Source organism: Citrus sinensis, chromosome 1 (genome assembly GCF_022201045.2).
Source record: "Citrus sinensis cultivar Valencia sweet orange chromosome 1, DVS_A1.0, whole genome shotgun sequence".
In the NCBI taxonomy this organism is placed as follows: Eukaryota; Viridiplantae; Streptophyta; class Magnoliopsida; order Sapindales; family Rutaceae; genus Citrus; species Citrus sinensis.
The window spans coordinates 15544591-15616679 of record NC_068556.1 but is presented as its reverse complement, the minus strand read 5'-3'; the positions used below and the strand labels follow the sequence as shown (position 1 = coordinate 15616679).

The window sequence follows — 72089 nt, the reverse complement described above, 5'->3', positions numbered from 1 at the left end:
AGATATTGAGAGAAGTGTTTACGACATCTAGTTAGAGCTTGAGGTAAATTCAATAAGAGGACGATTTTAATTTTCTTTGTGTGTTTTAATTTATTTTTCTGTTTGTGTGCTTTAGTTTGTTACCCTAGTGAAGTGGCGGATAACGGTACTCCGTGACAATCAAGTCAGTTACTTCAGTTTTCCATAATAGCTGATATTCTGAGGCGAAAGTATGGACAGAAACGACATTCTAGCGAATCTTCAAAAACGATTCTCTTCACTTCCTCAGAATGCCCTCCTCACGATCTATAAAGCTCAGTCCGAACGCATGCGATTACTCATGAGGAATAACATACCTGCTGACATCCGTTGGTTAATCGAGGTTAAAGTACGATCGGTAGGTGAGTTACCTCCAAAATTTATTGCATACATGCCTGGTTGTGGTAAAGGAAATTATGCAAGAAAACGACGAGCTCGAAGAATTTCTATCGCTTGTCATAAGTGTTCCAGAATGAGTTGCAATAAAAACCCATGTTCTTTAGGAATGGTGTCTGATAACAGGGAGATTCAATTCATTAGGGATGGCTTGAATAAGGAGTCATTGGATGATATCATTTTGTCTCTTGAAGCGCATCCCAGTGGATATGTGCAAGGAGCGATTCTCTAGTTATGGCCATTATTCCAGAAAGAGCATGCACGATATAGTCTCAGGAATCTAACTATAAACGACCCTGTTTGCCAGTTTATAAGAAAACTTGATAGGAAGCCTATCATTGACCTATAGAGGGTGTTCAAGCCGTTTCTAGACGTAAAACCAGAGGAAGATATGAGCCACAGTCACAACTACCTGTAAATATCCTTTTACTTTACTGTTATTTTATTTCACTATTGTTTTATTGTGTGCATTATTGTCTTTAATAATTTTATTACTGTTTGCTTTTTCCGTTTTATTGTTTCCTTTTTGACTCGCGAGCCACGTGCTTTACGCGTTATTTGACAATGACATGTTACCTCATACACAACTGTGACCCACTGTCACCAAGACTCTTAAATGTGATTTTTTTTTCAGGCACTCACAAATTGTTTTTTGAGAAGTATCCCAATGGCAACTACTCCAAATAGACAATTCAAGAACATTTGTGTGCTTTCTGGATTTAACTATGGCAAACATAAAGAGTTCATTGAGGCAGCCATTGATCTTGGTCGAAGTATAGCAGAGAGAAAATTACACTTGGTGTATGGAGGAGGTAACCGAGGGTTATCAAAAATGGTCTCAGAAGCAGCTTTTGTCAGAGGAAGTCAAGTGTTAGGCATCATCCCAAGAGTCCTAAAACCATTGGGCAGTTCGTCTGACTCATCAACTGGAGAAAAGTTAGGCGTCTCAGGTATGGAAGAAAGAATAACTGAAATGCTTAATCATGCTTATGCTTTTATTTTCCTTCCAGGAGATCTTGCAACACTAGAGGCACTTATCACACTAGCATCTTGGGCCCATCTGCACATCTACCAGAGACCCATCAATTTGTTAAATGTCAATAACTTTTATGATGGCTTTATCGCATTTCTTAACCATGCAATAAAAAACTATTTCATTCCCTCTAATGCGAAAAAACTCTTTATTTGTGCTCACACTGCTAATGAGCTACTTGATCTGTTACAAGCTTATAGACCGGAGCCAGACCCCTAGACCTTTGTGTTGGAGCATCCAAATAATGATGGTAACAGTAGCCGCAGTAAGAAGTACAAATTAGATTTAACTCTCTGCCTGTAAATATTTTCTTCTGTGTTGCACCACCCAGGTGATGTCTTCTAAACTTTACTTCTATCCTTTAAAACATTGAGGACAATGTTTCGTTCTGGTTGGGGGAAGGGAATAGTCGACAATTGTGGAATCTTGGTTAAGTTTTTACTGATTTTTTGTTGTAGAAACTGTTAACATATATGTTTCCATAATATTGATTTTGATGATAACAAACAAGTTTAAGAATGATTAATCTTTTAAGCTCAAATTATTTAATATTCTTTTTAAATAAATCATTATTTTCACATTATAAATGTTTTATATTTAATGGAAAAATGATTTTATGAAATTGATTGTTTTTATTCTTTTTAAATAAATCATTATTTTCACATTATAAATGTTTTATATTTAATGGAAAAATGATTTTATGAAATTGATTGTTTTTATTCTTTTTAAACAAATCATTATTTTCACATTATAAATGTTTCATATTTAATGGAAAAATGATTTTATGAAATTGGTTGTTTTTCAAAGTTTATGGTTTAATTGAAAGAATTTTGAAAACTTTGAAATAAACAAGTATTGCTTGAAATCTTGGTAAAGGACTTATTTGAAAAGTGTAATAGCATTTTGGGGTATACCATAATTTCAGAAAGTTTTGGGATTAACAAAGCATTACTTAGAAATTCTGAAATTGGACCTATGTGCAAAGTTTCATAACGTTTTGGGCCGTAATACAGTTTTATAAAGTTTTGTGGTCAAACTGTAAATTTGGAAAATATTTTCACTGTAGCAAACGGCTAACCGTTTATTTAAAACGGCTAACCGATAATTTCCAGAAAGCATGTTCTGCAAAGTATTGTTAAAATGATGATTCTGGAAACTAACGGTGAACCGTTTACTGAAAACGGTTAACCGATTATTTCCAGATTGCTAACCTTGAACCGTTTAGTAAGAACGGTTAAACCAAATTTGTTTTGCAGGTCCCTGGAAATTAACGGTGAAAGGGTAAGCCTAAACGGCTAACCGTTTATTTGAAAATTGGCCCAACGGTAACTTTGACCGGCCTAAACGGTTAACCGTTAATGGTTAACGGCGAACCATTTTCGAGCAGACAGTCTGTAACGGCTAGTTTTTCAGCTCCAACTATAAATAAGCTCAATCTAATTCAAACAAGAAGCATTCCAACGATCATCATTGAGCAAAATATTGAGAATACAACTTTCATTGAGCTTTAAATCTTTGTATTCATCTCATTCATTCACACATTGAGCTTTCACTTGTGATCAAATACATTGTGTGAGAGAGATTCATTTGTAATCCTTTTTGTAAAATCAAGTTAAAAGATTGTAAGTGTTGGGATACACTTGGGTTAAGAGATTGGGGATAATCTCTTGTTGTAAAGGTCCATTGACACCTTGGAAGTCAATTGTAAGCGTTTGAAGCCTTGGGAGGCTAGCTTAGTGAAATCCTCAAGCCCGGTGTGCTTGGAGGCGTGGACGTAGGCGGGGATTGCCGAACCACGTAAAAATCCTTGAGTTTGCTTTCTCTTCCCTTACTCATTTATTATTGTGCTTTTATTGAATTTATTGTTTTCAATTTGATTAAGGCAATAGATTAAATTGTTGAGCGAATTGCTTAGCTTAAATTTTAAAATTCCAATTCACCCCCCCTCTTGGGTTGCCTAGTTAGTATTTCAATTGGTAACAGAGCGAGGTGCTCTTGTATAGACTTAACCGTCTAGAGTTAAAGATCTATAGCAACCCAAATTAGCTCAACTTTCATGGAAGGCCAATCTACCACTAGACCTCCATTCTTTGATGGTAATGACTATCCTTATTGGAAAACTAGAATGAGAGTGTTTTTACAAGCCTTAGATTATAAACTATGGGAAATAGTTTGTGATGGTTCATTCATTCCTAGGAAGAATGTTTTAAGTGAATTGGATAAGAAAAAGATGTCATTAAATTCCAAGGCTATGAATGCTTTATTTTGTGCCTTAGATAAAAAGGAATTTCATAAAGTTTCAAATTGTTCTAATGCTTATGAAATTTGGAGAAAACTTGAAATTGTGTATGAGGAGACTACAAAGGAGGAGGAATTTCATGAAGTGTCGAATTTGGCACTTATGGCAATTGGAGATGACTCGGATGATGGACTTGATGAGGTAAATGATCTTCCTACTTATAATGAATTACATGACGCTTTTAAAGAATTGCATGATAATTGGATAAAAATTGGTAAAAAGAATACATGTCTTAAAAAGAAAATGGTAGAGCTCACAAATGAAAATGAAACTCTAAGTGCAAAGATTAGTTGCCTAGAATTAGAAAATAAAATATTGCATGATAGAGTTGCATTATCAAATGAGAAACCTAGCACTTCACACAAGCATCTAGAATCACATGTAAATGACTTAAAAAATGAAAAAGATGCCTTGCAAAAATCCAATGTTTCATTAAATGAAAAGATCAAAGAATTAGAATTAGATAATGAAATGTTACATGATAGAATTGCATCATTCACATGTAAACAAAGTACTTCGTATGAGCATGAGAAATCACATGTTGATGAATTAATAAATGAAAATGAAACGCTTAAGAAAAGGAGCAATGAGTTGAATGAGATTGTTTTGAAATTCACAAATGGGCAAAAGATGTTGGATAACATGCTTAATTCACAAAAATGTGTGTTTGATAAAGGAGGACTTGGGTATAAGCCTTACTTGAAACAAAAATATTATAAGAATTATTTTGTTAAGGCTACCTCCACAAGCGATCATAAGATTATTTGTCATTATTGTAATGGAAATGGTCATATGAGTTTTAGATGTCCAGTTAAGAGAAATGCGTATTATGGAGCAAAATGTATTTGGGTTCCAAAAGAAATTAAATCTAACGTTCAAGGACCCAAGAGTATTTGGGTACCAAAGCACACAACTTGAATTTGTTTTGTAGGTACCACAATCAAGGAATGGTGGAGAAGTTCCTTGATGGAAGCTTGTGAGGATAATCATTTGAGCATGATCTAAGAGAAAAAGATGAGGCAAGATGATTTAATTATTTTGGTAACAATTCTTACCATATTAATTTTGTTGAATGAATCATGATAAATAAAATTGCGAAAGTATGCTTGTATGTTTACATGATGGAATTATCATTGTATGTAATATTGAGTGATTAATCATGATGGATTTGTTTGATGTTAATGTTTATGAAGTGTTTAAGCATGATAGTTAAGTGGTGTGTTTAATTTATTCACTTTTGAATGTTTATATGTTTAATTATTGTGAAAATCTCTAGTCTGCACAAGTTGTAATGAATTGGTCATAACTCCTTCTAGAGAACTCCAAATCCAGCTCTGTAAAATTTATTGGAAAGCTAACTTAATTAGCTTTCCAACGGTATATAGCTTGTACATTACTTCTGGCTCAATCAATACAGTTTTTATTCCGAATTTGACCTTTCTGCATTTTATTTTTGAATGCTTATAAGCACTCCAAATCAAGTCTGCACATGTTGTAATGAATTGGTCATAACTCCTTCTAGAGAACTCCAAATCCAGCTCTGTAAAATTTATTGGAAAGCTAACTTAATTAGCTTTCCAACGGTATATAGCTTGCACGTTACTTTCTGCCTCAAATTGGACTACCGGTTAGCAAAACCGGAAAGCCGGATTCTCAAGGAACGCTTGCTGGACCAAACCGGATTTCCGGTTCTGTCAATTCGGAATTCCGAATTCGAGCTGCATTTTGGCAAATCGGCAAGCCGATTCTCTCTTGCTATCTTCTGGATCCAACCGGCAAGCCGGTTCGTGTTATCCGGAAAACCGGATTTGCGTGAAACATTTGCTGGAACCAACCGGATTTCCGGTTAAGCTCATTCGGCAATCCGGTTTCGGGTGCTATTTCAACTATTCATCTTCTCCCTCTCTTTCGGCTTTCCGTTTCTCTCTTTCTCACTAAAAGCCGATTACTCCTCACTTGATTTCATTCCAAAATCCATCATTCTCATTCGTTTTCAATCCAAATTGATTCATATAAATTATTCCCCATCCATTCATGTGTCTAAAATCATTCTTGTGTCTAAAATCATTTTTATTGATTCAAACTTACTCATTTTACTCAATAGCTTGAAAAATTCGAATTTGTGCATTTTGAGTATTTCAAATTACCACTTCCATAGTGTGCTCTCCTTATGGATTTTACCATAGTTTTCTATTATATTATGCACTTACATTTTCATATGCATTGTTGCTTTCGTTGTGGATTGATGATGATTATTGTTTGATCTTATGCAATCTATGATTGGTGAATGGATGCATTTTTGTACTTTATTGATGTATTGTCGAATATGCATTACTTGCTTTAAATAATATCGAAAGGGGGAGAAATCCATGATCCTTGAGATCTTGGCGCATATGAGAGTGTAAGTTATATTAAAATGTCACATTTGATCTTTGATGAGTTTAGTTGTCTTGATTTCTAAAATATGATTAGTAATTATAAAGTTTGAATTGTTGACATTATGCTCTTATGACTTTTGCATTCCCTTGCTTAGCTTATTACTTGTTCTATTTTGGATAATATGCTTTTTGAACATTTTTATTGTCCAAAGAGGGAGACAAAGTAATAAATCTTTTTAATGATGTAAATTGGGGAAATAACATGTATTTTGAGCATTCTTTTAATGGTTGATATATGATTATGGAATCCTCGGATTTAATTTTTACAAGTGTTGGGGGAATTCATATTGATTTTGATGATTAATGATTATATGTGCATTGCTTGATGAATTGATGGAGTTATTGGTTTGTTATAATTGTTGAAGCTTATATCTTTTTAACCATGTTGTGTATTTGATAATTTGTTCATTTTTAAGGGGAGACTTTACCGAAATTTTTGCTCGCACAAAATAGGTAATATCTTCATCGAATTATTTTCATGATATTGTTTCAATTGCATCTATCTTTCCTTTTTACGATGAAGGGGGAGATAAATATGATATGTTTTTGGATAAAATCATTTTGGTTAAATTTTTTAATTGGCCATATATTTAGGGGGAGCATACAATATGATTTTGAACAATATGCATTTTGAACTTTTTTGTTGTCAAAAGGGGGAGAATAACATGCACTTTGAATATTCTTTTGATGATGAATATGTGCTTATGGTGATGTTTTTAAGATATGATAATGATTTGATTACATTGTTTTATATGATATTTTGGAAGTGATATCACTAATCTTGTATTTGAGGTGATGCTTGTTGTTAGGGGGAGATTCTTTCAAAATTTCTACTCAAACAACATGGGTAACAAATTTGCTATTTTTTTTCTTTTCCTTTAAAGTTTTCTTTTTGATGATGAAGGGGGAGAAGAATACATGTTTTTCAAATCTATAAAAATTTGCTACTTTTGTCTTTGCCAATTAAGTTTTTCTTTTTGATGATGAGGGGGAGAAAAACCCATGTATTTAAATCATGAATTTAGCTAATTGGCAAATTGTAAAAGAAGATTATATTTAGGAGCAATTTGTGGAATCATTCTTTAAATACATGAAATGTTTGTCATCATCAAAAAGGGGGAGATTGTTAACATATATGTTTCCATAATATTGATTTTGATGATAACAAACAAGTTTAAGAATGATTAATCTTTTAAGCTCAAATTATTTAATATTCTTTTTAAATAAATCATTATTTTCACATTATAAATGTTTTATATTTAATGGAAAAATGATTTTATGAAATTGATTGTTTTTATTCTTTTTAAATAAATCATTATTTTCACATTATAAATGTTTTATATTTAATGGAAAAATGATTTTATGAAATTGATTGTTTTTATTCTTTTTAAACAAATCATTATTTTCACATTATAAATGTTTCATATTTAATGGAAAAATGATTTTATGAAATTGGTTGTTTTTCAAAGTTTATGGTTTAATTGAAAGAATTTTGAAAACTTTGAAATAAACAAGTATTGCTTGAAATCTTGGTAAAGGACTTATTTGAAAAGTGTAATAGCATTTTGGGGTATACCATAATTTCAGAAAGTTTTGGGATTAACAAAGCATTACTTAGAAATTCTGAAATTGGACCTATGTGCAAAGTTTCATAACGTTTTGGGCCGTAATACAGTTTTATAAAGTTTTGTGGTCAAACTGTAAATTTGGAAAATATTTTCACTGTAGCAAACGGCTAACCGTTTATTTAAAACGGCTAACCGTTTATTTAAAACGGCTAACCGATAATTTCCAGAAAGCATGTTCTGCAAAGTATTGTTAAAATGATGATTCTGGAAACTAACGGTGAACCGTTTACTGAAAACGGTTAACCGATTATTTCCAGATTGCTAACCTTGAACCGTTTAGTAAGAACGGTTAAACCAAATTTGTTTTGCAGGTCCCTGGAAATTAACGGCGAAAGGGTAAGCCTAAACGGCTAACCGTTTATTTGAAAATTGGCCCAACGGTAACTTTGACCGGCCTAAACGGTTAACCGTTAATGGTTAACGGCGAACCATTTTCGAGCAGACAGTTTGTAACGGCTAGTTTTTCAGCTCCAACTATAAATAAGCTCAATCTAATTCAAACAAGAAGCATTCCAACGATCATCATTGAGCAAAATATTGAGAATACAACTTTCATTGAGCTTTAAATCTTTGTATTCATCTCATTCATTCACACATTGAGCTTTCACTTGTGATCAAATACATTGTGTGAGAGAGATTCATTTGTAATCCTTTTTGTAAAATCAAGTTAAAAGATTGTAAGTGTTGGGATACACTTGGGTTAAGAGATTGGGGATAATCTCTTGTTGTAAAGGTCCATTGACACCTTGGAAGTCAATTGTAAGCGTTTGAAGCCTTGGGAGGCTAGCTTAGTGAAATCCTCAAGCCCGGTGTGCTTGGAGGCGTGGACGTAGGCGGGGATTGCCGAACCACGTAAAAATCCTTGAGTTTGCTTTCTCTTCCCTTACTCATTTATTATTGTGCTTTTATTGAATTTATTGTTTTCAATTTGATTAAGGCAATAGATTAAATTGTTGAGCGAATTGCTTAGCTTAAATTTTAAAATTCCAATTCACCCCCCCTCTTGGGTTGCCTAGTTAGTATTTCAGAAACTAACTGTTGCTAATGTTTTGTGTTGAAGATGGCTGAATATGGAGTGTAGTGACTCTAGAAACGCATCTTCATAGTTTGAAAAAATAATAATAATAAAAAAAGTAAAAAAAACAAAAAATAAAAAAAATTCAGACATTTTCTTTTTCCTTATTAAGTTTTTATGTTCATTTTTCTTCTTCTTTCTCCTCTATAAATATACATTTTCAAACTTTTGAGCCTTTAAAAAAAAAACTATTTTCTTTTTCTATCATTTTAAGTGTAACTTTTCTAATTAGTTTTTCTACATCATATTCATATTTCTGCATGCATATTTTCCTTTCATGCTTAGAATAGGTTAGGGGTAGAATGTTGTTTAAAAAAAATTTTGTGTGATTTGTTTTAACATTGGATGACATGATTAATTTCAAATTTTAGTATTTGTATTATCTTTGGTCTTAAGTGATGTTACGCTATGTTTGCTACTTTATATGTTGATGTCGGAGACAAATATGAGTTGCTTGAAGGAATGAACATGTCATAAATAAGTGCCAAGTGAGTTGTTGAGCCTATCATTTTCTTGAAGAGTAACCCTTTTGCTCATTCTCTATACAGGTTAGCAGTTTATTATTTTATATACGATCTCTAGATTTCTTTTGAGTTAACCCTAAAAAAAAAATTGTAAAATAAAAAAAAGAAGAAAAAGATAAAAAAAATGTGTGTTGCTACATTGGGAGGCCCATCTAACTAGTAGATATGGATGATTATTTAGAACCCTAAAAGATGATGGAAAGATCATCTTTGATCCATTTGAGCCTTTCTAGCCATCCCTTTTATCAAATATCCATAGTTAATCCTTTTGAGCCTTTAAAAAAAAAAAACCTTTTCTTTGTCAACTTATCATCTTGACCCACTCCGATTTGGAGTATTACCCGATGTCTTATGAGTTCCATCACCTATTTATGTTTGAGAAAATGTAAATAATTATTTTGTTCAGTGAAGTTATGCCAAATAAAAGCAAAAACAAAAAACAAAACAAAACAAAAGTTGTTGTTTCAAAAGAATAAAAATAACAACAATAGATGAAATACACCTTGCAACTTCAAAAAAAAAAAAATTCTCTGCATTTTTCTCAAATATACACTTTGTTTTCCTTATTTCCCTTCTGTGTTAGCCATGTCCCTAGCCTACGTTACGTCCTAATAAAAGTCCTTCTTGATTTTAGGGAACTATAGTTTGAAGTAGAAGCTAGTTATATGGGCTAAAAAGATGTAGTGGTGCATAATAATAAAAAAAAGAGATAAATAAAATGGGTTGACTAGCATTTTTGTTTGACTTGAGATCGTATTATTTCTAAGCTGAGGGCATATTTCTTTCATCTTGGTGAGAGCATGTGATATCACTTCTTTATTATTTTCTCCCAATTACCATTCATTGGAGTGACTATTTTTATTAGGTTTAATTTCTTTGTGAGAGTGTCACTACTTCCAGTGAGATTTTGGGGTTTGACATGTCATTCTTGAAAGTAGCTATAACAAAGTCTACTGGGCTGATTCATGTGGATGGTTGATGTGGGTGTGATGTTTCTTTAGACTGGAGATAATGCTTATACTTTTATTTGACTGTTATCATTAATCTGATTGAATAAACACGAGTGTTTCTATTAAAAAAAAATCATTTTGGATTTGAATTTTGTTTTCGCTTTATTTACTAGGGACTAGCAATAAGCTGGTTGGGGGGTGTGTTGAGTGTTAGAAAATGCATAGTTATAAAGGAGAAAATCGTCATTTTACATTTCAAGTCTTACTAACAACCCTTACTTTTATGTATTTAAGCTTCTGGTAATTTAATTATGTGTGTTTTATTTTAATTAAGTATTTTATGTATTTTAGGGGCATCATGGTCATTTCACAATAAACGAGAGATCAAACGGTAAAACGGACATCACTTTTGAACTCAGGACGGTCAAAAACCTTAGGAGGAGCATAAAAGGAAAAATGGCATTATTCACATGTACGGTACTATTCACGTGTACGGTACTATCTACGTTACTGTTCATGACACTGTTCACATAGACGGATCGATAATGTGGCATTGATTGATGAGGTGTCACGATCCTGTTGGGCTAAAATTCTTATGTACTGTTGATGGTGACGTGGCAGCATATTAATGGACGAAAAATCTTGCGTACGGTACATGTATCACACAGGATTATTTTCAACCAAACCGCGTCACTGTTCAACCCGGGTCAAACGGTGTTACTGTTTATCCGCGTGGTCAAACCGCGTACTGTTGACTGATGACGTGGCGCAATCCTGAGCGTCCAAACTGTTTTTAATCCGATGGCCATGATTTACTCCATGTATCTTTAAAAAGGGGGCCTCTCCCCCCTAATTTGATACCTCTGAATCCATTTTTGGGATCCATTTTCTGTAATTCCTTCTCCATCTTGTATTTTCTATGTATTTTAATAAATTCTCATTTTGCCCTTAGTTCAATTATGAGTAGCTAATTTTCTTTCAAGCTTGGGTTGAAGGTGAAGTCTCAACATGTGTCATGGGCTTTATTTGGTAAATTTATTTTCTCTTCCCCTCTAGTTTTTGTGGATGTTTTGACTTCTCGTCGACAAATAATAATAATCTTGTCTAGATACCGCCTTGGTTACACCGGCTCTCTAGTACAAGGTTGTTATTATTTGGCACGATAAGCCTTTAGCACCATATTGATTAGAGCGTGGTTCATGAGGTGTGGATTCCCCCCTCATGATTTAATTGGCATTAATAAGGATTATTTAGCCCATGATGCATGTTGATACGGATCCAGATACCCAAGTACGTCATTTCAATAGAATTCTCTTCAATTTATTCTCGCCATTTCAATTTCAATTTTAGAATTTATTCTCGCCATTTTAATTTAAGTTTTAGCATATTCCAAATCATTTCCACCACAAATCCAATCACCCATTTACAAAATTAATTCTACACACAATTAAAATTCACCTTCTCGTGGGATCGACACTCGTCACCATTGATCTATACTACAATAGATTTGTGCACTTGTGAGTTCAATAAAATTTGCACAACAAGTTGCAGGTATCCTTTCTTGTTTTTCATCTTTTGTTGGCGCATTTACCGTGGCACTATTTTTTGAGAAAAATATTTGTTTTTTATTTTTTGATTTTTTGTGGTTGGTGGTTAAGATGATGGCTGATGTGTGGTGGGTGATGTATTGTGTTGATATGTTGTTGGGATTTGTGGTCTGGTGGTGTGTAGTAGAAAAAGAAAGTAAATGAGCAAGAAAACGTTGGCAGCGAGGAGGCGTCGTGCTGTTGAGACTAGTAGTGTTGATAGCTCTCCCGTAGGATCTCCCTCCCACATTTCCATTAGCAAGGGTGATAGGTCTCCCCCTTGCCTCTAGGAGTGGTAACTCATATTCTAAGCTCCCTCCCCTTATAAGTGTTTCTCGTATCAGCTCGCGCTTTTTTCGGTAAACGATCAACCCACCATCTTCGAAAAAGAGGTGAGTCATCCAAACCCACGGTTTAGGCTCATTCCTCAGATCGGCCTCCCAATTCTCCCTCTGCCCCGATTTTAAAATCTGGTACCCTGTGTGGATAAGCGACCTAAGTGCCTTTTATCTAACGGGATTGCTCTTCACATTGACCTCTTTGATCTTGGACTCCGCTTGCCCCTCTAACATTTCTATGTGAGGATGTTTAGTTACTTGGGGGTGGCCCCTGGGCAGTTGTCTCTTCTAAGGTGGAGGACACTTATAGGCTTGCAAGTGTTATGGTTGGAAGAATTGGGGCGTTATATTTTTATTTGGGAATTGATGGGCCTTTACCAACTCAAAAAGCCCAAAGGTTCTGCAATTGCTTACTTTTCTGCTTGGGGTGACCATGGCAATCTCGTTAGGGGGATCCCTCCTTGAAGAAGGGTTACAAAAAGGGGTGGTTTGTTGCTGAAGGAAAGTGGTGGATAGAGACTTTAGGTGACGATGGCAACCCTATAGAGGTTCTAAATTCTTTCAGTGAAGACTGTGAGTATTTCCCTTGTAACCGTTTTTTGTTATTTACTGTAATCCTTCGCCTAAATGTCTTGCTAATCTTCGATTCTCTATGGTTTCACAGGTGTGACGTGGGCTAAAGGGTCATGCCCAATTCAGGAGATGGGGGAAGAGGTAAAGAAGTTTGTGAAGAGGTTTCGAGGTGTACAGAGGGGTAGTGATGTGTTGGAGGAGAGCAGGTTGGGGAGAGCGGGGCTGATTGATAGAGGTTTCCCATCAGCTTCTGGTGGTGACTCATGTACGATTTGAGTGTTGGGGGGTACCTTATTATTATCTATGGGACTAGGGTATCCCTTTATCACTGCGTTCTTTATTTGGCTTTCCTGTTGTTTTTTTTTTGTTTCCCATTTTTTGTGTTTGTAGTATTTAGTGCTTGTCCGGCTAACATTACACTTTTGCGTGTTAGGTGCAGTCATAGAGTCAGCAGGCGACGCTTTTGACGCTTTCTTCCAAGGGGTGGTAGGTGGAACTTCCGGTTCTCAGGATTCTGCATTATCGCAGAAGAATACCCTGCCACCTCGCCCCCTTGTAGTGAAGGGAAAATCACAGGGTACCTCCCACAGCGGATCGAAGGGTACCCCTCATTCTAAAAGGAGAAAATTTGTTTTGGTTTCATCTTTCCCCGACGAACTGTGCAAGGGAGACCTAGACCCAGTATTTAACAAGAAGATCTCGCACTTAGCGCGCTGTTTCTATTATTCTATTGAAAATGTTACCCCTAAGGTCGCCGAGGAGACGGACAAGATGAGCTTTATTGGGGTACCTCGGGTGTACCCTCTATTCTTTATTTATTCATTCCTATTGCCATATACATATCTATAACACGTCTTTAACAATTTGCAGGCATCTTTTCTCTTTAGCCACTGTCATCCAAATCTTGACTCCCTTGTTGCTACCCAATTGGAGGTTGAAAAATTAAGGGGTGAGCTCCAAAGTCGACAGTCTCGTGAGGACAAGCTTATTTGGGAAGTCAAGACTTTGAAGGAACGCCTTACTGACCTAACTGGGGAGAAAGCTCGAGTGGACAGGTACTATGATGAGCTGAGGGCCACAAACGAGGATCTACTGTCCCGACAAAATAAGATGGCGGAGGAGGAATTCTCTCTTATCATGACAAAGGTATGGAGCGTGAATCCAGAACTGGAGGTACCCCATGTGGAGAAGTATGTCAACAAGGCTACGATTCTGAAGACGATTGAAGAAAGTAAAAAGTCTTCCCATGCCCATTCGGGTACCCTTCCGGGTCACCTGGGGTACCCCGTGTGCCCCAGCCGTTGCCTGCCCCATATGCCCCTGCTTCGGCTGCTCATATTCCGAGTACTTCAGAGTCCTCTTCTGACAGCCCTCTAGAAAAGAATGGTAGAGATGATGTGCCACCCTCAGCGTAATCATTTTATAGTGCTGTTGTTTTTTCTGGATCAACCCATATTTTTCTCTTTGGAACTTGTTTCTTTCTTTTTGATCTCTTGGGATATTTTGCATCACTGAGATCCCTCTTTTGTTATGATATTGTGCTACCGAGCCTTCCATATTTTGAGCTTGTGTTTTGCATCCTCGTTATTCTGCAAATGAATGCTGGGCTAAACTGTTATTTTGTAAATTTTTAGGGTACCTCCTATTATATGTGAATTTTTTTTTAAATGGGATACCCCAAGTACCTAACAAATATTCGACATCAGGGGCCTGCTGGCTTATGTAGAATGGCGCATTTGGTGCATGTCCTCCTAAAAAATTATGGCAGATCTTCCATAAATAGGTAATCAAAACATCATCACGATATCTTGATTAAAATTGAGAGCACGTAATGGGTCCAATCAATTAATTTCTTACTCTTTCGAAGTTTTTTTCGAATTTTTGAATGGCCTACCCCTTACTTTGCTTAAGTAAGAGGATGGAGGTGTGGGTGTATGCATTCCTAAGCATAACCTCATGGCGCTAGGGCATGTCAGCTTTACCCTCGGGTTTTCTTTGACCCTCCCTTTCTTCATTTAGGTAGCCTTGTCATACTTCTACAGAAAGACTACCTCTGGGCTGTTAATTCCCTTGCCAATCTTGGCTTTGAATAGATCGTCACGATTTAGATATGTCAGGTACCCTGGCTGGTCTTGTAATAGGTTAGTCATAATTGACAGGCGTATGGCGAAAATGGCATATCATCATATATGAGGGTATATTAATGGCGATAAATGAATGTAATCCGCATTTCATGATCAAAGTGGCGAAGGATAAAGAACACACATCATATTTGTTAAGAAAGAAAATGCATTTATAGATAACGAAAGCATTGATCAATACATGACTTAGCTTTGTTACCTTAAGGAGAACAGGAGACCGTAAGACCTCATATCCTTTTCATTTGGGAATTAAAGAAATTCTAAGGTTGCAACTGATCAACATAGGGTATTTGGGGTACCCCATATGGCCTACCACACACAAACATTAAAGAAAGCAGATAACAGTAGAAGATTAAAGGTTAAGACATTGTCCTTTAGTAATATTTCCGTAGCATTGCAGCATTCCAGGGGTGCCTCACGATTGTCCCATCCATGTGGAGTAGCCTTTATGCACTTGACCCAATGGGTTTGTCGATGCAGTATGGTCCTTCCCAATTTACCCCGAAAGTGCCTTCGCAGGGTACCCAAGTGTTCTGAGTTACCCTCCCCAAGATTAACTTTCCTTTCTTGAAGGATCGAGGGCGCACCCTTTTTTCATATAGACCCGAAATGCGATGATGGTACATAGTTGTCCTCAATTCTGCTCTAGCCTTTTTTTCAGCCATCAAATCAAGGTTTAAAGCAATCAAGGAGGTGTTCTCGACCTCATCAAAGTATTCAACTCTGTGAGAGGGTACCCCGATTTCCGCTGGGATCACTGCATCAACACCGACTATGAGAGAGAAGGGGATTTTCCCAGTGGAGATGTTCTGAGTAGTCCGGTAGGCCCACAACACCCCAAGCAGCTCATCTACCCACGCTCCTTTTCTTTCTTCCAACTTCTTTTTTAGGATACCTTTGATGATCTTGTTGATGGCTTCGACCTGCCCATTAGATTGGGGGTGGTCTGGTGTAGCAAACCGGTTGGCTATCCCAAGCTCCGAGCAAAAACTTCAAAATTTTTCATTATCAAATTGCTTACCGTTGTCACTAACAATTGCATAAGGGATCCCAAATCTGCAATTGAGGTTCTTCCAAATGAATTCTGTGGTTTTCCTTTCTGTGATATTTGTTAGTGGCTTCGCCTCCACCCACTTTGTGAAATAGTCTACCGCCACAATCGCATGTTTTGCTTACCCCTTCCTGGTAGGTAACAGGCCAATGAGGTCCACTCCCCATATAGCAAAGGGCCAAAGAGAAGATATAATTGTTAGCTTCTCTAGGGGTATGTGGGGCACCTTGGCAAACCATTGGCACTTGTCACAGCTTCATACCATATTCTTAGCATCTTCCTGCATGGTAGGCTAGTAGTACCCCTGACGGAGACTTTTTGTGCCAGTGATTGTGCTCCATAGTAATTGCCACAAATCCCCTCATGTATCTCATTCATGACATACTCGGCCTGGTCACTTCCCAAGCATTTAAAGTAAGGAAGAGTGAACCATATTCTGTATAGGATATCCTGGATCAGGCAATACCATGCAACTTTATACTTTAGTCTTCTTACTTCAATTTTATCTAAAGGGAGATCCCCGTCCTTGAGGCACCTTATGATAGGCTCCATCCAAGGTACCCCATTGGACAATGATGCTACTTCCAATGGCTCTAGAAGATCAACACTAGAGCGGGTACGTGTTCTATCGTGATGGGGCCAGCTAACTGAGCTACGCCAAGGGATGCCATTTTTGCCAAATTGTCGGCTTCGCTGTTCTCCAGTCGAGGTACCCTTTTCCACCTTAACTTCACAAAATTAGGACATCAACTCTCTGGTTTTTCCGAGGTACCCCTTCGTGTTTTTAATTTTTCCTGATACTACGCGGTAATCTAGCTTACCATCAATTGGGAGTCGCTCTTGATGTGTACCCTTTTTGCTCCCAAAGACTTTGACATCCTTAACCCCGCTATGATGGCCTCATATTCGGCTTCGTTGTTAGAAGCCTTGAATCCAAGTTACAGAGTATAGTGTTGTGCAAATTTTATTGAACTCGCAAGTGCACGAATCTATTGTAGAATAGATCAATGGTGACGAGTGTCGATCTCACGAGGAGGTGGATTTTAATTGTGTGTAGAATTAATTTTTCTAAATGGATGTTTGGATTTGTGGTGAAAGTGATTTAGATTATCCTAAAATTGGAATTGAAATGACAAGAATAAATTGAAGAGAAATCTATTGAAATGATGTACTTGGGTATCTAGATCCGTATCAACATGCACCATGGGCTAAATATTCCTTATTAATGCCAATTAAATCATGAGGGGGGAATCCACACCTCATGAACCACACTCTAATCAATATGGTGCTAAGGGCTTATCGTACGAAATAATAATAACCTTGTACTAAAGAGCCGGTGAAACTAAGGCGGTATCTAAACAAGATTATTATTATTTGTCGACGAGAAGTCAAAACATCCACAAAATTAGAGGGGAAGAAAAAGTAAATTTACCAAATAAAGCCCATGACACATGTTGAGACTTCACCTTCAACCTAAGCTTGAGAGTAAAGTAGCTACTCATAATTGAACTAGGGGTAAAATGAAAATTTATTAAAATACTTAGAAAATATAAGATGGAGAAGGAATTACAGAAAATGGAGCCCAAAAATGGATTCAGAGATATCAAATTAGAGGGGAAGAGCCTCCTTTTTATAGATACATTGAGTAAATCATGGCCATCGGATAAAAAACATTTCGGACGCTCAGGATTGCGCCATGTCATCAATCAACAGTACGCGGTTTGACCACGCGGTTTGAATAGTAACACGGTTTGACCCGGATTCAACAGTGAGGCGGTTTGGTTGAAAATAATCCTGTGTATTGCATGTACCGTACGTGAGATTTTTGGTCCATTGATATGCTGCCACGTCATCAATCAACAATACATAAGAATTTTAGTCCAACAGGATCGTGACACCTCATCAGTCAATGGCACATCATCAGTCAATGCCACATCATCGATTTGTCTATGTGAACAGTGTCGTGAACAGTAACGTAAACAGTACCGTACATGTTAACAATGCCATTTTTCCTTTTATGCTCCTAAGGTTTTCGACCGTCCTGAGTTCAAAAGTGATGTCCGTTTTACCGTCTAATCTCTCCTTCATTGTGAAATGACTATGATGCCCCTAAAATACATAAAATACTTAATTATAATACAACACACATAATTAAATGACAAGAAGCTTAAATACATAAAAGTAAGGGTGTTAGTAAAACTTGAAGTGTAAAATGACGATTTTCTCCTTTATAAATATACATTTTCTAACACTCAACACATAGCATATTTTCACCTTGTTTGGGTCGATGATAATTACTCATGCACCACTTCCGTGTGAATTAGAGGAACCGTCTACATATATTTCTTAAACCTGCCCCCTTTCATCGGTGGATGGGGTATCTGACAGGTACCTCAGATCCTCTTCACCACAGGAGTCATTGGCGAATTTTGCAATGAAATCGGCGATGGCTTGAGCTTTGATTGCCGAACGAGGCTTGAAGATGATGTCGAACTCGCTTAATTCTAAGGACCATGGGAGAAGCCTTTCAGACATATCTAACTTTTGGAGGATTTGACGGAGGGGAAGGTTGGTGATGACTGCAATGGTGTGAGCTTGAAAATATGGTCTGAGCTTCCTTGTAGAGACAACCAGTGCCAAAACGATCTTCTCAGAGGTGGGGTACCTCTTTCGGCATCAATCATAGCCTTACTAGTGTAGTAAATAAGTCATTATACCCCATTATCATCTTCTTGGAGTAATACAGAGCTGGTGGCATGCCCAGATACGGCGAGATACAACAGAAGCACCTCTCCTGGCTCAGATTTGACAAGTAGTGGAGCATTGACGAGGTACCCCTTCAGTTCTTGGAAAGCTTTCGGCTTTCAAAGCTTTGAAAAAGGGCTTACACCAGTCGGTAGCCTTGGAGATAAAGCGGCTCAGGGCAGCTACCCGGCCTGCCAAGCTTTGAACCTCCTTGATGGTGCATGGCCACTTCATGTCAAGAACCGTGCAAATTTTGTCAGTGTTGGCCTCAATCCCCCGTTGTTGCACCATGAACCCAAGAAATTTACCCGAGGTAACCCCAAACGCACATTTTTTTGGGTTGAGCCGCATCTGGTGCCTTCTTAAAACCATAAAGGTATCTCTAAGGTGCCCCAAGCGTTCCCCTGCATGGATTGATTTGGTGATCATGTCATCTATGTATACCTCCATTGTGTGCCCGATTTGTTCCTTGAAAATTTTGTTCAACAGCCGCTGATAAGTAGCTATGGCATTTTTCAAACCAAACGGCATAACTTTATAACAATATAACTCACAATTAGTGATGAAGGCCGTTATGTCTTGATCAGGTTCATACATTGGGATTTGGTTGTAGCCAGAAAAAGTGTCCATAAAACTAAGCATGTCATGCCCCGCCGTTGCATCAACCAGTTGGTCAACCTGGGGAAGCGGGAAGCTATCCTTGGGGCAAGACTTGTTTAAGTCGATAAAATCCACACATATGAGCCACTTTCTATTTGATTTCTTTACTAGAACAACGTTGGATACCCAATCGGGGTACACTACTTCCCTGATAAACCCTGGTGCTAACAGGCGGTCTACCTCTTGCTCAATTGCATCGTACCTCTCTTGGTTGAAAGTGCGACGTTTCTGTTTGATCGGTTTATGATGCAAGCTGACATTGAGTTTGTGACATGAGAGGGAAGGTGAGATACCCGACATATTCGAGTGGGACCAAGCGAATACGTCATGGTGCTCACGTAGGAAGTTGATGAGCCTCTCTCGTTGTTCCTCTGAAAGATTGGAGCCAATTTTCACGGTCTTTGTTGGGTCAGTGGTGCAAATCGAGACTGAAACAAGGTCTTCAACCGGGGTACCCTATTTTTCATCTTTCGGTATTCGGGGATCCAAAAGTGCCTGAAATTCACATCCGAGCTCAAACTGGTCCCCGTGTGGTACCCCCGTTTCATCCGAAGCGATTGTTTCTACACCTATTGGCAAGGTTCCCAACTACTTTGGTGGGTCGGCTACTTGAGAAGTTTTTTTAGTACTACTCTCCGCTGTCTAGCAAGTGCTCGCTCCGTGGGATAAAGCGTGGGCTTGCTACCACTGGGGTACCCCTTCACTAGCGGATCGGAAGCTATTTGGTAAGTGACTTTGGAGGCCACTGAGTAACAACCACGAGCTGACTGCTGGTTCCATTTAATAGTGATAACTTCTAGGGCAGTTGGGACTTTCATGGTGAGGTAGTGCATGGATACCATCGCTTTAATTGCTACTAAAATGGCCTACCTAGTATAAGAAAACCAATCATATGAATAATACGGTGGGGTACCTTACTGAGGGTTATGGGCAGTGTGATGATGCCTTTTGGGATGACCATATTCCCGGTGAACCCAATAACTAGCATAACATATGGGGTAATCTTTAGCTGCTCAATCAATAGTTGATCCAAGGCGCTTTTGAAAATGATATCGACTGAGCTGCCGGTATCTACAAGAGTCCTTGCTACTTTACCAGTAGCAACCTTCAACGTAATTACTAAGGCATCGTCATGGGAGTACTAGATGCCCTCAGCATCTTTCTCTATAAAAAGGATTGGCGGGGGATGGTGGGGTACCTGAGGTGTGCCCCATCTGTTAAAGTTGACTTCTTTACCAATATTCGTTGTTAACGACAACGATCTACCATAGCTTTTGATGGCCCTCCTAGACTGGCCAGCTAGAGTCAGTCTGCCCGTTATCATCCGAACATACACGCCTTTCTTATGTCCCGGGGGCACCTCTCATTCAGGGCTGCCATCAGCTACCTGCTTGCCCTTATCCTGCTCCATGGCTTTCTGAGCCTCTCTCATGCCAACAACAAATTCTTTGAGGCACTTGTTAAGAATCAGAGATTCAATTTCCTCACGCAAGCTAAAACACTCGACTGTGTTGTGACCGAAGTCCTTGTGGAACTCACAATACTTTAGGCTACACTTCATGTTAGGGTACTTTTTCATTGGCTTGAGCGAACGGAAGAGGCCACTATCCCAAATCTAGTAGAAGATCTGCTCTGGGGAATGATTCAGCGGATGGTAAGATTCATACCAAGGTCTCGATGGTGGTTCTCGTTGCTCTGGTGGTGGCGATCTTGGAGGTTGGGGTACCCTTGAGATACCCTAAGTGTTACACCCTCATCCCTGCGGGGTAACCCGTGGAGGGCTCCGTATTCGGGGTACCCTCGATATTGGGGCTTCCGTCCTCTTGGGCTTCTCCTTGTTCTTTGTGACTTAGGCCTTATCTTTTTGGCGCTTCAAATGGCATTTATCATCCATCTCCAACTGCTACAATGCCTGGGAACGGGCTTCTCCATATGAAAGTGGGCGCTTCTTTTAAAAAGAACGTCATAACTTGCCCAACCGTAAATTTTTCTCAAAATGGGTCAATGTGTATTGGTTTCCAAATGCTCCGGTTCGCAACACCTCTTGGTGGAAACAGCTTACATACTCCGCCAAAGGTTCAGCTTCTATTTGCTTGATAAAGGCAAGCTTTGAGGCTGCCCTATCTTGAGTGGAAGCATAGGAAAACTCTTTAGTAAATTCGGATAACAACTGGTGTAGGGAAGATATGCTACCCGCCTTCAATGACCAAAACCATGACTTCACAGGACCCGTGAGTGTGTGTGTAAACATCCTACACATGGTGTTCTCATCAACACCCTTGATAAGCATTTGGTCACGGTATAGCTCAGCATGCTCTGAGGGATCAGTGGTACTCGAGTACTGGGGTATCTGAGGCATGGTGAACTGTTCAGGAAAAGCTGCCGTCCGAATGTCCATAGTGAATGGCGAGTGGTAAGTCATTAGTGTTGGAGCACTTGTGATGTTTTGCTTTTCAGAGAGGAGCTTCACTTGGGCTTCCATGTTCTCTATTTTTTCCACAAGTTCGAGGGGTACCCTCGGGGCACCTGATGATGTCGCCACTAATTAAGAAGTTCTTTTGGCGTTTAACTTGTCACGGAGATCCTCGTGGGCACATTTTGCATGCCTCGTACCCTGGCTACTGCGGGAATTGCATGAGGCGGTGGAACGCTCGTCTCGGCAGTCCACGGTTTGAAACTTAGAAAGAGTACCCAATGGCCCATGTTTTGGCTTACTGGCTGACCCCGGGTACCTCTGTTCTTACCATAACTTGTTGGTCTGTTTGAGGTGGTGGAGCATCTAGCGTCATTGGTGGAAGTGAACTTTCAGGTACCCGAGATACAACCGCCCTAAGTATTGCATGGGCAAGATCCTCGAAACGCTTGTGAGAGATGGGTTCCTCTTCTTGGCGAATACCAGTCGATTGTTTGATAGACTTGCCCTTGGTGAGACGGGCTACTCTCTTTGCAGGATCACTAACTTCACCAATGTTGTCATCTCCCATCCTTGTAGGATCCGCCATTAAACCTTCGGAAGGTACATCGGGTGCCATGTATTGGAGCACACACAACAACTAGTTTGATAACCGCAGTGGAGGCTTTTTGTACGTATCCCCACAGACGGCGCCAATTATTTTAGAAGATTTTGGGGGTATGAAAAGAGAAACCTATCTAGAACAATGAATTTGTATTTTTAGGGGAACGGTGTACCTCAATGGTTTGTTGTGTGCGGTGTTTCTAAATTTAAAGGAGGTGAGAAGGGAAAAGGGAAAAGGGAAGTGGTAACAGTGGTGAAAGGTTTGAACCAAGAAAGGTGTCCTTAGAAATGAGTTTCACGCCTGCAAAACAGTGAAATAGAGGTTAGAGGTTAAGCCGGGGTACCTTGGCGTTCACACTCCAACGCTCAAGTTAGCAACTTAATTTTTTTTTGGTAAAAAGAGCTTGCCAGCCCTCAATAAATCAAGGTTTAAGGTTGAAGAAAGCTTATTTTGTGGATTGTGAGTGTTCGTGAGTGTTCATGAGTGAATGAATAATCTGATGGAGAATAAAAACTAGACACCTTTATATATGAAGTACCTCAGCTGTCATGTGGTGTATCCTTTTTTAGGCCTTTCACGTCTTTTTACCTTTTTATGATTTTTGGGCCGTTATGTGCATGCTTGCGAATCAAGAAGGCGTTCACGGCGTATCTCATTCTTTGGAAACGTGGCGCACATTGGAGAGTGGTCCAGGGTACCTCTGCAGTGGTTGTCGGGTAGGCGGCTGAAGACTACTGTCCTTGGGACAGTGTCTTTCACTTTTGGCAGAGGTGGCAGGCGGCTGTCCCCCCCCCCCCCCCTTTCACTACGACGTTTTGATATTTAATTCTAACAAAATGAAATATTATCCTTCAAGATATAGAGACATTTCCCATAACGGACTTTTTCAGAGGGTTCTCCTGAATCAGATTTGTCGGATATCTCAAGTTATATGGGGTACCTCGATCTATGCGGGATACCTCGATCTATGCGGGGTACCTCAAGTTACTCTCGAGTTATGCGGGGTACGTCTGATCGTGCGGGGTACACCGAATCATGTCGGGTACCTCGGATTATACTGGAGTTATTCCGTTCGTCGACAGGTGGTGTTCTGCTATCTTTCTTGTTTTTTCCCCCAAACAATTCTTATTTCGATTGACTCAAAAATGAACATGAACCGAATCGAATAACCAATTTGTTCTTCACTTTAAAACAAAAAAAATATATATAATTATATATAATTTTAGGAAATCCTAAATCTCATCTCATCTCCCATCTTTGGAAAAACAAAAGAAACCCAATTCTTCTCTCTCACACACACCACAACCCCTGACTACAGTTATCTTTATTTTCACTTCTACTGCTTATCTTACAGCTGTCATCATCGGCCATTAGCAACTCCTTGTCGTGTTATCATAGCCGCCATTGTCGACTGTTAGCAACTCCTTGCTATGTTCTCACAACCTATCATGCTACAAAGTCATGTTTTTTCCATCTCATCGGTCTGTCGTAGAAGTTGCCTCTTCCTTCTTGTTCGCAAAGGTTGAAGGATTGAAGATGAGTTTTTGGCCTTTTTTGTTCTCTCTCTTCCTCTCATCTCTCTCTTTAAAGGGTATTAAAGTTGATTTTTCACTTGCCTGATTTCTGGTGATTAAGGTTGAAGGACTAGTTCTTAGGGATTGAGATCATTACTCTATTTAATTTTGAATTCTTTTGATATTGTTGTTTTCTATTTGTTGTAGCATTTATTTTATTGAACTATATGCGTAGTCTAATCCAACACACATGAGCTAAAAAATAATTATAAATAATTTTGACTCCACTAATAGTTGGGTTCTATACGTTTCCACTATTAGCTTATTCTTGTCCAAACAAGCAATGCCTAATAATGAAATTCAAACTTATTCTTGTCCAAACATGAATGCATAATAATGAAATTCAAAAGCAATGTTATATGTGGAAACATTGCTTATTCTTCCCAACTATTCCTTCAAGTTTCAATAGAAGAGTTGTTGATGACATAAATTTTCTCTTGTTAGACAATCTAATATATACTTTTCTCTATTTAAATCAAATATAAAAACGTAATTATAACATTTAAAACCTAAAGAATGAAAATATGGGACAAATTTATCTTAATTAACGCTACTTGATTAATCAATTAATCTTTTTTTAAATTAATTTATCCTTGCAAATATCTCCATCTTCAAGCAAGAGTTCACGACAAGACTGTTGCGAAATGATTGGGTGAAGCAGACACACAACTAAAGTGAAATTAAGAAATAATGAGAGACAAGAATCACACAAGGACACCAGAAATTATGTGGTTCGGCTTTTAGACTAACAAAATAAAAATATATTACAAGTATTGTAATATTTTGGCTCACTATCCAAAACATTATGTGGTTCGGTTTTACGTCCACGAACGAAGACAGAAGGAAAATATTTTACTAGTGATATGAGGATTACAAGTATTATAATATTTTGGCTCACTATCCAAAACCTCAATACACTCAATCTCTCATTTACTAGACTCGCAAGAGCTTTATAATTTTAAGCCCTTAAAATCACTCAAGCTCTCTCATTTCTCTCTCACAAAATTGAATGCCCAAAACGAAATGGGGAGCTCCCTTTTTATAGCCAAAATTGGCTATTAAAATATTAATAATTTTTTTTCTTTCCTTGTCAAAACTGTGTGCTTCCATTTTTCTTCTTCAAACTTCTTCTTTGGCGATGCCAAACCCTTCAACATTTGCTGCTTCCAAATTCTATTTTTCTTCTCCTTTCTTTTTGACTGTGGAATTCCACCTCTTCTAGAAAGAATAAAGCTCACATCTTTGACATTCTCCCACTTGGAGATTTGATTGAGAACCAATCAATCTCCACACCATCATTTCTATTTCGCCATTGTCATGTTGCTTACGTCTCTGCTAGGCCATAAGAGGATCTACTCCAGATAAACTTATCTGTATTGATCGGCTTGATCAAAACATCTGCTATGTTCTCTTTACTATGAATTTTCTGCAAATCCACACTTCCATCTTCCACTACTTCATGAACGAAGTGATACTATACCTAGGGGTGTTCACGGATCGAATTTTAAGGATTTGACATCAATCCATATCCGATCCACAATTTTGTGGATTATAAATTTTTAATCCAATTTAATCCACGGATTAGTGAAATTCAATCCAAATCCAATCCATATGTATGCGGATTGGATGCGGATTTGACCCAATCTAATTCCAATCCATCATTTTACGGATTGGTTTGCGGGCTAAAAATTTTTAATCACATCATATCCACAACTAACTAAATAAAAAATTAATATAAAAATAATTTTAGTACCGACCAAATTTAAAATTAAATAAGATTTAAATTAATTAATTGTTTAAATAAAGCTAGAAAATGCATTCAAATTTCAAAATAAAACACACCAAAAAGAAAAAAAATCTCATTTGTTTAGATCAGTACATAAAAATTAATTGCTTGGGAAGTTATAGTTTTTATTTAATTATTTTTATTTTATATTATTATCGGATAAGACATAATATGGTGTTAATGTAATTATATTTTAACCTATTTATTTATTAGTAAGTATAATAAATATTTTTAAATTTTTTATTAAATAAATATTTTTTATTTTTTTATTAAATAAATATTTTTTTATTTTTTTATTTTTTTATTAAATAAATATTTTTTATTTTTTTATGGATTCGTGGATTTTTACGGATTCACAAAAGTAAATCCATATCCAATTCACCAACTGTGGATTTTTAAATTTTCAATCCAATCAAATCCACCAATTCACAGATCAAATTTTAATGGATCGGATTGGATTCTGAACACCCCTAACTATACCCCTATGTGCTTTGTCCTGAAATGAAAGGCTGAATTCCTTGCAATATGCAAAGCACTCTGACCGTCACAAAACATAGGAGTTTTTTTTTTTTTTTTTGTCGAAGCTCCTCTAATAACCTTTGTATCCAAATAGCTTCCTTACAAGCTTGTGTAGTTGTCATGTACTCTGCTTCTGTTGTAGATAGAGCCACAACGGTCTGCGGTTTCGAAACCCAGCTTATAGCTCCTCCTGCAAATGTAAACACATAGCTAGTAGTGGATTTTCTTTTATCAAGGTTTCCTGCAAAATCTGAATCCACGTAGCCCTTTACAGTAAATTCTGATCCTCCATGACATAATGCAGTATCTAAGGTTCCTCTGATATAGCTCAAAACCCTCTTCACAGCTATCCAATGCTCTCCACCAGGATTCGCCATGTATCGAGTGACTGCTCCCACTGCTTGTGCAATGTCTAGTCTAGTACATATCATAGCAAACATCAAACTTTCCACTGCTGATGCATACGGTATTCGAGACATCTCCTTCCTCTCTACTTCATTGCTAGGATATGTACTTGAGGATAATTTGAAATTAACATGAAATGGGGTAGAAATTGTCTTACAATCATGCATGTTGAAGCGTCGCAAGATTTTCTTTAAATAATTCTTCTGAGAAAGCCAAATCTTCCTATTATTTCTATCTCTGTGAATTTGCATCCCTAGAATCTTGTTTGCTGGTCCCAAGTCCTTCATTTCAAAATCCCTAGCCAATTGTGCCTTCAATTCTTGGACTCGATCTTTGTTGGGGCCTGCAACCAACATGTCATCCACGTACAACTGTAAAATGATAAAATTATAATCTTCAAACCTATTGTAATATGCACAGTGGTCTGAACTGAGTCTGTTGTATCCAAGGCTCATGATGAAGGAATCAAATCTCTTATACAAATACCTCGATGCTTGTTTGAGACCGTATAGAGATTTGTTCAACCTGCAAAACCAAGTTCTCCTTTCCTTTTTCAGCAAAACCTTCTGGTTGGAGCATATAAATTTCATCTTCAAGTTCTTAATGAAGAAATGCAATTTTTACATCTAACTGCTCTAGATGTAGGTTAAATGTAGCACACATTGCCGAGACCATTCTGACTGTCGTGACTCAAACCACCGGATAAAATATTTCGTTGAAGTCAATACCTTCTTTCTGAGCATATCTTTTCACCACCAATCTTGCACGATACTGCTCCACTTGATCATTGCTATCACGTTTGATCTTATAGACCCATTTGTTACCAATAGCTTTTCTTCCATGTGGTAGTGGTACAAGTTCCTATGTTTTATTCTTATATAGAGCTTCAATTTCTTCCTGCTTTGTTGTCATCCACAAAGCAACACCTGAGTTGTTTAAAACTTCATGGAAAGTTGATGGCTCTTCATCCTCTGTTAGAAGACAGTATGCAACATTGATCTTTGTGACGTAATCCGAGTACCACGCTGGTGTTCGTCTCTTACGAGTTAACCAGCAAACTTCTGGAGCCTCGGACTCGACTGGTTCTTATTCCTCATGCTTGGTGTTGCTTCAAAAGAATCTGAATCTTCTAGATTATTTTCCACATATACTGGCACAATCTCTGATTTTTCTTTTACAATGCTAGCATCATTATCTCTCCTTTGTAGTTGATCTTCTACAAAGATAACATCTCTGCTGATGACGATCTTGTGGGCAGTGGGGTCCCACAGACGATACATTTTTACTCCATCAACTTTACTCTCTCTTGGGCATTGTACATCACGTACACAGGACATCCGAATGCATGTAGGTGAGAGTAATCTGCTGGTTTTTTAGTCCACATCTCCATCGAAGTCTTCAACCCAATTGTTATAAATGGCGACCGATTTACTACATAACAGGCAGTTTTTGTTGTTTCTGCCCAGAATGAATTAGGTAAACTTGTAGTCCTCAACATACCTCTTATTCTTTCTGTAGGAGTTATGTTCATCCGCTCTACCACTTCATTTTATTAAGGAGTGTATGCCACCGTGAACTACCTTTGAATACCTTCTTGCTTACCGAAAGCAAGAAACACACTGTCTGTATACTCTCCACCGTTATCTGTCCTCAATACCTTGATTCTTTTCTTAAATTCAAGTTCAACATGCGCTTTGTACTATTTGAACACTGGAAACACATCTGCTTTTTTCTTGATTGGATACACCCACCATCTCTTGGAATAATTATCAATAAAAGTCACCAAATACTTTGCACCTCCCATGGATATATCTAGCGATTTCCAAACATCAGAATGAACTGAGTCTAAAATACATTTACTTCTGGTAGTGGTTCAATCTATACTGCTTACTTGTAACACAATGCTTGCAAAACGGTAAGTTCACCGATTTGAACCCCGGAAGTAATTTTCGCTCAGAGAGAATCTTCAAACTTTGTTCTGACATGTGACCGAGTTTGAGGTGCCACATCATCGTTGATTCTTCTCCATTTGACGCGACACGCATCAGCTTCCTGTATTGTTTCCCCTTTAAGTATGAACATATTAGGACCTCTCTTTTCTGTCTTCATCAATACAAACACGCCTATAGTAATCTTCATGATCCCATTTTCAACATGAGTTTTGCACCTATGATATCTATTTGTCCAAAAGACAATAGATTTTTCTTCAGGCTGTTGACATGTCGTACCTCCCCAATTGTGCGAATTGTATCATCAAATATTTTTATTTTGATAGTACCAATGCCAGCGATCTCCAAGGCATGATCATCTCTCATTCTCTCCGAGAGGTTATGTGCCAGGTAGCTCCTGTGTCTATGAGCTAAACGTCAGATAGCCATTTTCTGCCTTCTGAAACAATTGTTGCCTCATTGTAGAGAATTTCGCCATCATCCAAGGTACTTGCTACACACCCCTGAGCATTTGATGACTCAAGTTCTTTGTTCTCTCTTCTCTTTTGGTTGTTTCAACACTCTTTCTTGATGTGCCCTTTCCTGCCACAATTGTAGCATTTAACATTTTTCTTACTTTTGGATTTTGATCTACCATGATTGTGACTCCCACTGGGGTCACATTCCGTTGATCTCCCTCTCGTCACCGATAGTGCTTCTGCTTGTTGCGAACTTACTTGTCTGTATTCCTTAGTTTTCTACTTGCTCTCCTCATTTAATACGGAGGCTACAATATCATTGAAAACTATAATGTCTGCTGGATTGTTGTTCGTCAGGTTAATGATGAGTTGATCATACGCATCAGGTAGACTTTAAAGTAAAAGTTCTGCCCGTTCATTTTCCTCTATTTTATGACCCAACATTGTGAGTTATGAAAATAGAGCCTTCAAGATGCTGATGTGATCGGTCATCGATGTAGATTCCATCATTTGAAGAGTATAGAGTTTTCTTTTTAAGAAAATCTTGTTGTACAGCGACTTGGCCTCGTAAAATTTTGTGAGAGTATCTCATATTTCCTTTGCTGTCTTTTTCTCCTCCACACTGGATAACACTCTATCAACAAGTGCCAAGTGTAGATCAGCAATGGCATTGCCGTCCATCTCATTTCACTTATCATCGTCAGTTATCTCCATGGGCCTTTTTTCAATTGCTGCTATGCAATTATTTTTCCTCGGAATTGCCCGCATCTTCATTTTCTACAACGAGAAATTGTTCCCGTTGAACCTCCCAATTTCATACATCGCTGCCATTTTGTTGATAAATACCACACACAAACTAGTGTACCACCTTGAATAGTTGTGAGTATGTGTGAGAATGCACACCAGGAAAGTTTACAGGAAAGACTGGAGGAGTTACAACGGTCCCACTTAAAACCCAAACTCTTTAGACTCTTATCGCCTTTGTGACAGAACTTTCCTAAACATGTACAAAACCGCATAGTTACTCCACTCACACCGCTATTCCTTACTTTGCACCACAAAATTCTTAGATCGCTCTCACTGTTTCTCGTGAACAGTACCGTATATATGAATAGTACCGTATACGTGAACAGTACTCTTTACATGAACAATATCCCCGACTCTAAAAATACAATCAATAGCTCTGATACCACTGTTGGGAAATGATTGGGTGAAGCAGACACACAACTACAGTGAAATTAAAAAATAATGAGAGACAAGAATTATAGAAGCACACCATAAATTATGTGATTCAGCTTTTAGCCTAAGTCCACGGGCGAAGACAGAAGGAAAATATTTTACTAGTGATATGAGGATTACAAGTATTGTAATATTTTGGTTCACCACCCAAAACCTTAATACACTCAATCTCTCATTTACTAAACTCGTAAGAGCTTTATAATTTTAAGCCCTTAAAATCACTCAAGCTCTCTACTTTCTCTCTCACAAAATTGAATGCCCAAAACAAAATGGGGAGCTCCCTTTTTATAGCCAAAATTGGCTATTAAAATATTAATATTTTTTTTCTTTCCTTATCAAAACCGTGTGCCTCCATTTTTCTTCTTCAAACTTCTTCCTTGGCGGTGCTAAACCCTTCAACATTTGCTGCTTCCAAATTCTATTTTTCTTCTTCTTTCTTTTTTATTGTGGAATTCCACCTCTTCTAGAAAGAATAAAGCCCACATTTTTGACAAAAGACAATATTAAAGATGAGAATTAGTCGACCATGAACTTGAATATGATTTACCCAAAACAATTTTGACAATCATTGATTAATTATAATTACATGAATATTTTTGTATAAAGTATTGAATGGTTATAAAAGAATTAAAATTTAGGTTGAAAATTTTCGGTAATTAAAAGAGAAAAATTTGAACCGAACCGAATTAACTGAACAGAATTGAAAAATTAAACCAAACCGAACCAGATTTAGTTTATATTTGGTTTTAATTTTAAATAACCAATCCGTTTTGGTTCGGTTTGATTCTAGTCCAAACCCCACCAGAAAATGCCCACCCCTTATTGGTCGAAAACTTTAGAATAGGTCAAACTCGCAGCTAAAAATGGAGATAGGTTTGAAAATGGATATGTGATATGGGCTAGGATTCAGTGTGCTACATTCTACTATTGGCTTGTTCATCTTCATTAACTTTCACGTTGACTGAAACATAATTGCATGGTGGAAGGAAGCTTACGTACGCGTAGGAGCATATTGCAACTTCTCATTTGACTGGGTAGTGAGGGTAAAACCTTGAGTCCTGGGCATGACAATACCTGAACCTTGCCTGAACACCTTTTTTAGACACTCAGGGCAGGCTTTAAAAGTCCAACATTTGGTCGGGTTTTTTATTCCTGGCTTTTTAATCGTAGATTTTGTATTTTATAGTATTATATATATTTTAATTTATTTTATAATTTTTAATTTTATTTTAATGAAATTAGAAATAAAAATACGAATACGAATTTGAAAAATTTTAAATTTTAAATATATCTAATAAATCAGTCAAATAAATATAATTATATAAAATAATATATATTTTATAATAATTTTTTATGAAATTTGAATTCTAAGTCAGTATATGGACTTATCAAGTGATCCCTGGTGCCCACATTTCTGAGCTGAACGGGTATTTTCGACAACTTTATGGAACGGTAACATATTTTCACCTCGCTTCATTGGTCTACCGACCAGAAGTCCATTGACCTCATTGACTGGGTGTTTATCCGTGTTGACTTTTGCTCTTGACTGCATATATTGCTAAAAATAGATGATCCAGATATTGCCACGTCACCAGATCTTCCAGCCCTTGATTTGCGTTCAATTTCATCCTTTTAGTCATATACAAAGCCAAGTATCTTGCCCGAAGATTCCCAAGCATACAGAACCAATTTTCAGAGGACAAAAAGTTGACAGTGGCCAAATATTTTGGAAAGAAAACTTGTCTGTAATTGTTTATAGAAATCAACAATAAATGGGAAATTTGTCTTAGGGGATAATTTAGGGAGTGACTTTAATATTTTTATTTCGCTAAATTTATTTTTAGTTCTTAACTTTTGGAGAAATATTTTTAAGAGTTTGAGGCCATAATTTAAATTGATTTTTTTAGGTGAGCGCTTACTAGTTTATTTTTAGACACGAAGATTCAAACAAGCCTCAATTTTCTTCTCTTCCTTTCAGCTTGATGAAACTAATAAATGTGATTTCTTTGAACTTGTTCTTATTAAATTTAAGGCAATACTCCGCACCTGTTTTCTATATTTACCCTTATCTCGAGAGGAAATTATATGTAAACCCTGCATGGAGAAATGCGAGGGATGAAGCTTAGGATTAGATGCAAAGGGCTCATGTTGTGATGCTATGTAAGTGGTGTTAATCCTTTGTAACTCACATTTATTTTCATGGTAGATTTGTTTATGTCTGCATGTGGACTCTATCACTTGTCGAGATTTTTACTCTATATCGTGATTAACAAAGAGTTCCTCATAAAAGTCGCGGGTCTTGTGGATTTGTACTTTTTTGCATATTTTACTTATTTGATTATTACCTTTTAATTGTTGTTGGTGGAAGTTCTTGGTATTTGGCATATTTGAGGTTATTGAAAATATTTATTAATCAGAAGTTGTTGGAAATTTGTTGTGTTGAAATTATAAGGAGTCTTTGGATGAAGTTGTGCTTTTTTTTATTGATCGAAATAGTGAATTCATTGCATCTTTGTTTCACATCCATTTTAGATCCATTTTAGAATGTTAATTTCTTCGGAAAATTTCACCAATAATAAAACCAAAAGAAGCTTCTGATCATGACAAAATTGGACTGTTTCCAATGAGTAGAGGATAGCGAGGTGGGAGTTATCAGAGTGAACAGTTTCCCTGTGAATGCAGAACAAGGTCTACTCACAGAAACCACCGTCTGACAAAACTGTAAAAATACGGGCAATCTGAAAGTAATAAATCACCAAGTCTAGATTTGACAAGCACCAAAAATCCAACAATGCACTGTTATTGGATGGACTAAACTGGAAAACATTGTGGATGTTTCTGCAGTTGGGCTAAAGTTTGGTGGTTAGAAGGGAAAATAGCTTCCAGTTGAAAGGGCTGGTAGATATTACTACCTGACCGTGGCAAAATTCTGTTACAAGCCGATAAAACCAGAGCTGTGGCTAGGTTCTGGCGCGTGATTTCTTTCAATTTGCTAATTCGTTTTGTAAGCAATTTGTTTCTATGGTTAGTCTTGTAATATCTCCTCTGCACGATTGGATAAATTCCTGACTTGAGTGATTTGGATAATAGAAAGCTGCCATTTTTTCTTCAAAACTTGCGGTCTTGGTTCCATTTCAGTGTTATTTTACTTGCTCAATATTGCTCTTGTTCAAGATTTGTGATTCAATTGATCTTCATCTTCTATTGATTGAATCGTCAACAGCTACCACATGAATCTTCAAAGCTTGTTGAGAAATCATAAAAGCTCAACCAACCTGTAATTAATCTACATAAAACTCAATGCCAAACATTCATGATTCCCAGTTTCAGAACTCAATTTGCATGCACTTCTAATTATATATAACATTAAAACATTCTTAAGTTGTGCGGAACAGTTAACATCAAATTTAAGGTGCCATTTAATTATAAACTGTAAGATCATATAATACAAGTGCCATGTATGGAATAAATTTGGAGTACTTGGTGGAACAATCCGTTCACTTTGATAGTTCCTACAAATAGCTGGGGCGGAGTTGGCAGTTGGCAGGTTCATATGGCAATAGAGGGGTTCCCGTGGTGTTGGTATTTGAAGTCAAGCGATGAGGGAATGTGATCGGCAAGCTCGTCAAGACTAGGCATCAAAGGCGTATCTCGTGTTCATTGGTGGTCGACTCTCATAACAACAACCCCATCAAACTTCACTGGGGATTTTTTCTGCATCTCCTACAAATAGCTGGCTACATCCCTTACTCTGCAGAGATCGTATTTATGAATAAGCCTTATCTGATAGGAAAATAAAACATAGCTGAATTCTGGCGGAAAATTTACAATATTGTGAAAAGTTTTGCATTGTAAGCATGAGAAAAATAGAGCAAACATTCACAGCTAATTTTTTATTCTGTAAAGTATGAGGGTCAACTTACAGTTAAATTAAGATCCATGTGAGGGGATCCAACAAAAAAGAAAAGGGCATCCCTTCAAGAATGGATTTATAGGCAGCAATAGAATTATGGAACAAAAAATTAAGGCTACCACAACCAGTACACACTCAGGTTGGAAGTGCAGGATTGTTCTTTAACTGATTGTCAACACAAAATTGTCCCACCAATCCTTTTTCGGGGGGCAAATAGCGAAATCCTGATCTTCTATTATATTCTTGGCAAGGAGGGGACCCCAAAACAACAATTTTGAGAAAAATCAGAAAACATCAAATACAGAAGAATTAATTATTTCAGTTTTTAGGGCATGGACCGCCAGTGGTAAGTCGTAGAAGTAGCTTACCATACAAGTAAATCATAACTGTTCGAGTTCTCCAGTACAGTCTGCAACACGAACGAAGAAGATTGAAAATTAACAATGATGTCTATGGTTATAAATAGAAAACATAAGATGTTAGAATGTTTTCTGTTGATTGTGGTACAGGCACAATTTTCATTTGGACACAGGATCATAATAAATGAGACACACGTGGGAAGGAAATAACATTAAACCTTTGATGCTTACAATTGGTGTCATGTTATAAAAAGGTGCCTCCAAGATAAAGTCTTTATTTCTTACAACTCCATTAACAATAAGTTTCCCTTCACAAGCCTGCAAGCAAACAACTTCCACATTTAAGAGTCCAACACTCCAAATATCCTAGAAAAGACTTGAGTTGCTGAAATCAACGGAAACAATATCAGTCAATGGATGAAGCTGCCTTCACCAAGAAACTCACCTCCACAACATCGCCTTCCTTGGCAACAATTCCTTTAATATAGACACCATCATCAGTGTATCCTACTTCCTGAAGAAGTGGTGGACTTTTGAAAATTAATATATCATTTGCGAATGGCTCTCTAAAGTAGTAGGTAACCTGACAAATTTAAGTAAAAAACTATGATGCACAATAAGGAAAGCTCCCACCAAATTCTTTATATTTAAAGCAAATAAATAGCTACAATGCTTAAAAATCAAGGCTCAAGGTGGACTGACAGAACCCTTTCTCCTTAAAGAAGTGACCACATAAGCCCTAAGCATTGATATTACCCAAAACAATAACAAAAATCAAATTAGGAGGAGAAATGAATTGTTTAAAACAGGGATACTCAAAAGATACACACAGAGAATGAATATCTAATTAAGAGGAAAAAGTTCAACTTCAAACAAATCATATAGTAATTTTCTGGTCAGTAGCTTTGTCCTTCTTGAGTGGTCATTCTGCCTTGCCATTGTTTGTTTCACACATCAACAAATATCAAGCTTAAATCAGAACCTATGAAGTTCCAAATTCAATAGTCAAACGAGCAGAATAAATGAGCCACAAATCAGTACCTCACTGTGCACATTTATATATAAGTGCCATGTACAGTATCCTGAATTTGATGCAATCTCATATGTGTGCCCGAAAAGAACAATCACAGAATCCTCGGTTCTAGTACTTACTTAAAATTCTTCATAGTTACAAGCCAATTAACTGCTCAAATCCTGTGAGCTACACCTAATAATTAGGTAGATATGAAACATACTTAAAGCTAATTTCCATTGCAGAAGAAGTAGAATATACATTAGATATTAAAAGGGGGATTTACTCATCCCACAGCTCTTCAAGTGTCTTGAATGGCCCATGAGGGATAATATACTCATCTCTGGGCATCATTCTGTGCTGCGGGATTTGATTAATCTTGTCATAATCGTGATCAGTTAGTGCCCAGTCAAAGATATCCAGGTTCTCCTTCAGTCTCTCCTTGTTGAAGCTCTTAGCAACAACAATCGCCCCTTGCTCAATTATCCATCGAAGACAAACCTGCCAAGGTATACGCAGACATTAATTATTAAACAGACAATCCATAACATATCAATCCAAGAACTAATTGATGATAAATTAGTTTACTGTTCAATTTGCAAAACAAAAACACAAACATACTGATAGAAACTATGTAAAGCAACCTGAGCAACAGTCTTGCCGTGAGCGTCAGCAATCTGCTTCAGTGCTTCATTGTTCATAACTTGATTCGTGCCCCAACTGGACCCGGCTGCTCCCAAGGGAGAGAATGCAGTTACAATAATACTTTTGGACTTGCAAAATTCTCTGAGCTGTCTCTGTTGCCAGGCAGGGTTCATCTCCACCTAATAACAATCATTAGCTCCTAATCTGTCTATTAATGTAAATAAAAAAAAAAATTAGTAAATGGATAATCTCATCACTTGATTGACTGAAGGAGGGATGGTAGAGAAGGCGAGTAGAGCCTCAATCTTCTTGGAAGAGAAGTTGCTGACACCAATGAACTTAGTGAGGCCAAGCCTCTGGCACTCTTCCATGGCTTCCCACACACCCTTGTAGTCCAATGGTACAAGATCTTCTTTGGGTATAAGGCTTTGTAATTTCTCACTTGGCTTTGCACTGATGGGCCAGTGAATGAGATAGAGGTCAACATAGTCCATCTGAAGGGTCCTGCATGCGTGTGGGTATAATATAAATATATACACATCAATAAGCTACACTTAATTAATTAGAACTCATGTATAGTATTCAAAACGGAAAAAATATATATATATATATATTATTGGTGTTCTGTTCATCTCTTTTAATCCATCTTGAACGTTAATATGTTCCAATGAAAAAAAAGAAAACAAGATAAGCATTTTGAGACCTACATATCGGGAGGAAAAAAAATCAATTTTCTTTCCCAATCTTCATAATTGAACCAAGAAGGACAAAACCATAAATCTAGTTTGCTTGAGTAATTATTAAGAATGAATTCATTATAAAGAAGAAAAATGCCCTCTCCATCCTTAAGATTTGATGTAATAGGTCATTTCATCATTTTTATTTAAATAATAACTCATTTCATCTCTATTTTTTAAATAATAGCCTAAAACGTTCTTCCCTTAATTTACTGCCAGTAACTATATAATTCATTAAAGACAAAACAGAATTTCCAAATAATGATAAATTATTTTAAAATAAACTCTCAAACACAATTTTAAAAAAAAAAAATTCTACTTTTCTGCATAAATTTAAAATTTAAGGATAACTTAATAAATAAACAATAATAACACTAAGCAATATGTAAAATATATATTTAGGACCAAAAAAAAAAAGATTTCACAAGCATTAGAGTATTTTTTTTTTAATCCTTTAGCTTATCCTTGATTTTAATATGAAAAAAATAAACAAATAAATAAATAATCAATAAGTATTGTTATTCTACCAAAAGTAAGCACAAACTTCTTTATTTATTTAAAAAAATACACACTAAAGACATGAAAACACATATTTAAAAATACTACAAAATAAGATACATTGCATTAGAGTATTTTTTTTAATCTTTTAGCTTATATTTGACCTCAATATGAATAGTGATTCTTGGAAAATTATTGTCATTATTTTTGTTTGTTGTTGTTGTTATATTAAAAAATTTAGTTGACTTCATTAAAAAAAAAAAATTAATGAGCACACACATATGCGTATATACACATACGCGCGCGCACACATATGCGTATATACACATACGCGCGCGCACACATACACACACATATATATTCCTTCTTTAATACGAACACCTTCATTTTTTTTTTTATGCAGACACATTTTTAAGCAACGAGATTTAATACGTTAGTTTTCAAGCCTGTTACCCCACGACTTTATAGGGTATTTAAAATCCATATGGTTTAACGTCATGTCCGCACTAAAAAAAAAAGAGGGCACTCGCACTTGAAAATGATTATATGTGTTTGTGTGTGTGTGTGTGTGTGTATGTATTTTTTATTTTATTAAGTTATCCTTAAATTTTAAATTTATACAAAAAAGTTAGATGTTATTTAATTATTCTTGAGATTTTTATTTTAAAATAGTTTGCATTTATTTAACTAAAAATTCTATTTTGCTCGCAATAGATTATAGAGTAAACTAATTGTAAATACATAAAAGGATATTTTGGGCTATTGTTTGAAAAATAAAGATGAAACGGGCTATTGTTTAAAAAATAAGTATGAAATGAGATATTGTACCAAACCCTAAGGATGAAAAGGATTTTTTTTTTTTTTTAAAGAGTCGCAACTTCAACATATAAGACATTTTCAATTATGTTCATGAGAGAAAGCAAGTTAAATTCTTCAACTCATTGGAGCACTGATTTCAATTAAATTTACAAAGCCAAAGACTTAAATAACGAATGAAATTAAAAGTTAATAAAAATAAAAATAATTAATAATAACTAAAATAATAAAGTTAATAAAATTTAATAATAATCATTATTATTATTATTATTAATGACATTTAAAATAATAAAATTATTTGTGATTTGAACAAGGATAATTTAGGAAATATGAAAAAATTAGAAGGATAGAAAAGTAAATTTATGTTTCATTTTCATTCCCACATTTTCATTGCCAACCCCCCCATAGAAATGAGATTCCCATTTTTTATTCCCAAATTGTGTGGGACCCACACAATTTATTCCCATTCTCAAATTCAATTTTGTCAAGTAAATATAGCTTTAATTCTCATTCCTCCATTCTCATTCTTTATTCCAAGAAGTAAACACACCATTAGTCTCTTTTTGGTTTAGAATTTATAGTTCTTAATTACTTTATAGTTAGGTACTCCCTTACTTTAGTTTAAGTTTTAGGTATTGTCTTATATATTGTACTTAAGCCTGACCTTGTATTTGCACCTATATAATGACGTCTTATAGGTCTTTCTTGACCTCAGTAATACATGTTATTATTTTCCTCCAAAAAAAAAAAAGCATGCCCAATGCATTATTAATTGTACTTTCTTTCCAACATTTCATTGAATTTGTGTTATTTTTGTTCCATGATATAATTCTAGCCATAGTTATGTGATTTGATTTTTAAGTAATAAATATAAATTGTCCTTCTTTAATACAGGTACCCTCATTTTTTTTTCACGTGGACATGCTATTATACCATACGGCTTAATAGAGTTATTTTTTAATACTATTAAACTACATGGTTTTATAGTATCTTGAAAATCAATTCTATTAATCCACATAGCTTAACAGCGTATTCGCATTAAAACAACACTCCATTTATTAAATATATTACATCCTACCCTTGCTTTTCCTTTCATTTTACAATGATACCCTTGTAATATCACTCTAGGGGATATTAATTGAAAAAGATAATTTATCAAACTAACCTAAAAAAGAATATAAAAAATTACATAAATTTTATATTATTATTTTACATTTAGGCTTAACTTGGTAAACTAAATTTTTATAAAATAATTATTAGTAAGATTATTGTAAAGATATTAAGCATGGTTTCAAGTTGGCTAATATTAATTAATTTATAAATAATTATTAGTAAGATTGTTGCACAAATACAAAAATAATAGTTCTTTTGTAATGATAATTATTAATTAATTTACTAATAAATAATTATTAGTTAATTTGTAAATTAATTTTGTTATAGATAAATTAATTAATGTCAAGAATATTGTTACAAGGATATTATTTAAAAGAAAAAAATAACGGTTAAAAATACAAAAGATAGTATTTAAAGGGGAAAAATAAAAAATAAAAATATAACATATTTAATTACAAGAGTATGTTGAGATATTTTTTAAAATATAAAGACTAAACGGATATTTAAATCAAAATATAAAGACTAAACGAACATTTAGTCGTATATAAATTTTTAAGTACAGGTGTTCTTATTTTTTTTTATACGGACATGTTATTCAATGTTTAATTTACTATAGAGTGGGGTTATTTGCACTCAAAAAATTACTTTGGACACTCTAATTTTAATAAAAATATATATTACAAAAATACCCATACTATGAATTACTATTAAGGACAATTTATTATAAGTCAATATTATATAATTATTTTGAACATACATATAACTCATTATTTATTTTTAATTATCATACTTTAAACCCTAAAACTTTTATTTTCCATATCATAATTAACATTTAGATGAATAATAAGGAAACCAATTTTTTAAAAAAATTAATTGCACAGTATGTGTAATAAATTTTATTTTTAAAAAATAAAATAAAAAAGTACTGTGAACAAACTTTCTTTTTGGCTTTCGCCATTCTCCTCATATTCTTCGTCTTTACGTCTTCCTCTTCTCTTTTTTCTGCTTCATCCCTTCTTCTCATCTTCTTCATCTCTATGACTTCTTTCTTTTTCTTTTTTTTTTTTGGTAGTATCTATGGAATATAATTTTTTTATTATATTCTCATTCCAAGTTATTTTAGGTGTGAAATTCAATATTGAACATAAATGACTAAAAAATTAATAATTAAAACTATATTAAATAATGTTTTTACAACTTAACTTAATTATATTGTTGTAAGTACATGTTAAATCATTTAAAATTAGTGTGCTGAATAGTTTTATTAATGTTTTAAGTAAATAAAGTTAAAAAATTAAATCATTTATTATAACGTTATATAATTTAATAATGTGTCGGCACAAACTATTAAATCATATAACTTATTTAAAAAAAATGAGGACCAGTACTACCTAAGAGACTTCTTCAAAGCTGGGACAACGAGGTCACGATGAGCGTCATTCAACCAGAGCTTAGTAGTAATGAAGAGGTCTTGGCGAGTAGTGAGAAGCCCAAGTTTAAGTGCTTCATCGATTGCTTCTCCAAGAGCCCTCTCTGTCCCGTACTCTGAAGCTGTGTCAAAGTGTCTGTAACCGAGCTTGATTGCTTCCATTACTGCACACTTCATGACATTTTCATCCTTCTTGTCAACCGCCGTGCCCAGTCCGATCACCGGCATCTCCCGCCCAGCGGAGGCAGAGCTCAGTTTCACTCCTGGGACGTTGATGTAAACAGGCATCTGTTGAGAGTTAGCCATCCTTTTGAAACCACAAGTTACGATATATATATATATATATATATATATATTTATGTATAGAGTAGTAGCATGTCGACTGTTGTCATATGACTTGAGTGCATAAAGGAATTTTATTATTGTTAACACGTGGCTTAATTGAAACAACAAATCCGACTTTAATCAATAGTGGACAGATGGAAAAGAAAAGGAATTTGCATAATTGCATTCATGCATAATGATGAGGGCGGCTTTAAAAATAGGTGAAATAAGTTGCCGCTTAAAGTTTTATTTTATTCGAAAGTAATGATGGTTTTAAGTATAGGTGAATAGCACGATCGTTTAAGATATTATATGTTATAAAAGTTTTTTTACTATTTTTTAATTAATAAGTTTTTTTTAAATTACGTGTTGTAGAAAAGTTTATCTATATTTATTAATCTTAGAATTAAAGAAATACAATTAATAATATTGTCTAACCATTAATTTATTCATTATTAGTCTTTCCAAAACAAAATAAAAGAAGTTAAATTCGTTACCTTTTCAGTTTTCTCATAAAGCCTTATCATTTAATATTAGAATCTTTTATTTTTAGTATTCCGTTTAATTTCTATTAAAAATCTTATAATCTCAAAAATCAATAAATGAAACAATTTCTTAATGTCTTGTTTATAAAGAAAATTATTACATTCATTGGTTCATTTAAAAAGAAAAAATTAGTTTCTTAAAATATAAAGACTATATCCATTGTCTAATCATCAATTTGTCTTCTCAACTTTCTATGTGTTACAATTCTAAATATTCTATTTGATAATATTTTTCTATTTGTTTGGTTGTTTATTTTTGTAATGATTCTAATGGAAGTAAAAAAATATCTCCTTTACTATTCTTTTTTGTTTTATTTTTAAAAATTTTAAAGATCCTTTTAATTATTCTTGAAATTCAAGAACTAAATATGGAATGAATTTTGAGATATTTATATTCGTTTGAATATTAAAATTACAAAATAAAAAGAGATCTCATAAAAAAAAAAAAATTGGCCTAAGGCTCCAAAAACTCTGAAGCCGACCATGGTCAAAAGGCCCTATTATGGTCACCTACGCCTCATATATTACAAAGACCCAATTTTATATTAATTTGTTATACTCAAATTAATATATTTAAGTTACTTATAGTAGGAAAGTCAATGTTTTAGCCCTCTATTTATTAATTAATAATTATCTTACAATTAAGAATTTTTATACAAATTCTGTATTTGATAAACTTAATATTAAAGAGTATTACTGTTATTTTTGTCTAATTGTTAATTCATTATTAGTTTTTTAAAGAAAAATATTAAATTCTTTATCTATCTATTTAAAAAGAATAACTTAATTATTTGGCATTACAAAATTTCTTACGCTCATCTTTATAAAGAAAATTATTACATTTGTTGGTTTACTTTTAAATAAAAATAAAAATTTCTTGAAAAAATAGTCCTAAAGGAAGAAAAAAAAATTCTTGACTCCTTTTTTTATATAAAAAAAATCTAAGATATAGTTAAAAATTTATTGAATTAAGAGTTTTTTTATTTTCTTTGAGTGTTTAAGTTCTGAATGTAAAGAAGTCTCGTTAAAAAATTTTGCCTGAGGTCCCTAATACTCTAGAGCTGGCCTTGCATAATGCTTCTTAGTCATTATCGATAATAGTAATGATAGACATTTTAAATTTTATTTTAAATAATGTCTTTTTTATTAAATGGTTGATAAGTTTTATAAAATAAATTAAATATATTATCTCATAATTAATTATGAATATTATATTATTGAGAATAATTTTTTAGAATAAAAAATTATGGATAATGGAGAGAGAGACGAAAAGGAACTTGCATAATTGCAATCAACTTGTTTGTGCCAATTCGAGGCCCGCGAGAGTGAGTTGATGAAGACAGATACATGAATCTGTGAAGACTGGCAAGTTCAATACAAAAGGTCTTCTTATAATTTTAACTCGCAAGTTGCAAGTTGCAGACAAGAATGAGTTGATGCATAAAGGCACGTAAAATGAACCTGTGAAGATTAGCAAGTTCGATATGAGATCTTCTTCTTACTTTAATTTGGAAAACTATAAATTGCAGATAAAGAATGAGTTGATGACGGCAAATACATGAACCAGCGAATAAGATTCTTTTTTTCACTTTAATATGCAAATTGTAAATTACAAAATGGTAGGGCTGGTAAACAGTTCCCGTGCTTAGGTCCACAGCTCCATTTTTTCCAAGCCATTAAGGATTAACAAATAATTAAGCCATCAAAATGATTTGGGATTCTGGAGAATAACTCTGAAATGGGACATGTTTTTTAGTAGAAGAAAAAGAACTCTAGATTAAGAAGTCATTAACATCTAAAATGAAGTACTCAAGATCTCCAGATTAAGAAAGTTCTCAACTTTCTATATGTTACAATTCTAAATATTTTATTTGATGATATTTTTCTATTTGTTTGGTTGTTTATTTTTGTAATGATTCTAATGGAAGTAAAAAAATATTTCCTTTACTATTCTTTATTGTTTTGTTTTTAAAAATTTTAAAGATCCTTTTAATTATTCTTGAAATTCAAGAACTAAATATGGAATGAATTTTGAGATATTTATATTCGTTTGAATATTAAAATTACAAAATAAAAAGAGATCTCATAAAAAAAAAAAAATTGGACTAAGGCTCCAAAAACTCTGAAGCCGACCATGGTCAAAAGGCCCTATTATGGTCACCTACGCCTCATATATTACAAAGACCCAATTTTATATTAATTTGTTATACTCAAATTAATATATTTAAGTTACTTATAGTAGGAAAGTCAATGTTTTAGCCCTCTATTTATTAATTAATAATTATCTTACAATTAAGAATTTTTATACAAATTCTGTATTTGATAAACTTAATATTAAAGAGTATTACTGTTATTTTTGTCTAATTGTTAATTCATTATTAGTTTTTTAAAGAAAAATATTAAATTCTTTATCTATCTATTTAAAAAGAATAACTTAATTATTTGGCATTACAAAATTTCTTACGCTCATCTTTATAAAGAAAATTATTACATTTGTTGGTCTACTTTTAAATAAAAATAAAAACTTCTTGAAAAATAGTCCTAAAGGAAGCAAAAAAAAAAAAAATTGTTGACTCCTTTTTTTATATAAAAAAAATCTAAGATATAGTTAAAAATTTATTGAATTAAGAGTTCTTTTATTTTCTTTGAGTGTTTAAGTTCTGAATGTGAAGAGGTCTTGTTAAAAAATTTCACCTGAGGACACTAATACTCTAGAACTGACCCTGCATAATGCTTCTTAGTCATTATCGATAATAGTAATGATAGACATTTTAAATTTTATTTTAAACAATGTCTTTTTTATTAAATAGTCGATAACTTTTATAAAATAAATTAAATATATTATCTCACTAGTTAATTATGAATATTATATTATTGAGAATAATTTTTTAGAATAAAAAATTCTGGATAATGGAGAGAGAGACGAAATGTAAAAAATTATTCTCAATAAAATTCACAAAATTATTGATTTCCTCGAGCTTGGAGAGCTCTCGTCAGTAAAAATGCAAAGGAAACATGCTCAGTTACAAGTTACAAAACCAAGACGCTCAGCTAGAGGAATGATCCCCAACATTCTCAGAAGAAAACCCAACCCAGAAAATTCACACAAGGAAATCAAAATCAACAGTAAAAGGAAATGTAATTTTCACAAGCTTCTTGAACCCAACCTTGCGAGTTGCGACGACAGCGAATCCAACCTTGCGGTGGCGAACCCAGCCGAGACCCGAGAGTTGTTTGACTTGCTTGCGGCTTGCAGGACAGCGGAACTGCGGAAGGCGGAAGACGGAAGGCAGCAGCAGCAGCGGCGGCACAGCTAGGGTTTGTCTTGTTTGGGTAAATCACGATTTGTGTGTTTGAGTTGTGAAATAGAATTAAGTTTTTTTTTTTTATGTTTGTATTTATATTTACTAATAAATATAATTAAAAATAATATAAAAATGAATCCGGGTCTGGGTTCCGGATATACGGATTATCCTAAACCCGGACCGGATTTTTTTCCTCTCCGGTACGGGTTCAACCCGGCCCGGATTATCCGGGTTCGTCCGGATATAGACCGGGTCCGGATTATTTTGACATCCCTATTTGTGTCAATTCGAGGCCCGCGAGAGTGAGTTGATGAAGACAGATACATGAATCTGTGATGACTGGCAAGTTCAATATAAAAGGTCTTCTTTTAATTTTAATTCGCAAGTTGCAAGTTGCAAGTTGCAAGTTGCAGACAAAGAATGAGTTGATGCATAAAGGCACGTAAAATGAACCTGTGAAGATTAGCAAGTTCGATATAAGATCTTCTTCTTACTTTAAATTTGAAACTATAAATTGCAGATAAAGAATGAGTTGATGACGGCAAATACATGAACCAGCGAATAAGATTTCTTTTTTTTCACTTTAATATGCAAATTGTAAATTACAAAATGGTAGCGCTGGTAAACAGTTCCCGTGCTTAGGTCCACAGCTCCATTTTTTCCAAGCCTTTAAGAATTAACAAATAATTAAGCCATCAAAATGATTTAGGATTCTGGAGAATAACTCTAAAATGGGACATGTTTTTTAGTAGAAGAAAAAGATCTCTAGATTAAGAAGCCATTAACATCTAAAATGGAGTACTCAAGACGAAACAGTATTGGATTGTATCGGAAGTTCAAAAGTGAAGAACAAGTCAAAAAGTAATGAACGTTTTTCAATTTTCATTCTTCAAATGGGTCCTACAAATCCCACTTTTACAATAAAAAGATAAAAATCATATCAATCACGGATCCGCAGTTAATGTAACTTATAGCTGCCCTGTACAATTGTGTCCAGACCCTTATACTCTATATTATTTACATTTTATTCATAAGTATCATAAAATTATCTGACTTTTAAAATTTCATTTAGTCCTTGCACTTTATTTTATTTCCTTAAAACTCCTAGAGTACCGATTCACCTCCTATAATTTTTAATTTCCAAAACAACCTCCATTTAATTAAAAAATATAATTACTATCAAATGAATTATAATTATAGTTATAACTATAATTATAATAATTATTTTTAAATAGATTATTATTATTAACAAGAATAAAAGTATTATAAATAATTAATATATTAACAATAATTAATAATAATTTTTTTGTTAAATTATTAATGATAATAATTAACTATAATTAATAATAATAATTAATTTTTCAATAATAATAACAATAACAATAATTAAAATATAAAATAATAATTATGATAAAAATTAATTAATGATTTTATAGTAATTTATTACAATTTAACTCGTTCTAATTTTTATTCTAAAACAAAGTAAACACATAAATGGTAATACAACTCATTCTAATTACAATTCTTACAATTCAAATAAATAAATTATTATGATTCTAATTCCTCATGTCGATTCTAGCTATTCCGATTCTAACTCATTATGTTTCTAGTTAATTTCAAGTCATGTCTAGTGAACGCACTATAAAATTATAAACCACTCTATATTCAATTAAATCACTTTATATTATTTACAATTTATTCATAAATATTATGAATTTTATAGTGCATTCACTAAAAAAGAATCGAAATTAGTTGAAAACATAATGAGTTGGAATCGGAATAGTTAGAATCAAAATGAGGAATTAGAATCATAATAATTTATTTACTTGAACGACATGAATCGTAATTAGAATTAGTTGTATTACTATTTATGTTTACTTTGTCTTAAAATAAAAATCAGAGTGAGTTAAATTGTAACAAATTACTATAAAATCCTTAATTAATTTTTATCATAATTATTATTTGTATTTTAATTATTGTTATTATTATTCAAAAATTAATTATTAATAATTATTATCGTTAATTATTATCATTAACAAGTTAACGAAAAAATTATTATTATAATTATAATTATAATTCATTTAATAATAATTATATTTTTTAATTAAATAGAGATTATTTTGGGAATTTAAAATTATAGGGGGCGAATTGAAACTCTAGGGGTTTTAATGAAATAAAACAGAGTGAAATGGATTAAACGAAATTTTATAATTCAAAAATTTTTATAATATGTATAAATAAATTGAAATAATATAGAGTATAGGAGACTGGACGAACGTTTACAGGGCAGCTGTAATTTACATTAACAGTAACTTAGACGAACCTATTAGTCTATCACTTATCATGTGAGCTCATGACCAATATTTACTTTATAATGTAATTAAATTGTTTGTTTAATGTTTTTAATTTTTTTTGTAGTATTTTTTTAATTTTTAAAGAACTTTAATGTTTTTCTAAAAGGAATTTTGTAAAAAAAATATTTACAATAACAAATAAATAAATAAAATATATCATAATTAAAAGAATTTTAGTTTATTAATATTTTTTTATTATAATACAATTTTTCTTTTGACTCTTATTCATTGTCTTCACTTTTTCAGAAAAACAACAAAACACATTTTTATTTTTTCATTTTCAAACACTATTTCAAAAACAATCAACCAAACGTACTTTTGTTTTCGGGTCCAGCTACGGTGCAACGGTGGTATCGTGCCACTATTGCATCCCGCTGTTGGATCCACTTGGATGATTGGATCCATTGAGATCCAACGGTTGGGTGCAACGGTGGCACGGTACCACCGTTGCACCATAGTTTTCTCCTTTGTTTTCACTGAAAATAATTATTTATAGATTATAAAACAAAAATTAAAATGCCATTTTCTCTTATTTAAGAGCATAGAGACTGCAACATGCAGATTCTAACACATCTTCTCTAGTGGTTATTACCATAATGAATCATTTCCCTCATTCAGTCATGTAACAGATTACAAAAGGGTAATTTAAAAAAAAAAATCTCTCTTGAAGTTTGAGGCCATTCCAAGAAATCGTTTTATTTATAAAAAAAACCCTCTACCATCAGTTAAATTCTTCATTGACCAATAGCTGACTTTAAAAAGATAATATTATCCTGGTGACAATTTATAAACTTAGACAACTACAAGAAAAGCTAAGATTTTTGGTGCGAAAATCACAACCCCATTTTTTTTTATATTTTTGTCCTTAACAATTCCAAATATTTACAATGTTAAAAATAATTAAAATGACTATTTTACCCTCTTCAATTATTGATATTTCCTTGAAATAAAAAAATAAAAATGAAGAAATAACAACTTTTGCTACGAATCCCATCATTACCCATTCAAAATGCACCATGGCCATTTTCCAACAAACTTCCATGAATAAGCTCCATACAATCAGAGGCTTAAATATTATAACCCCATGGCAACATCCAGCAAATGAGATGCATGGTTCAACCAAATAATGCTTTGTTTTGCTACCACTATAGAGCCTAAACCATTAAAATTGAATTGAGCAAATCAAAATCCATTTCTTTCTCAATAAGCAGCCAATTTTTCTTTTTTAAATTTCAATTCTGATTTTACCTCAACCATATATCCAAATCACACCATTTTTTTGAGCTACATAGAAATTAAAAATAATAATCACACCATTTTTTTTTATATCAAACACATATTTAAATTCGAAATACAGCAACTGCAAAACATCATTTTCATTTTTATTCTCAGAAAATACAAATTTAAAAACAATACCAAACAGACCCTTAATTTCTAAACCATTCGGGTTTTATCTTTAAAACCGAACCAAACTGAATTGAAAATATCGGTTCGGTTCAGTTCGATAAAAACTGAACCAAATGCCTACCGCTACTTTATAATGCAATTAAATTGTTTGTTTAATGGTTTTAATTTTTTTGTAGCATTTTTGTAAATTTTAAAGAACTTTAATGTTTTTCTAAAAAGAATTTTGTAAAATAAAATATATCATTTTCAGAAAAACAACAAAACACATTTTCAATTTTTCATTTTCAAACACTATTTCAAAAACAATCAACCAAATATACTTTTGCTTTCAGTAGAAACTAATTATTTATAGGTTATAAAACAAAAGTTCAAACGCCATTTTCTCTTATTTACGAGCGTAGAGACTGCAGCATGCAGACTCTAAAACATCTTCCTTAGTGGCTATTGTAAGAAAAATAAACACAGTGAGATAACAAATTAACACAGTAAGGAAAGGAAGAACAAATGAAGAACTAGAAAACCAGAAGGGAAAAGAAAAATCGAAACAGAAACTAAAACCCGAGGCCTGCAGCTCAGTTTCCTTAAAACAGATTTACCACCTACTGAAATGCTTTAGGTCTGCTGGTAACTGCTTCCCAGGATACAATGAGGATGAATTTTCCGTCAAGCACAGACATATAATTTTGGCGAACCACAACAGTGGCTAACTTGATCAGAAACAAGACGGAAGAAGGAAGAAAGGAAAATTGCAAGTGCTCTGTGTGCTGGTTTTAGTGTATTTTTTTAAACAGAAGAGAATGGTGCCTTTTTATACTCATGTGGGTTGGTAACAACAGCACAAAAATTAAATTTCAGAATTCAATACGTGCAATTTAATTGCTGTAACAGCCTTTGAATTTAAACAATTCAATTCAAAAAATTGAATTGCTCAACAACCCAAATAATTGCGAAGCTGTTACAAAACTTTTGAATTCAAAAGGTGTGAAATTGTTACAAAAAAATTTAAAAGAAAATAAAAAACGTGCCATGCAAGCTTGGGTGTTTTTGGGCTGACATTCGCGTATGCAGGACGCGCGGGCGCACACAAGTTCAACCAAATCAGTCATGGATTCACACACCCCCCCGCGCACGCGTATATGGAGAGAGCCTCTATCCTTAAAATTCTTGTTCATGCATGGTTAAGTGTTTATATTTAAACACTACTCCATTGGCTTCTTTTTCCCATGTGGGAAAAATGTTATTTTCTTTCAAATTTCCAACTTCAAGGGTGAACTTTGAGAGACAATTTATCATTCACCCAAGCACCATTTTGAGAAAATAAAATTACACATTTGAAGTATTAATGAAATAGAATCTGAACCTCACAAGATTTCTCACTTTCTCTAAGTGGAACCCACTCAAAATGTGCCCTCAAAATAGCATATAGATATGCTATTTTTTCAACAATCACCCACATGAATAAAAATTGGCAATAAAAACAGAAAAACAACTATATTTTTTACATCAAAACCATTTTTTTTTTACCTTAATGATCGATTTTATTGGATCGATACCTAGCACAGGATAGGTAGGTGTTATCCTTTGAACCTTCCCTTGTAATAGTATAATTACTTTACTGGTTGATCAGTAGACGCGATGTCTTTGAACTGTTCTGCCGTTAGTGTAAACGATCATATACTACACATAGGTATTTCTTATAACACTATTGAGTTCTCATGGTTATATTCGTTTTGACCTTGAACATCTACCTAGTTCTGTAAGAGTTTCTAAGAGTTGAATCCTTAATAGCTCCCTTTGAAGCGGCCCCACTTCTCTCTCACATAGGTGATATCTTAATTAAGAGTAACCTGCATTACTCCGCTCCAATTTCTGACGCATAAGAATCATTAAGAGCCTAGCTTAATCTTTTTCCCCACGGGCATCACTGTTTCATCATAGAAATGGTTAATGAGGTAATCCTCTGAAGAGAATGACCCCCACAGTAATCTAACTTTAGTCTTTAATAATTAGGTTGTCCCATTGAACCTAGATCTAGGGATCTCCGGTCAACTAGGTTGGGTTTTCCTTCGTTATTGACTAATCATTCTATGGGTTTTAATCCCATTCCCCTCCATGATTTTTCTACTAGCTCTCTATTTAATCATTTGGTTAGCGGATCTGCAATGTTATACTTTGACCTCACATAGTCAATAGAAATAACTCCACTAGAAATAAGTTGTCTAATGGTATTATGTTTACGACGTATGTGTTTAGACTTACCATTATACATATTGCTTTGTGCCCTATCGATAGTTGATTGACTATCGCAATGTATACAAATTGTAGGCACAGGCTCTGGCCACTTTGGAATACCTTCTAAAAAATTGCGTAGTCATTCTGCTTCTTCATCACATTTATCTAATGCAATGAATTCAGATTCCATTGTAGATCTGGCAATTACTGTCTGTTTAGAAGATCTCCATGATACATCTACACCTGCTAATATAAACACATAACCACTAGTGGATTTTGAATCTTTTACATCAGATATCCAGTTAGCATCACTAAATCCTTCTCATACTTCTAGATACCTAGTATAGTGCAGTCCATAATTACGAGTGTATTGAAGATACCTAAGTACTCTTACGATAGCTTTCCAGTGATCAGTTCTTGGATTACTCATATATCTACTAAGTTTACTTACTGTATAGGCTAGATCTGGTCTGGTACAATTTGTTAAGTACATCAGACTGCCTATTATTCTAGTATATTCTACTTGAGAAATACCCTCTCCTCTATTTTTCGATAGATGGATACTCGTATCTAATGGAGTTTTAGACACAATATTATCATCTTTATTAAATTTCCCAAGAATTTTATCTACATAATGAGTTTGACTAAGAATAAGTCCATTAGAAGCCCTTGAGATTTTAATTCCCAAAATGACATATGCAAGACCCATGTCTTTCATGTCAAACTTAGACTTCAATATATTCTTGATAGATTTAATCATGTCATCATCATTCCCAACAATGAGCATGTCATCAACATATAAACATAAAATGACATAGCCATTTTCTGTTTCTTTGACATAAACACACTTGTCACACTCGTTAATCTTAAAGCCACTTGTGATCATCGTATGATCAAATTTCTTATGCCACTGTTTCAGTACTTGTTTCAAGCCATATAATGACTTTACTAAGTTACAAACTTTCGTTTCTTGTCCTGGAGCTATAAAACCTTTAGGTTGCTCCATGTAGATTTCTTCATCTAAATCTCCATTTACAAAAGCTGTCTTTATATCCATTTGATGTATCTCGAGATTGCGCAAAGCTGCAATTGTTATTATCATCCGAATGGAATTTATTCTCGTAACAGGAGAATAAGTATCAAAGTAATCAAGGCCTTCTCGCTGCTTATAACCTTTAATTACAAGCCTAGCCTTGTACTTATCGATTGATCAATCGGCTTTCATTTTCCTTTTGAAAATCCGCTTGTACTCCAAAGGTTTACATCCTGGAGGAAGATCTACTAGCTCCCAAGTATGATTTTGTAAAATGGATTCAACTTCACTGTTAATGGCTTCTTTTCATTAGCGCCTTCAGCTGAAGTTACAGCTTCTTTAAAGCTTTGAGGTTCACTTTCTAGCAAATACGTCAGAAAGTCTAGACCAAAAGACTTTTCTATTCTAGCTCTTTTGCTATATCTGACCTTAATTTCTTTTTCTTCTTCTTCTGGTGCTTCATCATTTTCTTCATTTTCAATTGTTGTTTCATGAAATTGTCGTAATTCTCTTGATTCCACTCTAGAATTGCAAGGAAACACATGTTCGAAAAATGATGCATTTCTTGATTCTATTATCATATTTTTGTGGACATCTGGAACTTTAGACTCATGCACCAGAAATCGATAAGTGTTGGTTATTTTTATAATCAATTGCTACTAATGCCAATGTGCAAGTATACACAACAAGTAATCAAGTGATGAATATTCAAGATCGTCTCCACAGGGATTGATGTTACTCGAAATGCTATAGCAATCACAATAGTGCAAATCAACTTAAGGTCGAAGTTAATAATCGTAAATTAAGTTCTATCATAATTGATGATTGTGAGAGAATAAAGTAAAACAATATCATAATGAAATAAACTAGAATAAATGTGTCTAAGATTCAATACAGATTATGGTAGTTGACTGATCAAACTCTCCTTATGGGCTGACTGCTTTTCATCATGTTAACACCAGTTGTTATGGTAAGTGCTACAGCACTGGGCAGAATTAATCTGCATCCTCAGCTATCGCATGTTGGAAGTCTCATACCCTTAAATCTATTAACAATGACCAGTTGCTAATCTACTTATGCTATGACATTATAATCTTTAGTCTCTCCACCCTACAAGGTGAGCACCTATGTCTAGTGTGTCACAAATCTTAACTTCAAGTATAGCCCTTATGAGATTCAAGATAACTTAATTCAGGAAACTTAAATTAAGACCAAGTAATACTCTAATAATATCCGCTAAGACATGTCATTTTGCGGCTCTATCTTAACTTGAACTATTAAATGGGTGGTCAACCGAAATAACAGTTATATTAATAATAGCTACTAGAGTAAAATGCTACAGCAATGACATAACAACACATAAGAACAGTCAAGAACCCATTGGATTATTTGTCACTCAACTACAAGTAAATCTAGTTCATATTCTGAATAAGAAAAGCAAACATAAATATGTTGTTCACGGGATATATCAGAACAATCAAAGGAAGAATATAAATATAAGTTGAGCACGGTGAAAGACAAATCCAAATAAGTCTGCCAGATTCCTCAATGTTGCCGAAACAGCAATCTTCAATTCTGATCTTCTTCTCCTTCCTCTCTAATTATTCTAATGATAATTCCCTTGACGACTTTCTATGTCGTGCACGCTTCCATTTTATATTGCAAATTAGGGTTAAACAAAAGTCCATGGGCGTGCATGCATTAAATTAGGAAACATGAAAATCGCGATTCTGTAGCTGACCCGTGCCTAAGTTTTCTCCCGCATTGGTCCCAGATTGCTACAACACTGGTTGCTCTATCATCTGCTACAACATTGCACTAGTCCCGATTGTACTTTACTTCTTTTGCGGTCATCTTCTTTCCTTCTCTTACTCATCTAAAGTCTCACCATCCCCTCATGCATTAAGACTTTCTGAAAACCTACAATTATGCACCTGTTTTTAGTACAAATTACTTTGATTCAAACAAAACTTATTAAGACTCAACTAAAATGAATGTTTATGCAAAATATAACCAAAATGTAATAAAAACACCTTATTTTTTCTCTAAGTGATCTTGATTTAAGTCTAAAATTGATGTAATAACTCTCATTTCCTAGAGTTATCACACCCCCAAACTTAAACCATTACTTGTCTTCAAGTAACGACAACATACTAACACTTCACGCAAACAATCATGCACACAACTTTAGCTCTTTTATCAAATTTGCAAGGATTCTTCCACCTTCAGATCACAATCCCAATCATGCAAAATGACCATAGTAAATCAGTTCTAGACTTAAGCTTCTTTCTGTTCATAGTGTGTGTGTGCTCATTTGATTGAATTCTAGAGATGCTATAACATCACCAAAAGACTGCATGAATTTCAGCAGTGATAATACTTCATTCATAAATTGGGTAGCATAAATTTTACATACTTAAACTGTGATGATTTTAAGATTGATAAACTAGAGAGTATTCAACCTCCTTACTGTAACATTTATCTTTCATGTGAATGTCAATCAATTGTAATGATGACACCCAATTACTCAAACCATAGTTGCTGCAGCAATATCTATAATATAATCTTATCTAGAGGTATCTTTTACTCAAGGCTGAACATGGGGCTCATGAACAGACCTGGCTACTCAATGCCTTAGACAGATGACTTTTTATATATATATATATATATATGCTACAACATTGCTCATAACTCTTGCTACCTTTGAACACAATTCTGCATATGGGGTACATACTCAGATTTAGTTACTTAGCAACTTGAGCCATTGGAACAGAGTTTATTTCATAGATATCACAGTCGATCAAACTTGCTTCTCCCTCCAAACTTAAGATCTTTTCTATTCTTTTGGCTCCGCTCTAGCAGTCTCATACAATTCAACCAAAGTCTAAGTGTCGGGAAAGAATTTCTCTTCCATCTATAACTATCTTTACTTGGCATTCTCATAAATACTGAATAACACTCAATTTATCTTCATTAAGTTTTCAAATCCATACACAAATATTAGATAACAGAGCAACACACAACACACAACACAAACATAAACACATGCATTCGGAAACACAACCCCCCCAAACTTGAGAGATGTTGTGTCCTCACAAGCATACATAACAAAGGCACACAAGTTGATAAGGACATGGAAGACATTAGAAAATATCACACAAATTGAAAAACATACTAAAAGAAAAAAATTTTTCTTTTTTTTAAATGAAAGAAATTAACTGGCAAGGAAGGAATATTTCTCTGTGGTTGGGACTGCTGCACATGACGGGATGATATCAGCGCTTCTTAGATGCCCTGCGCAGCTTATCATTTGGTGAAACTTGTGGTGAAGTAGCTGGCAATGTCTTTGTCTTTTTCATCACTGAGCTGGCGAGAGGAGTTGAGGCTGGGGTAGGTTGCGTGGTTGACACCGATTTGGTCCCTTTTAGTTGTGGCGAGGCTGCTGTAATAGTGCCTTTAGACGTACTGCCTTTTCTTTTGCTGGATTGTCGCGGACTAGTACGACCAGGTTGGCTAGGAGTTTGCTGTGGAGGAATTGGAGTTAATGCATCAGCTGCCTGGTCCTCAGCTGTGATGGCAGCAATGATATCAAGTAGCTGCTTGGCTTCTGCAGATGTAGGCGTAACTCTGTTTGCTGCAGCAACCAGCTCTACATCAACTTGCTCCATTTCATCTTTAGAGGCTGGAGGTGTTGCTATTTTTCCCTTGCCCTTGCCCTTGCCCTTGACCTTGCCCGCAAGGATTGGAATAGAAGGTTTCTCTTCAGGGTCTTCTTCTTCCTCTTCTTGAATAATGTGCTTTTTCTTGGTTTTGAAATGAGTTGGGATGGAGGTTCCTCACGTTCTTTCTCAAAGTTGTCCTCTGCCTCTGTGGGTGAGCTATCAGTCGCAGACTTGTCACCTTCTTTCTTAGGTTGATCAGATGGTTCAACATTTTCTGATTCTACCTCTGCTTGTGGTTGGGCTGCAGCTTCTTCTTCTGGTCCATCTGTGGCAGTGGCTTCTTCACTGGCTTCTGCTGGAGCACCTGTGGTGTTAGTGTTAAAATTGTACTCCTGGAGCAATGAATCAGGGAAGTTTCGATGAGTGCGTTTCATGTACAGAGCAAATTGGTGTAGTTGGTTTTCCGGGTACTATAAATAGCTCCAAAACCAATTGTTTTCCCTCTGCTGAGCTGAAGCACATTAAGTTATACTGGTGCTAAGCGTCTGGATTGTCTGTTCTAAACCAATAGCTCGTCGAGCTCCTGTTATAGTAGCTGGTTCAATTGTTGTTCCAACACTCTCACCAGCAACTCTCTCAATGGTACGTTCCGTGAAGGCACCATCATTCTTGATATGGTCATCTCTCGCGTCAAGATGAACACCAGATACTACACAGATGCTGGTGATGAGTGAAGGAAATAGCAAGGCAGTAATTTTGTGATTCTTAGCTGTACAATCCCTGATTTCTTTTTCGATGATGCTACCCACATCTATAGGAAGCCATTAAACAATGACATATAACAAGACCAACCTTTCTTGTGAAACCGTAGTAGTGTGAGTGGTTGGCATAAGCCTAGATTTCAGAAATTTCACCCACACCTTAGCAATAGGTTTCAAATCTATCCTATTAACCACATGTCCTTCCTCATTAGCCCATGATGCCCCTCCGATTGTAAGAGTTGTGAAGATGGTGTTCCATTTTTTTGGGGTCAATTTATCAAGCAATTTGACATACTCACAATTAATTTCAGCAAGTATATTATAGAAAGCATTTATAACGCGGGTGTCTAATGGAACCAATGTGTTTCTTACCCAAATATTGTGCTGATCAGGGCTTACCAAATTAGCGTAAAATTCCTTGACTACTGGTAGCACAGGATCTCGAGGATGGTTGCAAAAGTCTAACCATCCACGCTTTGCTGCAGCATTGTGTATTGTTTGCACAATTCCGGTGAGTCGTTCTGGACATTGAGACCCTTTTTCTTCCAGAATCTTACGCGACTCTATGAATTCTTCATATTTTTCTTCGGCGTGGTAACTCTGGAAGCGTGACAGATCTTTGAGGTGGCTGGTTGTTTTCTTATACCTTAGCATTGCTGTAGCAGTAACAAATTGAGGCTAATGTCCCTGAGAGTAAAATGAGAAGAATAGGTTAAGAATTATGAGAGTTGACCTTACGAAGGAGATGGGGAATAGTGCCGTAGAGCACTACGCATAGTGACTCCATTTTATAGTGGATTTTAATTGAAGATAAATACGGTAACTAAAGATAATTGAAGGAAGAAATATTTTGAATTTAATGCGCATGTCCCTAAAATATAGGCCAGTGAAATTAACACATTAATTTCGTAGATTTTTTCACAATTACTATCCAAAGCAATGCATCCGTCTGTCATGATTTATCTCCAACGGTAAGTGAGAAGCTCCAATTTTTAATTTACTGTAACGGTAAAATTGGTTGCTGCAGCACCCATTTGCTTACTCCAGCAACGATTATATACTCCACGCCAATACCTTCTGAAACGTGGCTCGCCTCTGCACTTTACTACCATACAACCTCACTTGTCAATATGGAATTCAATTGCCACACATACTTCCCACAAACTAAAATTAATTAAAAATAAAGAGATCAAATGATAGCAAAAGTAAAGAATGCAATAATGTGAAAGAATAAAACTAAATAGTTAGAATGGAAGAACAAAATTAAATAAAATAGAAAAGAGGGAGGGCCATCAACAAAACCAAAGGAGATCAAACTTGGTTTGAGGTGGCTGTCTCCACAATCGGTTGCCTCCCATGGAGCGTTTAATTTAAGGTCCTTCAGTCTAACCTTCTTTCATTGCTCAATAGCTGGGTTCTTTAAGGAGTAACACCTCCTTTGAACAATCTACCACTGGATATATGTAATGCTTAACCCTGTGTCCATTAACTTTGCATTCTTGACCTGTTTGTTCATCTAGAAGATCAACAGCTCCATGAGGATAAAGTTTTAACAGCTTAAAAGGGCAAGACCATCATGATTTTAGCTTTCCCGGAAATAATCTTAGTCATGTATTGTGGAGCAATACTAATTGACCAGGGCTGAATTACCTGTGTTGAAATGCTTGTCGTGCTAGTGTTTTGTCCTCTCTTTATAGATTCTTGCATTTTCATATGAAAATAGCAGTAATTCATCAAGCTTACAAAGCTGAAGCTTCCTTTGCTTTGCTGTAGCATGAATATCCCAATTTAATTTCTTCAGTGCCCAGTGTGCTTTATGCTCTAGCTCTAGTGGCAAATGACAAGCCTTTCCATAAACAATTCGGTAAGGAGACATGCCGAGTGGAGTTTTGTATGCTGTTCTGTAGGCCTATAGAGAGTCGTGTAACTGCAAAAACCAATCCTTCCTCGTTGGGTTCACCACTTTTTCTAAGATCTTTTTAATTTCTCTGTTGGACACTTCAGCCTAACCATTGGATTGTGGGTGATATGATGTTGCTACCTTGTGTCTGACTTCATATTTCACCATAGCTGCAGACAGACTTTTTTTATAAAAATGAGTACCCTCATCACTTATAATTGCTCTAGGAGTGCCAAACCTGGAGAAAATATTTTTTTGAAGAAAAGTCACCACTGTTTTAGCATCATTGGTAGGTAATGCTGCAGCTTCTACCCACTTGGAGACATAATCCACAACAACAAGGATATATAGGTTCCCAAAGGATGGTGGGAAATGTCCCATTAAATCTATTCCCCAGACATCAAAAACTTCCACTTCCAGAATGTTAGTCAATTGCATTTCATGTCTTTTAGTTATGTTCCCTGTCCTTTGACACATGTCACAATATTTAACAAATTCATAAGCATCTTTAAAAATAGTAGGCCAGTAATAACCTGATTGCAAAACTTTAGCAGATGTTCTGTGACCACCAAAATGTCCTCCATATGTTGCAGCATGGCATGACTCTAATATATGGGGGATTTCTCCTTCTAAAGCACATCTTCGTATTACTTGATCTGAGCATAACTTATATAAATGTGGATCATCCCATTGATAGCTTCTAACATCATGAAGAAATTTCTTCTTCTCCTGAAACTTCAACTTAGGTGGTAGCATCCCACTTACTAAGTAATTCGCAAAATCTGCATAACATGGAGATCCTGACTGCTGCAGCATTTGTGCTTGCTGTACTGCCAACAACTGTTCATCAGGAAAAGTTTCAGTGATGTCCCTCCTTATCAATGTACTAGTGTCTGCTTCTACCCGTGACAGGTGGTCTGCTACTTGATTCTCAGTCCCCTTTCTGTCTTTAATTTTCAGATCAAATTCTTGAAGCAATAAGATTTATCTGATTAATCTTGGTTTGGCATCCTTCTTTGAAATTAAGTATTTGATGGCTGCATGGTCTGTGTATACAGTCACTTTAGTACCCACCAAATAAGCTCTGAATTTATCAAAAGCAAATACTACTGCTAGCAACTCTTTCTTTGTAGTGGTGTAATTGATATGAGTTTGAGTAAGTTTTGCTTGCATAGTATATAGAGTGAAAAACCTTATCCTTTCTTTACCCTAATACTGCTCCCACATAATGATCACTAGCATCACACATCAGTTCAAATGGTAAAGTCCAGTCTAGAGATATAACTACTGGAGCAGTGATCAGAGCTTTCTTTAATTCTCCAAATGCTTGAAGGCAATCTTTGTCAAAGTGAAAGGGCTCATCATGTTCTAGCAATTAGCATAATGGTTTAGCTACCTTGGAAAAATCCTTAATGAATCTTTTGTAAAATCCAGCATTACCCAAAAAACTCCTAATACCCTTTATTGAAGTTGGAGGTGGCAGTTTATCAATTACATCTATCTTGGCTTTGTCTACTTCAATGCCATTCTTGGATACCTTATGACCCAACACTATTCCTTCTTATACCATGAAATGACATTTTCCCCAATTGAGTACTAAGTTAGTCATTTCACATCTTTTAAGAATTTCTTCCAAGTTGTGTAAACAATCATTGTATGTCTCTCCAAAAACTGAGAAGTCATCTATGAAAACTTCTAAAGTCTGCTCTACCATATCAGAAAAAATAGACATCATGCATCTTTGAAAAGTTGCTGGAGCATTGCACAACCCAAAGGATATTCTTCTGAAGGAATATGTTCCATAAGGATAAGTAAATATAGTATTCTCCTGATCCTCTGGAGCTATAGCAATTTAATTGTGGCCTGAATACCTATCTAAGAAACAATAGTACTGTTTTCCAGGAAGTCTGTCTAATATCTGATCTATGAATGGAAGTGGGAAGTGGTCTTTCCTTGTGGCTTTGATAAGCTTCCTATAATCCATACATACTCTCCATCCAGTCACTGTTCTTGTAGGAATAAGTTCATTCCTCTCATTAGCTATTACTGTTATCCCTCCCTTCTTTGGAACACATTGAACTGGGCTCACCCACGAACTGTCTAATATTTGGGTATATGATTCCAGCATCTAACCACTTGATGATTTCATTCTTCACCACTTCTTTCATAATAGGGTTCAACCTTTTCTAGTGCTCCACCGAATTACTGTAGCAATCTTCTAACAGGATTTTATGCACGCATATTGATGGACTTATCCCCTTGATGTCTGCCATGGTCCATCCAATTGCTCTTCTGTATTTTCCAAGCAAATATACTAAACTATGTTCTTGACCTGTATCCAAAATAGAAGAAATAATTACAGGGAGTGTGTTGTTTTGACCAAGATAAATATATTTTAAATGTGAATGTTAACAATTTTAATTCAAGACTAGGAGGTGATTCAATAGATGGTAAAGTTGTTTTTTCCCTGTCTAAAAGATTCAGATGCTCAATAAACCTGTTGTGCCTATCAAATTGCTTTTCTTCCATCCAATCTATCTGATTTGCTGCAACATCTTCCTCTTCTACATCCTCAAAGGTGGTGACTTTGTTGATTTCATTACTGCAACATCTGTCCATTCTGTCTGCTATAATAAAATCCACGACACTTAGGAAATTGCAATCTTCTACTTCATCAGGGCTCCTCATAGCCTCTAGTACATTAAATGTGACTTGCTGATCATTCATTCTCATAGTGAGCTCTCCTTTCTGCACATCAATCAAAGTCTTTCCAGTTACTAGAAAAGGTCTTCCAAGTATAATGGGTACCTCTTTATCAGCTTCGAAGTCTAGTACAATAAAGTCTATTGGGAAAATGAATTTGTCCACCTTCACCAGTACATCCTCAATTTTTCCTTCAGGATATGCATGAGATCTGTCAGCTAATTGCAGAGTGACTGTTGTTGGTCTACATTCCCCTACTCCCAGCTGCTTAAATACAGACAATGGCATCAAATTAATACTAGCTCCCAAGTCACAAAGTGTTTTGCCAGCATACCTAGTTCCTATAGAGCATGGTATTGTAAAACTTCCTGGATCATTCACTTTTGTAAGAATCTTACTTTGGAGCATATGGCTACTCTCCTGTGTTAAAGCAACAGTTTTAAATTCTCCTAGCCTTCTCTTTCGTGCCAAAATGTCTTTTAGAAATTTCACATAATTTGACATTTGCTCCAAAACTTCCACAAAAGGTATATTTATGTGTAACTACTTCAGCACTTCCAGAAATTTGCTGAACTGCTTGTCTTGTTTTTGCTTCTGGAACCTCTGTGGGAAATGTGGTGGATGTCTAAACTGCTGGGTAGCTTTAGGAGGTACCAAACTCTGTTTGTTTGTTTTGGTGTAGGTCGTGGCTACTGGTGTTGTAACTTCTTTTTTAGCATGTTCTGGTTGAATTCCCTCTGAAGTTGTTGTAGCTTGGCCCATGTAACTAGTGTCGGGATGGGTGGGATGTTGTAACATGCTTCCATTTTGAGGTGGGTTTTGTGCTGAATTGAATTCCATCCCATTTTTTGTCACATCAATTGGGATATCAACATTCTTTCCAGATCTCAAATTAATTACTTTGCAGTGTTCTTTGCTCTCTCTCCTAGGGTCTTCTGTGTTGCTAGGTAAGCTTCCTTGAGTTCTGCTACTCATTGCTGTGGCAAGTTGTCCCATTTGATTTTCTAGGTTTCTCAAGGATACAGCTTGACTCTGCACAATTGCTTCATTCTTTGCAATGTATTCCTTAATCAGTGCTTCCAGTGAAGTGATTGGATCCTGACTGATATATTTTTGCCCCTGACTCTGCTGATGAAAACCAGATGGTTGAGTGTTCCTATTTTGTCCATTTAATGTTGGAGCATTATGATTCTGACTGCTCCAAGAAAAATTTGGGTGTTGTTTCCAACCAGGGTTGTAAGTATTTGAATATGGGTTGTTCTAAGGTTGTCGATTGAAATTACCCACATAGTTTACTAAAGCTGGATTTCTAGGACAATTATCAAAGTCACGTTCTTCACCATAATACACACAAGAAAGTTCAGCAACTTGCTTTACTATTGCTGGAGCAGATGTCATGGCCTTTACCATGTTAGTCAATGAGGTTACTTGTGCTGATAAGGCTGTAATTGCATCTATGTTATGTACCCCTGTTGATCCTCTTGCTGCTGGTTGCCTGGTTGATGGCCACTGATAATTATTATTGGCAATTCTCTTTAAAATTTCATAAGCTTCAGTGTAAGATTTGGATAACAAGGCTCCATTTGCTGAAGCATCCACCATTAACCTTGTACTCAGATTCAACCCATTGTAGAAAGTTTCCAATTGAATGCAACAAGGAATGCCATGATGAGGACACCTTCTGAGCAGTTCTTTGAATCTTTCTCAAGCCTCATACAAACTCTCATCTTCAAGTTGATGGAATGAAGTAATCTCATTCCGCAACTTTGCATTTTTTATTAGTGGGAAATATTTCATTAAGAATTTATCAGCCAACTCATTCCATGTAGTGATGGAATCAGATGGTAACGAATTTAACTATGCTCTTACTCGATCTCTTAAGGAATAAGGAAAAAGCCTCAGCTTTAAGGCATCTTGTGTTGCTTCAGCAATCTTAAAAGCATCACTCACTTCCAAGAACAACTTAAGATGGAGATGAGGATCTTCATTTGGCAATCCATTGAATTGACCAACTGTTTGCAACATTTGAAACATCACTGGTTTCAATTCAAAGTTTGCTGCTTCTACTTCAGGTTTGATTATCCCAGGGTGTACAACTTGAGGAGTTAACACGGCATAATCTCTAACAGCCCTGTCTCTGTCATCAGCCATGTAAATAATGTTGTTATTGCCTGGTTGTCTCTCGTTAACATGTTCGTTCTGCTCTTCTTGAATGTTGACTGGTTGTAAGGGCCCCTGAGGGTTCAAATTTCCCACATCCTGCAAGTTATTCATGCCTGAAACAGTTTTTGAATTCCTCTATTCTCTTCGTAGTCTCCTGACAGTCCTTTTAATCTCAGGATCAAATTAGAATACCACAGATATGTCTTTGCGCATGGACGTACTGATCTGCCAATAAATAGAATAAATTAAATCAAATTTGGGGCTATCAAGATTTACTTCACACTTAAAAAATAAACAATCAATCCCCGGCAACGATGCTAAAAACTTGTTGGTTATTTTTATAATCAATTGCTACCAATGCCAATGTGCAAGTATACACAACAAGTAATAAAGTGATAAATATTCAAGATCGTCTCCATAGGGATTGATGTTACTCGAAATGCTATAGCAATCACAATAGTGCAAAATCAACTTAAGGCCGAAGTTAATAATGGTAAATTAAGTTCTATCGTAATTAATGATTGTGAGAGAATAAAGTAAAACAATACCGTAATGAAATAAACTAGAATAAATGTGTCTAAGATTCAATTGAGATTATGGTAGTTGAATGATCAAACTCTCCTTATGGGCTGACTGCTTTTCATTATGTTAACACCAGTTGTTACGGAAAGTGCTGCAGCACTGGGCAGAATTAATCTGCATCCTCAGCTATCGCATATTGGAAGTCTCATACCCTTAAATCTATTAACAATTACCAGTTGCTAATCTACTTATGGTATGACATTATGATCTTTAGTCTCTCCACCCTACAAGGTGAGCACCTATATCTAGTGTGTCACAAATCTTAACTTCAAGTATAGCCTTTATGGGATTCAAGATAACTTAATTCAGGAAACTTAAATTAAGACCAAGTAATACTCTAATAATATCGATTAAGACATGCCCTTTTGCGGCTCTATCTTAACTTGAACTATTAAATGGGTGGTCAACTGAAATAACAGTTATATTAATAATAGCTACTAGAGTAAAATGCTACAGTAATGACATAATAATACATAAGAAAAGTCAAGAACCCATTGGATTATTTGTCACTCAACTACAAGTAAATCTAGTTCATATTCTGAATAAGAAAAGCAAACATAAATATATTGTTCACGGGATACATCAGAACAATTAAAGGAAGAATATAAATATAAGTTGAGCATGGTGAAAGACAAATCCAAATAAGTCTACCAGATTCCTCAATGTTGCTGAAATAGCAATCTTCAATTCTGATCTTCTTCTCATTCCTCTCTAATTATTCTAATGATAATTCCCTTACCGCCTTTTTATGCAGTGCACGCTTCCCTTTTATATTGCAAATTAGGGTAAAGCAAAAGTCCATAGGCGTGCATACGTTAAATTAGGAAACATGCAAATCACGATTCTGTAGCTGACCTGTGCCTAAGTTTTCTCCCGCATTGGTCCCAGATTGCTACAGCACTGGTTGCTCTAACATCCGCTACAACACTGCACTAGTCCCGATTGTGTTTTACTTCTTTTGCGGCCATCTTCTTTCCTCCTCTTGCTCATCTAAAGTCTCACCATCCCCTCATGTATTAAGACTTTCTGAAAACCTACAATTATGCACCTGTTTTTAGCACAAATTACTTTGATTCAAATAAAACTTATTAAAACTCAACTAAAATGAATGTTTATGTAAAATATAACCAAAATGTAATAAAAACACCTTATTTGTTCTCTAAGTGATCTTGATTTAAGTCTAGAATTGATGTAATAACTCTCATTTCCTATAGTTATCAATAAGCACTACTGTTTTGTGCATAACCAATGAAAATGCAGTCAACAATTTTTGGTCCTATTTTCACTTTTTTATTTGAACCAACCACTACTTTAGCAAGACACCCCCACACTCATAAGAATTTATAAGAAGGTGCTCTACCTTTCCACAGCTCATACGAGGTTTTATCTTCTTGCTTTCGGGGTATCTTATTTAATAAATAATTAGCTGACAAAACAACTTCTCCCCACATATTCTGGGGTAACCCAGAACTTATCAACATTGCATTCATCATTTCCTTTAATGTTCAATTCTTTCGTTCTGCAATCCCATTAGATTGAGGTGAATATGGAGCCGTGACTTGATGTATGATTCCACTTTATTCACATAGTGACTCAAACGGAACAACATACTCACCACTACGGTCACTCTTTAATTCTTTGATTTTTTTATTAAGTTGATTCTCAACTTCATTTTTGTAGAGAATAAACTTTTCTAAATCTTCATCTTTACTTTTCAACAAATATACATAGCAATATTTTGTGCAATCGTCAATAAAAGTAATAAAATATTTATTACCACCTCTTGTTTGAATGGATTTAAAATCACAAATATCACTATGTATTAAATCAAGTGGTTCGGTGTTTCTTTTAATTATTTGGAAAATGATCTAGTTAGTTTTGCCTCAACACAAGTTTCACACTTATGTTTCAAATCAATTTGGAAATTGGGAATATGCTTCATGTTAATTAATTTACACAAAGAATTAAAATTAACATATCCTAATATACCATGCCAAATATTAGAAGACTCAAGCAAATAAGCAGAAGAACTAGCTTTATTATTAATTGTTGATTTCAGAGTCATTACATTGAGCTTAAATAGCCCATCATTAACATAACCCTTTCCCACATACATCCCACATTTTGACAAAACTACCCTATTTGACTCGAACACCATTCGGAAACCATGTTTGTTTAGCAACGATCCAGAAACCAAGTTCTTCCGAATTTCTGGCACATAAAACATATCATTCAGAGTCAACTCTTTCCCAGAAGTCATCTTCAAAATCACCTTCCGTTTGACCCTCAATCTCAGACGTAGCAGAATTTCCCATGAATAGCTTCTCTCCATTGCTAACTGTTTCAAATGAAATGAACAACCCTTTGTCCGAGCAAACATGTCTGGTTGCTCCCGTATCAATCCACCATTCTCTCGGGTTAGAGTCAACCAGATTCACTTCTGAAACCACTGCAGAGGTGTTTATGTCTGAAACATGTTGAGTGGTGTTTTCCACTACATTCGCCTCTCGCTTCGTTTTAGGCAACCTGCAATCCGAAGCCTTGTGACCTATCTTATTACAATTAAAACATTTTCCTTGAAACTTTGTTTGCTTCTTGGAAATTCCTCCTTTCAGACCTAATTTTTTATTTTTATTTTTAGGTCCATGTTTAACAACATTTGCATTTTCCATAGAAATAGCCCCTCTTCTTTCTGCATTTCTGTTATCTTCCTCAATTCGGAGCTTAACAACCACCCCCTCAATATTCATTTCCTTGCGTTTATGCTTTAAATAGCTCTTGAAATCTTTCCAAGCAGGGGGCAATTTTTCCATAATTGCAGCCACTTGAAAAGTTTCATTTAGCATCATCTCTTCTGCAAGGATTTCAGATAATATGATTTGAAGCTCTTGTACTTGACTTATTTCAGTTTTAGAATCCACCATTTTATAATCTAGGAAGCGACCAACAACAAACTTTTTGGTACCCACATCCTCAGTTTTATATTTTCGGTTTAAGGATTCTCATAACTCCTTGGCTATTTTCTTTTATATGTATACGTTATACAAGGAATCACTAAGGCCATTCATTACATAATTTTTACATAAAAAATCAGAATGGTGCCATGCATCAATTGCACTTGCAACTTGAATATCTGTTTCACCCTCTTTGGGTTTAGGAGCATCCTCGGTCAAGAACCTCGACGTGGTCAAGTAAAAGAACATCTTTTGCTGCCAAGTTTGAAATTCTGGCCATTGAATTTTTCTGGCCTGTCCGCATGATTCACAAGAATTGCCACAGAGGCTGGTTCCTTCACAACAAATGGTTCAGCAACAGAAGTTGAAACAGGGACATACGGAACTTCATCAATGGTTTCAGTTGCCATCTCAATGATAGTTTAAATTCTGTTTTAAGATTGTAAAAAAAATAAACACAGTGAGATAACAAATTAATACAGTAAGGAATAACAAATGAAGAACTGGAAAACCAGAAGGGAAAAGAAAAATCAAAACAGACACTAAAACCCGAGGCCTACAGCCCAGTTTCCTTAAAACAAATTTACCACCTACTGAAATACTTTAGGTCTGCTGGTAACTGCTTCCCAGGATACAACGGGGATGAATTTTCCGTCAAGCACAGACAGATAATTCCGGTGAACCACAGCAGCGGCAAACTCGATCAGAAATAAGACAAAATAAGGAAGAAAGGAAAATTGCAAGTGCTCTGTGTGCTGGTGTCAGTGTATTTTTTAAAACAAAAGAGAATGATGCCTTTTTATACTCATGTGGGTTGGTAACAAAAGCACAAAAATTGAATTTTGAAATTCAATATGTGCAATTTAATTGCTGTAACAGCCTTTGAATTTAAACAATTCAATTCAAAAAATTGAATTGCATAACAGCCCAAATAATTGCGAAACTGTTACAAAATTTTTGAATTCAAAAGGTGTGAAACTGTTACAAAAAAAATTAAAAGGAAATAAAAAATGTGCCATGCAAGCTTGGGTGTTTTTGGGCTGACATTCGCGTACGCAGGATGCGCGGGCGCACACGAGTTCAACCAAATCGGTCATGGTTAAGTGTTTATATTTAAACACTACTCTCTTGGCTTCTTTTTCCCATGTGGGATAAACCTCATTTTCTTTCAAATTTCCAACTTCAAGGGTGAACTTTGAGAGATAATTTCTCATTCACTCAAGCACCATTTTGAGAAAATAAAATTACACTTTTGAAGCATTAACGGAATAGAATCCAAACCTCACAAGATTTCTCACTTTCTCTAAGTGGGACCCACTCAAAATGTGCCCCCAAAATAGCATATAGATATGCTATTTTTTCAACAGGTATTACAATAATGAATCCTTTCCCTCATTTAGTCATGTAAAATATTACAAAAGGGTAATTTAAAAAAAAAAACCCTCTCATGAAGTTTGAGGCCATTGCAAGAAATCATTTTATTTGTAAAAAAAAAACCTCTACCATCAGTTAAATTTTTCATTGACCAATAACTGACTTTAAGGTCATATTTGGTTTGAAGAAAAGGGAGGAGAGGAAAAGAGTGGAATGGAGAGGAAGGGAGAAGAAAGGAATAGAAAAGAGTAGTGAAATTAGATTTTGTTGTTTAGTTTGATATAAAATTTGATAAGTAAATGAATTATAATTTTTTTCTTTAGACAAATTTATCATTTACCGTAAATATTAAACTATTTATATTAGTAATAATATATATATATATAAATAAAATAGCGGTCCAGTGGCTAGTGGCGGAGGTCCGGCGATCTTTCGGCGAGGTCCGGCGGCCTTCTGGCCGTGGTCCAACGAGGTCCAGCGAGGTCCGGCGGTGGTCCGGCAACCTTCCGGCAAAGTTCGGCGGTGGTCCGGTGACCTTTTGGTGGAGGTCCATTTATAATATAAATAATAAAATAAAATTATAAATAATAATTATTAATGCTATTAAATAAGTTAAAATGTTGAAAAATAATTTTGGAAACTTTAGTTTCTAATATAATAGGAATTTAAATTCTTCACTACTTAGTATGGAATTCAAATTCTACATTATGATGGATATTAAATTCTAATGGAAATTAAATTCTTATACATTTTGTCAAACCAAACAATGAAAATAAAAAGAGAATTTAAATTACTTTCCTCTCCTACATTCTCTCCTCTCAACCAAACACCTCCTAAAAAGATAATACTATCCTGGTGACAATTTATAAACTTAGACAACTACAAGAAAAGCTAAGATTTTTGGTGCGAAAATCACAACTCCATTTTTTTGATATTTTTGTCCCTAACAATTCTAAATATTTACAATGTCAAAAATAATTAAAAGACTATTTTACCCTCTTTTCAGTTATTAATATTTCCTTAAAATAGAAAAAATTTTTGAAGAAATAGCAACTTCTGCTCCCAATCCCCATCATTACCCATTCAAAATGCACCATGGCCATTTTCCAACAAGTTTCCATGCATAAAGCTCCATACAATTAGAGGCTTAAACATTATAACCCCACGGCAACATCCAGCCAATGAGATGGCATGGTTCAACCAAATAATGCTTTGTTTTGCTGCCATTATAGAGCTTAAACCGTTAAAATTGAATTGAGCAAATCAAAATCCATTTCTTTCTCAATAAGCAGCCAATATATATATATATTTTAATTTCAATTCTGATTTTACGTCAACCATATATCCAAATCACACCATTTTTTTTAGCTACATAGAAATTAAAAAAAAAAAGTTAAAGAGTGAATTTACGAAAAGCTCACCTTTGATTCTGATTCTGATTCACCTCAATATAGGAGGTCGCCTCGATATAGAGGCTCATGCTTGTGGGCTGCTGGCTTAAGTCACTGCGGTACATCATGGAGGACGAGGACGGTGGTTTGCAGAAAAGCAAGCAAAGTAGCTTTGCAGAAATTATCATTGGGAACGAAACTAAGTTTACTGATTCAATTGAACTGAGCTCTCAAATGAGCTTGGGTTCAAAATTGTTTGAAACATGCTGTTAATATTTATAATAATGCTCTCATTGTTCTTCATTATTTACCAAAAGCATCAACAGGTGAAGCTTAAGGAAAATCCTATAAGCAGCGCCTATATCATTATATTCCTCTTCATTGGGACTTTTATAGGTTAAGATCACCCGAGTGAAGCCTTGCATAAATTTCTCATTTTTGCACCCAATAGAAAGCCACAAACAGCAGTGTCTTCTTCTACATTGTTTTAAAATGTTTCGAAAAGAATTCCCAGCAATATTGAAATAATCACCGGAGACATCTTATTTAGACAAATGCTAGTCCTCATAAGTTTATTGTCCGAACAATCAATTTTGATAGAGCTTGATCTACAGCCTGTTGGCCAAAATATTGCTATTACTTTAAGGTTACAATTTGAATTTATAAAAAAAAAATTAATAAAATAAACCCATGTTGGCAGATACCGCTATCTCCTTGCGGTACAAAATTTGGTCCAAGAAGACTTTCTGCTTATGTGCCTCAATGAATCATAGGTACTTTTAGCTTCGAGATTCGAAAAATTATATTGGTGATTTTTCATCTTTGTTTAGATAGACATTGGCCAAGCAATGAAGCAATCGCACTGTTGTTAAGTACCAGTTATAAATTGCATTCCAGATTAAAATTGATAAGTTTCATATCTTATAGATTCATAACTTAAAAGTGCTACCAATGACGTTGACACCTATTATACAAAACTTGTTGAATCAACAGATAATCTCAAATGAATATTAAGACTGAAAATGAATTAAAAAAAATGATCGAGAAACATAAAAGGTATACACATGCACAAATCCATGAATAGTGAGACGGATAGGAACTTAACCCCATCAACAAAGGAGCTTCCGTTCGACCTTCTTCTGTTTGCGGGACATGCATATTCCTCTCATCACCATCAAAATCAGCATTATATTGGTTGCAAACAGATTCATTGCATCCCAAAGTTCTCCAAGGCATTATTCTCGCCTGCATCATAAACAATAAAGAAAAATGGATTGAATGAATAGAAATAAGCCTTAGAAAAAAATTAAAATGTCTGGAATTAATGTTGATCACCCTATGGCACATGATTGACATTCGATGAAAGGTTGGTTGTCTGCTGAAAAGAACAACGTCCCCATCATCCAAATGACGATCAACCATAAGCCGACTTTCAATTCATCGGCAACTCTAGTTCTGAAACTACCATAAAAGACCGTGCAAAATAAAAAAAAAATTATCCTAACAAATGAAGCTTTTTCCATATGAGGGTGATGATGAGTTTCCAATCTTGCCTCGCTGTACCATCGGGATATCTGACCAATATTTGCTCCAGGGTATTTATCAGGACCATTCCGGACACATTGCCTCAACTTTTCTATATTGTGATCAGAAACACGCTCTGGATAAGTTAAAATCCCAGCCATTCGGATGGGAACAGCCACTTAGACTCCATAAGTCGATTAGATGATAGGTTAATGGAAGGCACATAAGTGGAACTAAGAAGTAGTAGGAGCTATAATAAAATGCCTGACCTATGTAACTCTTAGATTAGGGTCAGGAGATATGACAGTCGTGCCAGTATACTCAACAAAGCCACTCAATGGCCTGGCAACCTGCAAGGAGAATGGAACACCACGAACATCACTATTTACATACTGGGCAACCTCAGCTTGAATTGCCTCCCAATCAGCCTGACCAAAATTTAATTGTAAGAATATTTGGGATTTTGGGGATGAGCACTGAGTCCGGCTGGTCCAGTCAAGCAATTCCAATAATATGGAAGTAATATAATATAGGCCCAAAGCACCATACAAGATAATTATACTAATTTCCTTAATTATAACTATAATCTAAAAGATGACTTAAAACACAATTAAATAGCATAAAACAGGATATATATTAGTTTCAGACTTTTCATTCACTCACAGTCATGAACCAACAAAAACGTGACACTCCAGCCTAACTTACTATAGATAATGTCCACTTTGGACACAGTCTTAATAATTTTGTTTTTAAGCTTTACAACGCAAAATATGTCCACACTTCAAGGAGCTCATACGGAATATAAACCTCCTCTTACTGTAACTATGAGATTACCTGGTGTTTCAATCAAGCACCTCAACCGTACACTATTTGCGACAAACAACATGCTACTTCTTACACATTGTATTAGGAAACAAAAGAAAAAATAAAATTTCAATTGGACATTTCGCA

At 35.1% G+C, this 72089-nt stretch overlaps 2 protein-coding genes and 1 non-coding gene across 3 annotated transcripts; 1 reads left to right on the top strand and 2 right to left on the bottom strand.

Annotated features, from left to right (window-relative positions):
• Positions 1-15445: 15445 nt before the first annotated feature.
• LOC107178656 (uncharacterized) lies at positions 15446-21034 on the bottom strand. The gene is made up of 7 exons (XM_015534107.1): positions 20843-21034; positions 20369-20560; positions 18886-19911; positions 18403-18717; positions 16872-16976; positions 16277-16773; positions 15446-15989 (listed from the first exon to the last, which is right to left on the bottom strand). The coding sequence occupies exons 1-7, from the start codon at positions 21032-21034 to the stop codon at positions 15446-15448; spliced, it is 2871 nt and encodes a 956-aa protein (XP_015389593.1).
• A 14663-nt stretch (positions 21035-35697) lies between these two features.
• Positions 35698-41254, bottom strand: LOC102625686 (non-functional NADPH-dependent codeinone reductase 2-like). The gene is made up of 4 exons (XM_006490638.3): positions 40887-41254; positions 36589-36835; positions 36331-36510; positions 35698-36187 (listed from the first exon to the last, which is right to left on the bottom strand). The coding sequence occupies exons 1-4, from the start codon at positions 41228-41230 to the stop codon at positions 35969-35971; spliced, it is 990 nt and encodes a 329-aa protein (XP_006490701.1). The 5' UTR covers positions 41231-41254; the 3' UTR covers positions 35698-35968.
• Positions 41255-62810: 21556 nt separating this feature from the next.
• Positions 62811-62917, top strand: LOC112495769 (small nucleolar RNA R71). Its single transcript, XR_003062101.1, has one exon. It is a non-coding gene; the product is annotated as a small nucleolar RNA R71 (small nucleolar RNA).
• The last annotated feature ends 9172 nt before the right edge of the window (positions 62918-72089 follow it).

Excerpts from the sequence above, each read along its gene's own strand:
- LOC102625686 (XM_006490638.3), bottom strand. The coding sequence starts at position 41,230 with ATGGCTAACTCTCAACAGATGCCTGTTTACATCAACGTCCCAGGAGTG. Across the intron at positions 36,511-36,588 it reads TCCCTCCTTCAGTCAATCAA|GTGGAGATGAACCCTGCCTG; the intron begins GTGATGAGATTA and ends GATTGTTATTAG. Across the intron at positions 36,188-36,330 it reads ACGGCAAGACTGTTGCTCAG|GTTTGTCTTCGATGGATAAT; the intron begins GTTGCTTTACAT and ends ATACCTTGGCAG.
- LOC107178656 (XM_015534107.1), bottom strand. The coding sequence starts at position 21,034 with ATGAAAAAGTACCCTAACATGAAGTGTAGCCTAAAGTATTGTGAGTTC. Across the intron at positions 20,561-20,842 it reads AGCAGGATAAGGGCAAGCAG|GTTGCTACTGGTAAAGTAGC; the intron begins GTAGCTGATGGC and ends ATTACGTTGAAG. Across the intron at positions 19,912-20,368 it reads TGCCCATAACCCTCAGTAAG|GGTACCCCGGTTGAAGACCT; the intron begins GTACCCCACCGT and ends GATGAAAAATAG.